This window comes from Pyxicephalus adspersus, chromosome 5 (assembly GCF_032062135.1).
Source record: "Pyxicephalus adspersus chromosome 5, UCB_Pads_2.0, whole genome shotgun sequence".
Lineage (NCBI taxonomy): Eukaryota > Metazoa > Chordata > Amphibia > Anura > Pyxicephalidae > Pyxicephalus > Pyxicephalus adspersus.
Genome location: NC_092862.1, coordinates 47,181,364 through 47,244,073, shown reverse-complemented (window position 1 = coordinate 47,244,073; position 62,710 = coordinate 47,181,364). Strand labels below are relative to the sequence as shown.

Below are 62,710 nucleotides of genomic sequence, written 5' to 3'. Positions count from 1 at the left end.
TGTATCACTGTCTGTATTAGTCTGTCATTTGCAATCCCTATTTAATGTACAGCGCTGCGTAATATGTTGGTGCTATATAAATCCTGTTTAATAATAATAATAATAATAATAATAATAATAATAACAGCACTTATTAGGTTTATGACTTTATCTGCCTCTCACATCATTGTGGGGGATTTTTTTTAGGTTTTGTAGTCATTTACTTATGCACAGCTCTTTTAAGGTACTGATCTGATGCATTTTGATCGGATTGAAGTCTGGAGTTTGACTGGGTTGTTGCAACATCCTGATTCTTACTATTTTAGTTATTTGCTTGTAGATGTAGATATACTGGGATCATTAGGTTGAAATCATTGTCTTGTTGTGATCCAGAAGTATATAGAGGAATTTATTGACAATTCAATGGCTGCAAAATAGGACCAAATCATCAAACCTCCACCAGTTTAAAGGGACAGTTGGTGTGAGGTGTTTGTGCTGATATGCTGTGTTTAATGATATGTTGTATTCTTTTTAGACAGAAGAAGCTTTCTCCTGTATTGAGTTTTCCAAAATATAAACAAAAAGTAACAACAACAACAAGTATAGGAAGGTAGGAAAAAATACAAAGTAATAATTTAGCAATAACCAGGAATAGAAAACATATATATATGACTATTGTACAAATTTCAGTGTATCACAGATTTCAGTCTGGCAACCCTTTCAAACAAGCCATACAAATTCAGTTTTTTTCTAATTGTACTGTCATGATCTTCTTGAATGGTCTGAGGGGCAAACGTGCAGGGACTCTCCTGGAAAGATTGGCAACTCTCCTAAATGTTTTCCCTTTTGTGAATAGTTTTTCTCACTAAATGACTAGAATGATGGACTTTGAATTGTTTGAAAATGGTCTTATAACTCTTTCCTGGTTGATTTAGCAGCAACAGTTGCTTCTCTAAGATCATTATGATGTCTTTCCTCCTTAGCATTGTGCTAACACACACCTAAATGCTCCAGACCAACAGCAAAAACTTCTGCTTTTATAGAGGTGGTGACACTTGGTGATGATTGTTGCCATCTTCCTTTTCCTGTGTGTTTAGCTGGAGGTGTAACTCCCACACATACATGTGGGAGTTCATTTAATATTGGCAACCCCTGGGATTCCAGGATAGTTAGCATTCTTCCCAGCATTTTCCTAAAAGAAGGCAGTGATCAGCAGATAAGTGTGATTTATTGCCATAGCCTGTCCCTTCTGCAATAATGAATCTCCCTGATTGCAGATTTTTTTTTCTGCAATTATAGTCAGTGACACAGTAGGGATTGTCAATGATAGCAAATGCTTACTTATGTCTACAATTTATTCCCTTGCTAGTTAGATAATTGAGTGTAACATTATGTCAAGCCACATTCCACTGTGTTTCTATCTCTGGCAGAATCATTGGCTCCTTCATTCAGACACTGAATACCCAACAGGGCAACACAGAATATTTACTCTGCCTTGAGTAGCAGTCCTGCTGCTGGTAAGTTGTAATCAGTTCCATGGTTTGTGCAACAAGCAACAATTGCTCTGTGGCCTCTATGGCTTAGATACAGGGGTGTAGTGGGGCGTGCCGTGCCCTCACTTTTTTCAGGAATAGGCACGCTTGTCCACTCTTATGTTGCAAAGAATTCTTTGGTGGTCCGCAGCTCCATTCCAACCCCCCCCCCCCCCCGGAGAAGAACCACACTGGGGGGGCACACCGGCCAGAGCCATGGACCACGTCTCCCATACCGATTTTAAAGCTCAAGGTGGTGGGAGGGTTGTCTCACTGAACACAATCCGCCTACTCTGAGGTCTGAGTCTGCGATGGGAGAGTGAGCAGGGTATGGTAGCATGACATCACTCTGGGGGAAGTTTCTTACCCTTTGAGTGACACATAAGCAAAGGTGTACCGCGACGGGCATGTTTATCGTGCTCCCTCTTCTTTTTTTACGACTGCTTCTTTTTTTTCACCTCTGCTTAGATAATAATCACAGTGTAGCAGTGAACACTAACATAATCAGTTTGCTGTTGGACAGCACATATGGGCTGGAATGACCAATATAAGGACTTACTTCACTCTCTGATGACGGCAGTTTTTGTGAAATGAGTAGGACAGAGCTAAGCGTGCTGATATCACAAAAGGATTACCACTTTTAATCTGGATATTTTTGGCACATGCTGTTGTTTTTTTGATGGTATGGTTTTCCTATTTGAATTTTTGTAATAAGTATAAGTCTACACCAGTGTTTCGCAACCTTTTTACTATGGGGTAAACCTTGAATTAACTTTTGGGGAACCTCTTTTAGATTTACTATATCTACAATTTACAATACATTAGTGTTTTGAGCAGTAAGAAGAATGCAATGCTTGCAATGCTGGCCAGTGGGAAGAATGTCATCCTTACAGATAGGCAAAAAGATCCTTGATGTTATTTAAAGTGACCTGAACGGCACAAATTGCTCAAGGAACCCCAAGAAACTTCTAGAGGAACCAGGGTTGAAAAACACTGATCTACACTATCATTGGGAATTCTCTTTCTTTGGAGGGACACGTCAATCTTTTTTATAATTTGGAGTAGCAGCGATTGTTAAAACGGCTGACTAGAGCAGTGGTCGACAACCTTTTCGGTCCCGCAGACCACTAAAGTTACCAGCTCCTGACCGCCCATGCGTGGAGAGCTGGATGTCACTCAAAGGGGGAGAAACCTCCCCCACAGTGATGTCATTATGACATAACCCCGCCTACTCTCCCATTGCAGATCTGAGCCTGCGATGAGAGAGTGGGCGGGTTGTTTCCGGGGACACAGCCGGCCCACTTCCCTGAGCCTAGGAATTGTATAGGGGACGTGGTGCACGGCTCTGGTCAGTGCGTCCCCCCAGCCGGGTCCTTCTCCTGACCCTGATCGGGGGTGCACCGACCAGAGCCGCGGACCCCCTAAATTTTCTGGCAGACCACCGGTTGGCGACCGTTGCACTGCAGCATAAATACAGCAGATCCGTATTACGTTGCAAGGAGATATTACTTCCTTATGATTGCATGTATGCAAATAATGTTGATTAACTCTTCCTGAAACTTGGTATAAGAGAAGAGGCATGTATATTTTAACTGTTGTTTCATAATGAAGGAAATAAAAGGTATATGATAACTTTTTACAAATCCACTGTCAATAATGTGCCGTATTTTTCTTGTTTTTGTATACTTAAATGCATGGGTATGTTGGATACAGAATTGATGTCTAAAGTATCAGAAGGATATATGTTGGCGTTGTGGACTATAAGCATTAAATCTAGTTTTAGGATTGTTTCATTTTAGTGCTACCCTGTATTTAACTAATACAACAAGGTATTACGATTAATCTAACTCATAGCTGGCAAAGAAAATCACTTCTTAACAAATAACCTGCGACTACATCGGTAGTTACAAATCGATGTTATGCATTGCCATTAGTAGCTAGATATCACTGTATAAAATGGTCCTTATCCCTTTAAATATTTATGATTTTATTTATCTCAGCTAACATAACAGTGATCTAATCAGCTTTCACTTTCTGTTAAAGCAATGCAGGCATGTGATTTGCATCTATTTCTCACCACCATTAGCAGGTGTGAAATGATGCTCTGCCTAGCTGCTGTCACAGTCCACCCCTGCTGTGTAAATGGCAGAAAGGACCAACAGAAAGATGAGGAGTGCCCGGGGGCGGAGCCAGACCAGGGCTGTGCTGATGCTGGAGAGAGTCACAGAGGCGGATCCTGCTGCTGAGGATGTCAGGGAAGAGATCTTCTCCAACCTCAGCGCGTCGCAGACCTGGAAAGACACAGGGAGGACTCTCCAGCCAGCACAGCCACCAGCATGTGAGCCGGATCCATAGTGCCAGCAGGCACTCAATGGAGGAACATGATGAACATCCCATTTCAGCAAGCTCTCAGGATTTAGGAGTTGTGTTGCCTGCGCTGTCACCGGGCATTCGTTCAGCTGCACAGCAAACTGGTGAGTTGAATAATGGATATTATTTCCCTTTAGCTATGGCAAGCTGTTGTCTGCTCGGCTCAGCTGGGGAAAAATGATCTGATTTCCAAAGCCAAAATGTTAATCCTTTAGCAGAGGCTCAGAGAGCTGGAGAAATGGAGATCGGTGGGCAGATTGTGTCTTTTACTGTCATCTGATCGTGTCTGGGAGTTTCTTTTTATCTTGCATGCATTGTACTTTCTAGTGTGATCGGATTCTTTCCAATAGGCAAACATTGTAAAGAGTACCTGTCCTTATTACAGACTCTACAGTCTTCATCATTGGCTTCAGTTTCCAGTTTTATACTCAAAACTAAACATATTACTAATTGTTTTTACAATGAGACTGCTAATTGTGGTCAGATCAGATGGACCAGGGTCTTTTTACACCAATGGAGATACCATGAATAATATTATTCTATGACTATCAATGGCAACCTTATAAAAGTGCATTTCGGTTAGTAATTCATTTTCCTGTAATTTCCAATAAATACTGTTTTCAGCTTTTTTTTCATCCATTCTTGCATCTCAGTGTAGCCGGTCTCCTGGCTCCTATGGCCCCTTCCTCTACATGTGCACTCCAGGGTCAGTTTACTGATGGGGCAATATTTATAAAACAGGGAATCTGACATTCCCTCAAACATTCCCTGGCGGGAATCAATTACTGCCATTGAAACACATAGACCTGGAATATTCTGTTGTATAAGTGGAGTCCATAGTGGTAATATTGTTTGTTGATCGGGTCGCTTGGATTTTGCACCAGAGGTGCATGTGGCAGGGTGACAACACAAGAACACAAATTGAAGACAGATGTCACTCCATAACAGGAAGTGCCTGTAGAATGACCTTCATGGAAGGATTACAGTAAACTCAATCTGCAAAGCTAACACACCAGGATAAGGATACTTTATTATGTCCAATGGAGTCCAAAGAGATTTACAAATGACAGCTGTGCGGCTAAAATAAAACTCCTAATTCTAATATTAAAGGATGCATTTATTTTTTTATTGCAAGCTACACATTAAAAAGAATAAAAAACAACGTTCTTACTTCTATGTATATGTTTGTTAAAGCTTCTATGACATTTTAGTGATTGGGTTTCAATTTCCTTGCATACATGTCACTGGCATATGATGACCTGAAAAGCAGAGGTGTTTGAAGCTGTGGAAGTCCCCCACCTCCTGTACATGAAGCCTAGCTCCACTTTAGGTGAATGAGCCTCTGATATATAGGAGTGCTATCCTAGTAAGGGCAGATCATCACTTTGTACTGGTGCGCTCAGCTGTGCGCTTCCATAGCGCCCGGGCTCTCTTTTGCTGCATGAATCTCCATTGTATCTATGTTGGATCTCTATGGTAACGTGTAGAGGAGGACACGTGATACAGAAGCTTGCAACACTAAGCAGTCCTGCAGGTTCCAGAGCCCATGATGTGTCCCCTGCCAGTTTGGAGTGTTGGGAGACCATGACATATGGGGTGAGTGAACTGTGGCTTGGTGAGAATGTGATAAGTGTGTCTTTGTGCACCATGGATCCTTTCCATCATCTCTGCACTTCTTTCTGCTAGCAGATCTCCATCTTTAGTACAAAAGATCTTTTATAAAACATATTTTGGATGTGGCACCACGCACCGTTACATCTGGCTTGGCTTGTGTTCCTTGTTCACAGCAGGGGCTATGGCGGGATCAGAGGCAAAGGTAATTTAAGTGATTTAAAATGTTGCTTTTGTGTAGTCCAAATAAGGATGTCAAGATTATTAAGAGCTGCCCTTAAGCTGACATCTATATTATATTAATGGCACATGGGTCAGTGCATGCTGATCCTACACTGCTGTCTGTTTTCCATCTAAGTCTTTTACAGGAGACAGGCAGAATGTGTTTCGTTATATACACACACCATTCCCCCAGCTGAAGGGGTATGGTATATAACAATCACCATATATGTTGCAGAGCTACAGCACATTCATCTCTGCTAGATTAGGGCATATTGTGTACAAGAGCATTCTGTGCCAGCCAAGGTTGTGTATTGTAGTGATATGCTGCTACACTGGGGTCAGTGACTTATCCGAATGATTGATTACTGTATATTGTGCTGCTATATTTCCTTTTGCAATTTACTTTCCCCCACAGCTAGAACAATATACGAGCTGGTGATAGGGATTCTATTAAACGTAGTAAACAATGCAGAAATCAGATCAGAGTTGCAGAAGAACAACTCTGGCTTTGAATAGCCATGGGTGGGATGTTCAGCATTACCTGCAGTGGCAGAAGTACTGTGGGGATACATTATTATGCAGTAGTATTGCCTTGCTCTATTCTAGACCGATGTAATGTATTCTCAGCATCAGTGTGGATTTTGCCTTTTATATCAGTGCAAATACATACACAGATGAAAGCGGTTTGGAAGCCAGGATTTTAGGAGGCCTACGGAGCTTTTTCAAATATTTCCTTCGTGTGGTAGTGGATTACATTTACCAGAATGAATACCATGCCAGTTATTTATTCTGTTGGTGGTTTATCCATTTTTCTGATTCTTTAGGTGTGACTTTTTTTTAAATACACAAAAATATAACCGATTTTAGAGACTTTGTTATGTTGATTTGTATTAAATGAGGAACTTGTTAAATGATGGACTGTTGGTCTTTACCAGAAAAATGACATTGTATCTTTTGTTTTGCTCCTCTGATATAAAAACAGGAGCACGTGACGTGATCTCTGTACTGTAGATAGCTTGTACTTAGTAGCAAATGAAAGCTATGAAGATGTGGACAGGGATGTGGACAGAGGTCAAACAAGCTTACATCATGTACCCTAGTAATTAAGGAAGCAAAAAAAATGTCAGCAGCATTTTTAACAATCTTGACAATATTTAGACATTGATGGTGATAAAAACAAACAAACAACATTGGGATAGAATTAAAAAAATATATTTTTGTCCAGCTAGAAAGTTGACCCATGCATCGACTGACCCATGTATATAGATCATACAATTTGAGGCATTTTGTGTAATTACAGAATTCATTTTCATTATGCAGTTCAACAATGCAGAGGTTGTACTGTGAATATTCAGCTTATTTGTCATCAGATAATAACTATTTTACTAGAAGGTGTAATAAATAGTGCAGGAATAGACATATGCATCTAGAATGGAGAAACCAGTCTATAATGTTTGAGATCCAGCATGCACTTTTATTTATCTACCGCTTCTATTGTTGCTTCTTATTGTTATAGAATGGGCATCAAATATTCTTGAATATGTTGGTGGACTGGGATATCTGGCCCTTGGGATTTGTTATTCCAGCCTTGAGCAGAAGTTTACAAACATACCCTGAACAGATGAAACAATCATTTATTGGCATGCTTATGGAGCCTTAAAAGCATTTTCTCAGGAGATGTAATACACTTGAGTTTTTCTTCTGCTTTCTGTACATATAAATGAGCTAAGAGTCCTGGAGTACAAATCAAAAAAATTCTGGGAGATCTTATTTTTATTAACTAAAGTCAGTATAAGGAGAATGGACAGTTTCATGGCTAAAAAAAGCCCTCTATAGATGTCCAGACCAAAAATGTTTTTTTAAATTTCTAAATGTGTTGGAGAGTTTTACTCTCAAGTATGGTAAAATGAAAAGAAGTGAAGGGAAATCTCCCCAAATGAGTTCCAGATACCAGTGGAAATCCAACTATCCAAAGCTTTTAAAAATAGGTAAATTTGCTGCTGTGGCTGAAGGTTTTGCCAAAATGCGAAACATGCTGAGCATATTTGTACATTATGGATCACTTACTTACCAAATCTACCAACACCCCTATCCTCCCTACCAGGCAGTGCAACAGCTTAGATGTTACCCATGGCTTTGTCACAGCTGCCGTCATCTTTGCTTGGTCTGGGCCTGAACTCCGGCCATCTTTATTGGCCAGGGGTAGGGATGGTGTAGCTTCCTCCGCCATGCACAGGTGCTATTTCATCTTGGCACAGACACACCTGCACTGTTTTTGTATCCTAGCTCACCATGATACCCTGGATGTGCTGCCATATACTTAACTTGTGCATTCATGTGCCATTTTAAATAATGGTACCAAAATACACAAAGTACCCTATGTTCCCATAAAATTAGCAGGTTCAGTGCAGTATAGAAGGTTTTGGCAGTCCAGGGAGAGAATCCAAGCAGTCCTTTCTTCTCCTAAGAAGAAGGACTGCTTGGAACCTTTTAGCCACACTGGAGGCATATTCCATCAAACTGATCATTATTCTCCAGTCTGTAGTGTATGTTGGGAAGTAAATGATTATCTTTTTTTATCACAATGAGAATACTTGTTTCTAGAGGTGACATACTGTCTCTTACAAAACATGAACACCACTGCCATCTTCTATTATGGGTGATCCAGCAAACTTGGAATGGATCTAGTCCAGGTTTGCAAACATTTCCAAATATTAGCAAATTACTTTCAGAAATTCTTTGCAGGTTTCTTGATCATCCAGGTCCTCCTATAATTGTCTATCTTCTCCAGTCCTGGTGAGCTTTAATAAATCAGGCCCGTAGCGTTTAGACCAGGGAGAGACCACAGGATAAAAACAGGACATTGTGTGATTTTATTCAGACATAGTGTATTAGGTGACAAAAAGAGCAACTCAATTCAAACTCAACTCAACTGGTCAATGCAGACTGCTGCCTAAGGCCTTTGTGTGGAGAAGTGGTTTAAATTAAGTATTTTCCATATAAACAGCCTCTTGCCAAGGTATAAACTTTTACTTTTAACAGATGTTTTCTTTTAGGTTACAGTGCCAAATTTATACAAATAACACATCCTCCAGTTCTCACCTGGTTGCTTCTATTTTTCTGTTGACAGATCAGCTGTAATAAAACATATTCTTTATTATTAGAATATAATGTCAAGGTTTTACATTATGATTTTAAGATATTGATGTCACATGATGTGGTTTGTGGCCCCACATCTACTGCAAAACTTTATTTGAGTAAATCACTTAAATTTGAATTCCAGACAAAAAAGAACCCTTCCAAAATATATATAATACACAGTTTTGAACCCAGAAATTTTTTTAGCCGGGTTGGAAGAAGATATCGGTGAGTGGGTGGATCACAGCCTAGGTGCAGGTCTGGGACAAACTGGGCTAATCTAAAAAGTAGATTAAATGGTGCTGGCTATCAGACTGAGGACATTTAGCAGTAGAAAAAATACTGCAGGACAAATCTCTGTAAATATTGCAGTAACAGCTAGTAATGTTATTGTATTTTTCGATTTTTATTAATTGCTATATTTGTGTGGAGTTCTGCTTAAAAACTGAGCAGCTCTACGTCTTGGTTGGAGGACATCCAGCATTATATTCCCCCCACCCCCCTCCTTCATTTCCGAGGGCATGTTGAGGCAGGATGCCATTATTTCAAAAAGTTATGTGCATTATTCTGCCAGTTTCTCCCACCAGCCATGATCTCGCACCAATACATACAGCTGCGTGTATTGATTTTGTGTCTTAGAAACAGTTATATTTTTTACTTCTGGGTAAAAGGAGGGAAATGGGGAAATCCATTTTAGGTGGGAAGATTTACTCACTCAAATTTTTATCATGAGTATTGTTACAGGGACAGAAACATGGGAAAATCCAACATGTTATCATTGTCACTGGCTCTGATTCCCAGGTATCCCCACCCCCTGTTTGCCCACCTCTAGTTCCCCAAACCCGTCTGTATTATTATTGTTTTAAATCAGATGTGTTTCTTGCTCTATTTTAATATTGTTGGTTCTTATGACTGTACTGTTGGAATTTACCTTTTGAAATGCAAAAAAAAATAGATTTGCCCATAGTTGTCACTTGGATGTTAGGAAGTTTTTTTCAGTTTTCTGTTCTGGTAACAGCTATCTAACAAGAGATTTAGTCTTGACAGTGAACAGATTTCTGATAACTTCCTGTTGCCAGTGCATGACAGGAAGTGAGGGAAAACTTCCTCAAGTGACACAAACAACATAAAGAGCAGGTGAGGATTTTTTCACATTTACTATTCTTTCCTAAACAGTAAAGAAAAATATTTGGGCTAGAAATGCAATTAAAATGAGTTAAAAAAAAAGTAGCAAAGCACTAAGCAGTCATGGTTTGGCAAAAGTAAAGTATATCTAAACCCATTTGTATCATCTTTATTTTGATAAACACTATGGGGTTTGTTTATAAATGTTTTCAAGATTTACAAATATTCATGCATTCACACATTTTTCTAATTTAATCTCTGGTGAAAAAGATATGGTAATCTTGGGTAAAATCAATTTTGCATGAAAATATCAATAAATAGAACCCTATGTGTAATAAACATCTACCAAAATAAAAAAAACTCTGAAACTCTTGCCGAAGCTTATATGAGATTTTACTGACTAGGTTTAGATCTACTTTCATATACATAGTAATTTAAAGTTTATCAAGCACCAGTTATACCATTTTGCTGATAATTACTGGTTGACATCGGGAAATTTGTTCATCAATACTTAGCCAAGTCTAATGATATTCGCTAGTTCACCCCTATGTGTCACTTAATGTAGTCAAAGGTCCTGTTGGTGTTTTTTTGTGTGCGGCAATTCTGACAATTAAAGTGGAACCTACTTGTTGAAGGCCCTTGATCAATGTACATACTGCACCCAGCGAATTCCTTGCTGTCCAATGCTGTCATCTTCTTCCGTCTGGATCCTTGACAGTGTCGTCTGATCTCATTTTCCACAGGCATGTTTTTTTATATTCGAGGAAAGCCACTGGTGACACAGGGCCTGATCTTGGGCATATGTAGAAGGAGAAGCCTGCAGGGAAACCAGAAACCTTTTGGCAAACTTATGTCACATATCCCAGGAGGCGGTTGGTTTCCCCTTCAGTCTTTACTGTCATGGCAGTAACGATAAAAAGGGCAGGCAAAAAAAAAAAATTATATATTATATGATAAAAACATTATATTGAAGAAAAAAATCTAGGTTTTATTTTTAATAATTTTGAGAAAAAAAATGCAAACATTGGGAAAGGCCTTTTTTATCAATTAGGCACAGACAGGACCTGTGGGTGATAGACAGGCACACAGCTTTGTACCTTGTTGAGTGGTACAGTGGTAGTGGTGCCATCATTCCAATCAATTGTGGTAGTCAGGCAGCTGATATTTACCAATTAATTTTTAATCAGGAAAATATTATTTGCTGGATAGAGTATACATCTAATAGTTGATGCCTTGCTTAATTCTTTAAAGCTAAAAACTGTTAAGCCACGTATTCTTTCTAAGTTATTCTCTTATGAATGTTCTTTTATAACCAAGGTGTTAAGTTTGGTTTCAGTACTGGGTGTTAGGAAAATTTCTGTAAGAGACACAGATAGAAAAAGACCCTGGGATTCTATCCCCCCTTACATTGCTAGTTTTTGTCTATGCGCCTGTATGGTTCCTGGATGTCAGCAGGATAGGAAAGTTAAAAAAAACTTCTTTAGCGGAGCACTAAATAGCAGTGACAACCCATCAGGGTTATTAATCCTTCTTCACTCATAGGACATTATGAATCCCCTACCTATGTACAATTAGAGCAGGTTCACGCCTGCAACAAGTTAAAGCAGACCTTAACTCAAAACTTTTACTTTACATAAAACAGTGGACAAACTTTTTATTTAAAGTAAAAATTATTTATTTTAAGGGCAAAACCTTTTTTTTTCAAAAAGGTGTGATCAAGACATAATGGGAGCGCAAAGCCTCCCAGGAGACCTATGTCACGAATCCTGGGAAGCTCTTGGCTGTCCCTTTGTGCATGCCCTAATCTCCATGTGCAGAAGGACCCTTTTAGTTCTGCTGTAAGTGATCCTGGTAGCTGGCTTGTTGGCAGCCACTCAGATTTGACAGCGGGCGGCAGTGGATATACTGAATTGCCTAATACCACCCCCATTGTCTATGGGGCCAGGGCTTAAGATGTCATCAAATCCAAGTAGGTCAAGAATGCCCAACCTATAGCCCTCCGGCCACATCTGGCCTGAGGAGCTGCCTTATGCTGATTCCCTCCCTGCTCTCTTTGATCGTTGTCTTGCGGGGGATGGGGCACGCACGCATCTCTTATATTCCTCTATGAGATCGTGCTGCCAGGAGAGGGAGAGAGTGGCCGTGTACTATAGACCTTGCAATATTGTGGCTGCTCCCTGCCACCTTGTACTGTGAGATAATCCCACCCCGTCATGCAGCAGCAGCATGCGAGCTGTGTTTGTGTCAATGCTGCTGTCATTATCCCCATGTAAACCTTCATATCTCCTACACTGAGTGTCATAGAAATGTGATATTTCAGGGTACACAGGGAACCTTGAGAGTTGTTACTAAACTACATTTCAGCCCCCTCCCTCAGTAAAATTTTATACCCATCATATCACACTACCTTGTTACACATAGCTATCTCCTTACTCTCCATGAATCCCATTTTCTCTGTAAGAAAAGGGAAATGTAACTGCAAGAGGAGGGCCCTTGTGGCTAACTCCCCCTGGAATTTTATCACTACAGCACCATCACAGGATACATAACACAATACCTATCATAACGTGCTACCCTGTCACACCTGGCCTCTTACATTCTGGGAACCCTAATTTCTAAAGAACAGGGGAGATATATTAGTAAGAACATGCCCCCCTTGGCTATCTGTCACATGAATTTCATTTCTCTGGAAGTATCTATTGCAGAGATTTTGAAAACTGACAGGACGCATTGGGCCTGATTTATTAAACCCCTTAGTGCTAACCCCGAGTGTTACTCAGGGTAAAAAAAAAAGATGGTAAAAGCGGTAACCCCGAGTGTGACTAGATAAACCTATGGGAAGTAATAGTAAATCGAGTCGTAGCCTGATATGCTGGTATCCCGCGTCATCCTTCTCCGCGATGTCTGACTTCTTTCTTCCTCCGACTGACTTCCTCTGCTCGATGAGGCACCAGGGAGTTCCCGGTGACGTCGGTGCGTGAGGACGTTCTGTTCGGGAAATTCAAATCCATTTGTCTTGCATTCAATACAAAATAACTGTATTGAATGCAAAACAGTGGATTTATATGTGTAAAAGCAGTACATTGTCGTGAACATTTATTTTACAGTATAATATAATAGTATGAGTATATTAATTATTTTTTTTTAAACATTTTTAAAAAATTAAAAAAAAAAAATGTAATTATTATTTTGACATGATTATGTGTTAAAAACTTTTTTATACTCATAATATTTTATTATACTGTAAAATAAATTTTCATGAAAAACAATGTACTGGTTTTGGACATATAAATCCGGACAGAAATAAACCTCCCAGGAGGTTAAAGCTCTCCGAGGCTGGAGAGAATACACTTTCTAAAGTGAAGCTGGGCGATCCAACAAACCTGGAATAGATTTCCTAAAAGTAATTTGTTATTTGTTAGCAAATGTTTTCATTTCTGGGCCAGTTCCATTTCAAGTTTGCTGGATCACCGAGCTTTACTGATGAAAGTAAGCCTTGGATAGCATTAAAAAATCAGGCCAATTGTATGGTGCAGTTTCCGCTCTGTGGTACCGGAACAGTGAGCGGGGAGCAATGTACGACCCTCCAATACTGTATGATAGCTTTAGTTTTAGATCTTTCTTTGATACAAAAGTTGGATTAATAAAATGAGCATCAAATGTTGAGTGCGGAAATTCTTGATTTGTCATTTCCTTTGTTTGGTGCATGCACATTATAGTAACTAAAAACATTTCAATTTCATTTCATTTTAAAGTGCAGGCAGTTGGAAGAATGTATGAGGGTTGGGGTTGGATTGAAAATTATTGTAAATTACAAAATGTAAATAATAAATCTATAATAACTATTAAAATATAAATAATGAAAGAATACTATATAAATTATAATACTTCCAATGTTTTTGTTTTGGCTTCTTGCAATCCTAGTGTTTTAATCCTTTGTAATATTCCTATTTTCTGTCTTGGCTAGTGATTGGCCAATTCAAGTATTTTATCTGATTGGCTGTTGTGTGGTTACTAGGCAGCAGGCAGGACATCAGAGAAGGTAGCATGTGGTTGCTAGGCAGCAGATAGGATGCCAGTTGATACCAGTTGTGCACAGCTGGCAGATATTGGATTGGCTGGTTGCTCCACTGATGTTATGTCACTGACTGACAGACAGTGATAGCTAGCTAGAGGAAACAATATGCCAGGTAATGCATCCAGACAAAAGGGTGAACAGAGAACACACAGATGGTATCAAAAGTAGAAGAACAAACTATCTATAGCTGCTGCTATTGTTGTAAAGTGAATGTATTACATTTATTATGTAATAAACTTGATAACGTATCTGAAAAAGTTCTATGTAATTTTTGGCCTGTTGCCTGTATAAAAATAAAGAAAGAGTTCTGCTTCCATCTCAGACATTTTTCTGGTTCCATGCCATGTGACATGTATGTTCCGAAGTGCTACAAAGACCAGGAATGCCAGCCTTGGTTGGTGGGTGCCTTGCTAGTTAAAAAATCTAAGCTGCTGTACATTTAGGACTGTTTCATATTTGCTGTTGAAAATTACACTCTTAGCTGTTTCTAGTCACCTTTCTTCAACTACTATACTGCCAGATACAGAGATTGATAGCCACTTTGTTGTGCAGTTGAGTGTGGTCCTTCTTCCAGAGGAGGAAAAAATCAGCCGTGTGGCTAGAAGCAACTTGCCACTTTCAATACTAAAATAATATTTCCATGTGTATAATATTTCACTCTTCCCTTAAATTAGGAATACTCAAATATTGCCTCTGTAGGTGTTTCTGTTTATGTCTGTTTATGATACTATGGTTATTTCCTAATACAGTGGTGTCCAATTTTTTTTCATCTGGGAGCCACATTTGATATTGGGATAAAACTTGTACCATAATGCAAACTTACATTAAAGATGTAGAATAGAATTGTTTTAATTTAAATTAAAATTAAATTGAAATGTTTCTAGTTACAGTAAAATACATGCACCAAATAAAAATAATGACAAATCAAGAATTTCTGCACTCACCATTTGATGCTTATTTTATTAATAAAAGATACAAAACTAAAGTTATCATACAGTGCTGGCCGATCATATATTGCCTTCCCATTCACCATTCCTGTACCTAAGAGCAGAAACTATACCATACAATGCATCCTGTCATTTATAGGGAGCTGCTAACCTTCTTTGTACCCCAAAATCTCTGCAATGGATACTACCAGAGAAATGCAATTCATGTGACAGATAGCCAAGGGGTAAATGTTCTTACTACTACATCTTCTGGTCTCTACATCTCCCTGTTCCCGAGAAATTAGGGTTCACAGGAGGTAAGTGGCCAGATTTGTGTGACAGGGTAGCACGGTATGATAGGTATCATACTTATCCTATACTTATCCAACATTTTAGTATACCTACAGCTCCCCTTTCAGAAATTGGCATTTAAAGAACAAAAGTGGACATTTATATGTGACGGCACCATGGTATAGTAACAGTGATAAAATTTAGTTTGGGGGGAGTTAGCCACAAGAGTCCCCCACTTATCCTACCTTTCTCTTTCTCTACTGGTATTGAGAAATTAGGGTTCACAGAAGGTAAATGGCCAGCTATGTGTGACAGGGTAGCAGGGTATTACAGGTATAGTTTATCATATCTTGTGATGGCGCCATACTGATGAAATTTTAAAGGGGAGTTAGCCACAAGAGTCCCCCACTTGCAGTCATATTTCCCTTTTCTCACAGAGAAATTGGGGTGCACAAAGTAAGATTATATCAGGGAAGGAATCAGCAAAGGGCCGGATCTGGCAGCTCCAAGGGCCGGATGTGACCTGTGGGCCATAGGTTGGGCACCCTTCTCCTAATAGATTGTGGTCAGCCTGGTCACCTCTAGTAGATTGAAGTGCTGCTTCAGGTCTTTGTGCTGTTTTGTTTCCTGCAGGAACAGGTTAAAGTTAGTTTAAAACTTTCTTAAAAAGCAGTATTGTATTAGGGAAATAGTTCAGTAGAGCATTTACAAGCATTTGTAGGATCTAATCAGAATATCTATGACATCTGTGGTCAGTTTAAGGTCACTTGTAGTGGTTTTCCCAAACCGTCCATAATGTATTGCTGAAAAATAAAAAATAAATAAGGAGTTCACAGGTAGATGTGATTTTCCCTCCAGGACAACTAGCGGTTTACAATATAAAACATTAACCGTTGTCCATTTTACTTTGAGCTGTTAATAACATTTGTGGTATTAAAGCAACCTGATTTCTACAGTGGGTTTCCTTTAAAACCCCTTTCCTGGCAGCATATATTCACCTTTTATTTTCCCCCCTTCTGCTGCGTTCCACCACGGGAAGCAAAGAAACTACCCAATACTTAGGATATAAAGTTGCATGTGATCCACTGGCTCATCTTCCTTCTTATGTGAATAGCCCAGTGCTGGGGGTGGAGGTCTGTAGCCCTGTGTATGCTTCGCTCAACCTGTATAGAGCTGCAGTGAATTAAAGGAAGGGTAGAGGTATCCTTCTATTCAGAAGCATATCCCTGTAATCTCTGATTTTAAATTTTCCAGTTCTAAAAAGTGAACATTTTACAGATATTAGCTGATATGTTTTGTGTTGCAGGGATGCTGATACCAAAATTTCATGTAGTCCAGACTTTTTGCTGTCTGTTGTGCTTCAGTGATCTGTTCCCAGTTGTCCTGACACATGGATAGGGTGGCACGGACACAATATTTATCAGGATGTCAGAAGCTTGTGAGCTATGCATTTGCATTGTATCAGTGCTTAAAAGAAAGAAACCTAGAGAGAATCTAAATTTCAAATGTATTATATTTAAAGATGTTTGCAATATCTTCATTGAAGCCTGCATAGAGATTAGGCAAGGGTGATTACTTAAAAGATGACCCAGTTAATGACAGCTTTTAACATTAAAGCTTCAGAGGGCATTGTAAAGCTTTTTATATGTGTGCAGAACTGAGAGACGCAGTAGGTTTTTATACTAATATATGCACTAAAATTAGCATTTCGCATTACTTCTATAATACAGCATCACTGGTACATTCCTGTACCAACTAATATAGAAGACTTGATATGTGTATAAAGGTTCCAGTCCACTGCCCAAAGTTTCTTAACATGTCATTGTTGTGTTGGGTCAGGCTAATAAGGCTTTCTATGATGGATAGTGAAATCTGTACCCTATTATGGCTTTTTATCCTAAATGTGAGGTATTTCCAATGTCTTCTACAAGGTACTGTAGCCAACCTTTTTACTGCAGAGGGACCCTTGAAATATATTTAGGTCCTGCATAACCCACGCTTTCTAAACTTTTTTTTTATTAGTGTGATGCAGAAACTAAAAGTATAAATCTTGTTTTAGTGTCAATGCTGAAAATTGCATCTAAATTCATTTATAAAAAAGTGCATCATGTTCAGGTTTGACTGTATGAAGACCTTCTACTTCTAGTTAATGGTATCAGAAATTGGTTGTATGCTTTTACTCGTGGTTCTGAAACTGTGAAATGTGATGATGAAGGACTAAAATGTTACTATAGTTGGGTGCTGGAAATGTTTTTAAAGGCAATGTATAATGAGTGTTGGTCATTTTTATCTAAAATTTTTTAAGGTTTTATACATTTCAAATATGATATTTTATATGTGCATCATGTTACTAAATTTCTAAACTCTGTTTTACAAATGAACATTTAATAAGGGGTTCAACCATTACAAACTATCCACAGAGAAATAGGTGTTTCTGAACAGAAAGCACAACATAACCTACATCTTTCATACTTTGATGCTTTGACTTGGAGAATAAAGTATATGTAAATGTTTTTGTTTTCTTTAACTTTCAGGCAGAGGAGGATGGCAAAAAGCTTTGTCAGGTTTTATTTTTTGCTGTCTGTAATGTGGAGATTTCCTATCTCTTCTCTCTAAGAAACACAGCAAAAGATGGAGGATATTTTAAGAAATTATATCTCAGACAGTTGTTACCAGAACAGTTTACCTAATTGGAAGATTTCCTGTCCCTGCAAGAATTTTCAACTGTTGTATTTCAGTTACTGCACCGGAGACAATGGTTACCAGGACACAGAGGGTACATTTCTGTAGCAGGAATAGAGACAGTAAAAAAAATAAAAAGGATCTAACCCAGACTTTCTCAACTTTTTTACCCCTGGGGAGACATTGAAGTTATGTTCAGGTCATGTGAACTCCTGAAAAAACAATTTATTTGTGGTCGACTGGAAAAAGCCTCTCACATTGCTGGCCAGTCAAGAATGCCTCCTTCCAGTTGTTCCAAGAATGCAACCATTATGGACGAGGAAAAGAAAATAATCATTAATAGCATGCATCTTCAGACATGCATAATTGATATGATATGAGGTCAATCAGCCACAGTTCAAGAAAGACTTAGCAACCTATGGTGGAACTCTAGTTTAGATTGGATTTTGTAAGATTTCCACATAAAATAGAAAAAGTTTAGGTTCTATAAACTTTAAAGCCCAATTTCAGTTTTGGCTATGCATAAAAATTTGATCCCTGTCAGCTGTTGATAAAAAGCAGCTCTGGCTCTATATCTACCTGATTTTTGGGGTTGTTTTTAGAGTCACACACTCACCAATCTAGCATAGCTCCTCTTCTAGAGTCATTTACACCACTTTCTGTGAACCCAGAAAAACGATCCACTCCCAGGGTTTACTAGAGAAAACTGATACAGGGCTCAACTTTTTGCAGGATACAGGATCTACTTACTGCCAAAGGAAGAAGATAGTAAAGAGGAACTGTGACTTCACAACCAGCTATAAACAATTGCAGAGTTGCAGAGAAGGAATAAATATATATATATGAGGTTGTCTTTGGAGTAAGGCTACGTACACATGTAAGACGGAAAGATGCATGGAGGAGTGCTGTACACACAGTGCTGTTCTGCTTTATGGAGAGAGGAGGGTGGAGAATGAGTAAGTGGCACCCCGCTGCGTTCTCCCCCCTTTACTTTTATTCAAGTCGTTCGCCATTTGTGGATTCACCAGGAAGGATCCATGAACAACGTTGGACTGGTGCTGTACACACGTCAGATTCTCATCCGATACTAGCCCTAAAATGACGAGAAAAAGCATAGCATTGGAAGTATTTTTAATTGCCCCTGTACTTAATCTGCTGAAAATGATAATACAAAACATTTATATGAAATATATTATATTTGTTTCATAAAACAACAAAATTTATGACCATAATAAATACAGAATGCAACACCATTTAGCATCTCCTTCATAGAGAAAAGCAATACAACTGGGTTACCTATCAATGGGGTTCCTCAGCCAACTTGATGTATGTATTGTAATTGTACATCTGGCTCTGAAATAAACTTGTGGTAAGATGGATTCAATTTATGGTGAAGTGCTATAAAAGATACTGAGAATAAAGGAAAAAGTATCTACCGTGGACAACCAGTCCAGTGCTCTTAAATTTTACTAGAATATGAAATAGTGCTATTATGTGTATACAGTGGTCTTTTTTTTTTACCAAACTCACATGGTGTACTTGAAAAACACTACACAATATAAAATGGTGGATCAGAGGAAGGTAAAAGTAATTGTTTTTACTGACCTCCCTGTGTGCCATCCTTCAATCTGCAGTGTTAAAGTGCTTTCTTCTGCTTTGATCTGCTCTATATTCTCTCCATGAGGTATATATATACTTTTAATAACCCAAATCGCAATGAACTATTCAGTGAAAAGAATTGTGTAGTGTCTAGTACCCTATCAAATTTCAACTTTTACTAATGCAACTCCAAATGAAAATGGAAAAGTTTAGATTTGTGTGGCCTCCAGCATGACTACAATGATCTTCCTTCATTAAGCTGTTCAACTGAAATCCCTATCATCACCATCTCCTTGTTGTCGTCATCATCATCACATGTATGAAACAACATTTATCTGACCACTGCATGCCCAATCCTTTCCTCTCTTAGTAATATGGATTTTTCATGTGTTTCACTTCTGTAACTCACTCCAACTTTATTTTTGCCCCTTACCCACAACTGCTATACTCAAACTCATCTTCAGGCAAGTATATAATTGGACCTAGGGCATTTCAATCAGCTGCCAACCTGCCATCATATCAACTTGTAGTACAGAATAAGGCATATGCTGTCCCCTTATATCCAAGCTACCTTATCTTACCATTTTTTTTCTTGCCCTTAACTCTCTAAGTATATTGTACAAGGTGAGCTGTTCAATAGGGTGTCTTTCTTATATTCCCTCATTGTTCATCTGTTTGTCCAGTAGTCCAGAGGGCTCTAAAATTATTATCTCATAAAAAAAGGAGACATCAGAAGTAACATCTGTGAACAGGGTACAGATGTACAAGAGAAACTTTCTAATATTCTGCCAATCTTCCTCCTAATTATGTATGGATTACCCATGTCATAGCCTACAGAGGCCCTATTTGTTCACAGCCACACATTATCAAAATGTGTTGCATTTCCACAATGGCAAATTAATGTGTAGGTCTGTGTGATGGGACTTAGCAGGGAGTATATGATAATGACTACGTAGCTAAAGTGTGTATTCAGGTAGATGGCATTATGTCAAGAAATAATTATTAAAGCATAGGAGTCCTATGTTTAGTTTCTGTAACATACAGTAATTGCACATTACAGATCTTTTTAATGAATTTTTATCATGCTGGGAAAACAGTGAGTCTGTTATCTAAAATTAAGATGACAAGAGAGAGCAGTTTCTGAATTTTTAATGTCATTCAGTCTAGTGACTAAGCCAGAGCTTCAAAATGGAGCAGATGAGGTATCTTAATTTGTCTTGCTCGCACTTTGTGTAATGGGGACTGTGGAGCCCTGGAGAAGAAGGCATCTCTTCCAGACTAAAATATAATATGCTCATATTGGCTTATAAATGAAAAACTGATGATATAAACAGTGTCTAAAGTGCCAGAGAATGGCCTTTAATTTTTTATTTTATTTTTATATATATAAAGGGACTTATATACATATATGTTGGATATAAAAATGGGTGGCATGACTTTGCTTTCATCCCTTTTACATCAGTTAGACTCTTTTCATCATTATGTCTGGAATACCAGTATGTCCTTTGTCTTTCAGGTTGATTGATAATGAGCAAATCTTTTCTTCATTCAAAATACTAGCTGGTATATTTATGAGTAACACATATCAAAAACAAATTCCTCACTAGGTGGTACAGAACACCAGCTGTTTTAGTTTAAATGTACCCCCATGCAAGCCTTTTTTTGGATGTGTTGCAGTACTATGGGTACATTGTAGTTATGGGATCAAGGAGTTAGTTGTCTGCCCTCTGCTCAACAGTTCATTGCATCCCCTGCTTCCTTTTAGTCGTGCAGCCTTCATCTGAGATGTACCTTCCCAGCATCCCCAGCACATACACTGAGGCTGTGCACAGCTGGAGAGGATTTTAGAAGTGGAATAAGCATGTTGTGACCTGCTGCTGCTTTGTTTATCACTTGTATTTACTGTCGCTGACTCTGCCTGTTTCTTGAACTTGTGATTGTATGCTGTTTGAACCGACCTTTGTCTTTATGGTTGGATACCTTGTTTGGTGTACTGATTTCCTGCTTATGACCTCTGGCTTTGCTTTCTGGAATTCTGTCCTCTGGGATTTGCTGGATTCTCCTGTACTGTATTATCTGTGTGCTCCTGGTCCTCTGTCAGACCCCTCTGGACACCATCAGAAGTCCTGGGGGCAACAGTGTGCTGGGACAGCAAAACTTGCCCCCTAAGGCTGAGCGGGGCTTGCCATAGATGAAGAGTGCAGAGTTAAATTGGGGGCCTGGTGTCTGATGAGCACTGACACTGGGCCAGTGCCTTACATGTGTACTCCAACAGGACAGGACAGGTTTTCCAACTCCCTTTACATGCACTTGCACAGATCCATAACTGCTAGAAATGTACTTTCTCAGCCACTTGCCATCTCCAGTGTGCCCCACCCATTGCAGTACCCCCATCCACATTCCCCAACCCCTTCCTATTTGTTACAGCACTCTTGAGAAAGACTAATAATGAAAAGCGTTGACACCAGTAATCCCGCATATGTAGTAAAGTTTTTAATACTATATCAATCTTTTATCCTTTACCCTAATCGAGAACTGTATTATAATTATTGATGAGACAGAGTAGGAGTACAAAAAATACATATAGAACTTACTGAAAAAAATGTCTAAAATTTCTGATAAGTAGACTACAAACTGATCTTTTTGTTTGTTCTTTAGTTTATTTTAGAGGGATTTTAAATGAATTAAGTACAGTGCTTTGAGGAAACACAGTAATATGACATTTGAAAGGGGAGTGCTAATCAAACATCTCAATGCAATATCAAACTGCCCACCCTGGTAAAGGTGTACATAAAAAATTGAGAAAAGAAAGCCAGGGTGTTTTAAATGGGGTGAATTATATTGGGTAAACAGTTCAAAAATTAGTGCATAGAAATGCAGTTTTGACAGAATTTTGTTACTTCTGTGAAGACTGCATTTCTATGCACTAATTGGCTAACTGACTTTCTTTTCATTTTTTTCTCAAATTATATGAAACACAATAACTTGTTATTTGCTATCATGTTTATGAATATAGCATTACATGTTAAGTTGTGCACTGGTATTCAGTTTATGTTACAATACTGATTGTTTGAGGATCTCTTTTGACTATTTCAATTTAGAACCTATTCTGTCACCGTAGCTCTGTCAGGGCTTGGATTGGATAAGGATGCTAACATATGTCAATAATCACCCTCCCCCAAGAGGGGGCAGATATCTGGGGGACTCCCACTACTAAAGGAAGGAATGGTAACTGGTATGGCCACCCAGGATTTTTAATTTAAATTTTTAGAGAGACAGAAAAATTACAACATTTATGGTTTTATTAGCATGTTAAGCAACATGTTAAGCCATTTCAGCAAAATAAAAATCATTTTTGCTTTGTGATATATATTTTTTGTTTGTATTAGTGTTGGAAAAAACATGTTCAGTGGTTCTTGTCTTTTATTTGACAACAGTTTCATGTTGATCCTAAAAAAAGAGACACATCTTTATACAAGATCTACTATTATACAAGATTGTCTACTATAGACTTCACTGGAGTGTACTGTGAATGTTCAGTTTGGCAAATTGTAAAAAAAAAAATTGCCAGAGCAAACTGAATTTGCTGTGGCATGTTCAGCCATCATTACCGGTAATCTACACATGCATTCTTATACTACTTTCTTAGAAGAAGTATTATTTATTATTATTGGCATACTAAGGGCCTGATTTATTAAGGCTCTCCAAGGCTGGAGAGAATACACTTTCACCAGTGAAGCTAGGTGATCCAGCAAACCTGGAATGGATTTCTTCAATGTCATTTGCTATTTGCTAGCAAATGCTTTGAATCCTGGACCAGATCCATCCCAGGTTTGTTGGATTACCCAGCTTCACTGGTGAAAGTGTATTCTCTCCAGCCTTGAGAGCTTTATTAAATCAGGGCCTAAGAGCTAATCAAGATCTGAACTGTAGTATATAGTGCAGCTTCAAGGAAGCATCACAATTATTTTTTTTGCAGGGTCTCATTTGGAGTTCCATTGTGACGTTTATTGTTGAACTATTACTTTAAACTGCATTGACCATTTGGGGCCATTCAGCAGCCTGAAATGCCTGCTGGTAGTTGTTTTAAAGCATTAGTAAAATTCTGAGATGTCAAATGAGTTTTTTAGTGTCATCAAATGGTTTGCCCACAATCCAATTTTCTAATGCATGTATAAAAAGGTGATTTAGAAAAAACACTATACATCTGTTACACACAGTAATATGCATAAGTTTCATGCCCCTTGTGTGAAGATAATTCCACTTTAATAAAACATAAAGTAAAACAGACAAAGTATACTAATTATAGTAACTAAATCAGTTTAATTTAGGCATAATGACCTCATGGCAGTGTACAGGTTATGATGAGATTTTGAGAATAAGTAGGTATCTACTTTGTGTCTCTCAGATCTTCTGTGTTAACTGACCGACCACTTGTGCTTTTAATATTGATTAGAAAACACTTGGGAGAATGGGAGCCATCTGCTTCTATGTTTCAGCTGTGAATGGACCATTGGCTTTGGTACTGTGCCCAGAACAAGATCTGTAGTGCTGTTCATTAAGCATCGATTTGGATAGAAAAACAATGTAAACTCTTCCTATTCATGGTAATTATGCAGAAGTTGCTCTCATTCCAAAATCAAGCAGACTTTGTATCCCATTTATTTATTTATTTATATTTTAACCAATATTTTTTTTTTAATTCCTCGTCTTATTTTTCTACATTTTGTTTCATTCTAATTCAATAAAAACTCTTACCTAATATGCTTTAATAGTCATTTTTACTGTAAACAAATCCAGGTAATTTAATGATTGTAATCCAAGGTCTTCAATAAAGTGTGTCTTTTAAAGCATGTGATTTTGCTGGGTTTAATATACATTTGGGCTTTGAATCAAACATAAGTAATACAATCTGAGCATCTCTGTCAGACAAAGGAGAACTGAATGAGTCAGATTTTTTTTTATCTTGATTACACATTGTTCTTCATGTCAGTCCAAGATTTATATTTCTTGTCAAATCAAAATATGTCTTAAGGTAGGCCAAGATGTTTTTATTAATCTCATAAGGCAGTGCAAAAAGCAACCAATACAAAAATATATTTTGTCAGGCTACAGTAAAATATTTTTCATCTGGTTAAACTAAAGCCCTGCTACCTAATATATGTTCAATAGGCACTTAGTGTGCAGCCTTTAGGGCCCCTTTAAACAATGGTGATTTTTGGTGTTTACCTAAAGCTGAAATAAACCCACATTGTGTCTTCCATTTGGTCCTGCCTCGTCCCAGTATCCGTCTTTGACCCGGCACAGTGGAAGCACTAAGTTCCGACATCTTCTTCTCTCTTTTTACAGGTTCTTTTTCCTGCATCACCCAATCTCGCACTGCACAGGTGTGAGACTGTAGACATTTTACAAGAAAGGGACAGGGATTACTTATTGCCACAATACCTCTCAGTTCCCGCAGCGCTCTCCACTAAACCGTCCTGCAGTGTTCTGTGACTTTGCAGCAGCAACCTTGAAACCCTGCATTGTTTCCTTGTGATTTCTGACCTGACCTGTGCCTGGAACCTGACCATGTGTGTCTGCCGCCTGCCCTGACCTGGAATATAACCATGTCTGTCTGTCACCTGCCCTGACCTGTGCCTGAAATCTGACCACGTCTGTCTGCTGCCTGCCCTGACTTGTGCCTGGAAAATCTGACCACGTCTGACGCCTGCCCTGATCTGTGCCTGGAATCTGATTACATCTGTCTGCTGCCTGCCCTGACCTTTGCTTGGCCCGGTGCTGCATTCACCTGCCACCTGGCTCTACACCAAGTTCGCTCCAGCCTTCCTCCTCAGGTAGGGTGACCCCAAGGGTTGTGGCCTGCTGACCCCCAGCAGCAAAGAGCCCACTGGCCTCCAGGCTACTGGCCCATCACTCTTTGTGGGGTGCCATGGTGAAGACCTGGTGTCACTAAAGCTACGTACACACTTCCAATTATTATCGTTGGAAAACGAACGACGAACGATCCTGCACGATATCTACGAACGATCGTATAGCACCGATCCTGCACATAGAGGTAACGACACGATCGTTCGTAGATATTGTACACACAATAGATACGATCGTTTGAACGATAGAGGAACTATGTGAACGACAGGAAAGTGAACGAACGTTCGTTCATCACGCATGCTCAGCCCATGGACGATCAACGAACGACCGTACACACGAACGATGTTCAACGATCGTCGTCCAATCCGATCCGCCGGTCCGGTCGTTCGTTTCCAGCGACTTTCCTCGTTCGTCGGCGTCGTTGGTTACTTTTTTACGAACGATTTTTTGCCCAATCGATCGTTCGTCGTTCGATTGGAACGATAAAAATTGGAAGTGTGTACGCACCTTTAGACTCCGCGCCTTGGGTGATCCTGTGCTACCTGCATGGGGAGATCCTGACACTCATGCCATATTTTTTATTTCTCACAGCAAGTTGTATGATAAAAGTTTATAGGAAACATAAAAAGCACAAAATGAGTAATGGAATGAACAGTTCAAAAAATGGTGTAAAACTAAACTAAAAATGGTGTAAAAGTAAACTAAAAAAATCAAAGGGGGCTTGTTATCTGCCCCACTGCAGTAAAATAAACTTACCTGCCTGTTTGCAATTTTCTGCAATTTTCACTATACAGTCTTGCATACCTCATAAGCAAAGAAGTTACAAATCAAGGTCGCTAAAGATCTGAAAAATCCAGTAGATGTTGGCGCAAGCAAAGGAGCAATAGAAGGCAAATTTACTTCCACTTAAAGGAGCACATCTAAGGAATTTATCCGCAATAAAATATTTTTCACTTAAAAAAACACAAGCTTCCATTTGCAAAGGCCTTAAGGGCTGCATAGTAGGTCCTAAAAGGCCATGGGGGGCCACCAGGGCTTTAGACTGAATATTAGTAATTCAGTGGTTTATTGTATTTCTTTCACATTATCTTATTTTTTGCTATCCATCCCTTTGCTTTTTTATATGTTTTTTCCATCTTATCTTTCATAATGGACCATGCTGAGAGAAATATGAAATGTGGTATTAGTACAAAAGAGAGAACAGATGTGTAAGTGTTTCATAGTTACATAGTTAGTTAGGTTGAACCTAAGTTTATTAAGTTCAACTACTAGGGAAATAAACATATCCCAGATTTAAAAAAAAAAAAAAAAAAAAAACCCTATAAGACATAGTTGGTCCAGAGGAAGGCAATTAAAACCCTGGTACATTTTGCTCCAACCTGAAAAAAATCCTTCCTGATTCCATGAGGCAATCGGATGTTACCTGGATCAACAGTCTTTTATCTTTACTCTAAAGCTTTAATACCCAGTTATATTCTGTGCTTCTAGAAAAGCATCCAGCTTTTTCTTGAAGCAATCTATAGTAAACTACCTCCTGAGGGAGCCGATTCCACATTTTTACAGACCTTACAGTGAATTATGCCTTCCTTATCTGGAGCTTAAACTTCTTTTCCTCCAGATGCAAAAAGTGCCCTCTTGTCCTTTGTAACAACCTTAAAGTGAATAGTTGGGAGGAGAGTTTTCTATAATGACCATTTATACCCCTTAAACATTTTTTCTCAAGGGAGAATAGATTTAGTTTAGCTAATCTCTCCTCAAAGCTGAGTTCTTCCATTCCTTTTATTAATTTATTTGCCCTTCTCTGCACTCTCTCCAATTCCACAATGTCCTTTTTGTGAACTGGTGCCTAAAACTGGACTGCATATTCCAGATGTGGTCTGACCACTGCTTTGTACAGGGGCAGTATTGTGTCTTGATCCCTGCAATCTATTCCACTTTTATTACAAGATAGATCTTTGCGAGCTTTAGATATTGCAGCTTGGCATTGCATGCTGGTATTAAGTCTATGATCTACTCGAACCCCCAGGTCATTTTCTATTTCTGACTCCCCCAAATATATTCCCCCTAGACAGTATGAAGCATGAAGGTTTGTGTTAGCACCCAAGTGCATACCTTCACATTTATCTATATTAAATGTAATTTGCCACTTGGGTGCCCAGTCAAACAATACATCCAGGTCTGCTTGTAGATTATAGACATCCTGTATGGACCTAATTCTATTACATAGTGTCACGATAAAGGCACTTGAACAGGAGGTGGACCCTCTGTGCTACCAGCATGTTTAGCCGAGGTGATATCAGAGGCACAGAGTCTAAGGTACTGCCCGGTGTTCACCAGAGCACCCCGCAAGGGGTGTTGGGCTTTGCTCCGAACGGCACCCAGGTTGCGGCCCTCAGACTCACCCGTGCAGGTAGCAGCTGACAGCTGGAGATAACGGAAGGCAAAGTACAAAATCGACAGGCAGATTCAAAACCGAAAACAGGACCGGGTCAGGGCAAGCAGAGGAACAGGCACGGTCAGGACAAGTCAAGGTCAGGAACAGGAAAACAAGACTGGAATCCGAATGCTCACAGGAACCTCAGGTACTAACACCTATTGCTGAGGCAATAAGTGTCTGACTGAGCCCAGCATATATAGGGAGGCTGACAGGCTAGCTGGGCAGGGACTAGAAGGACAGGTGAGAATCAATTAGCAAGAAGGGCTTGGCAACACCCCTAAGTCCAGAGCCAGCAGGGCAGCTAAAGCAAGGTGGGAACAGCTGCTGATTAATCAAACACTATCAGGAGGACAACAAGTACCAGATCAGCAGTGCTGCTGATCTGTGACACTTAGTTTGGTGTCATCTGCAAACACAGAAATGGTACTTTTAATACCAAACTCTATATAATTTATAAAGATGTTAAACAGTAAAGGTCCCAACACTGATCCCTGGGGTACACCTCTAATAACCTTAGACCATTCAGAGTATGAATCATTAATTACAACTCTCTGGATGCGATCTTAAACCAGTTCTCTATCCATTTACAGATTGACTTTTCTAAGCCTATCGACCCTAACTTGCATATTAACCATCTGTGGGGTACAGTGTCAAATGCTTTAGCAAAGTCCAAATACAATATATCAACTGCTACTCCACCGTCTACCTGTTTACTTACTTCCTCATAAAAAGAGAATATTTTTGTTTGATAACTTCGGTCTTTCTTGAATCTATGCTGACTATCACTTAGTGAATAGTCAGTAAATAATATATTTTTCTAGCAGAAACTCCTCCACGTGGTTCTTTATTGATCTCTATAGGACCTTTCCAACTATGGAAGTTAAACTTACCGGTTTGTAGTTACTTGTTGACTTGTAAAGGGGCTGTCATAGCCTAGGTCTCTAGCAGTCGCATGTCATAATACATTCCCTAAAAATAACAGTCATGAGAAAAATATTTTGATATAAAGAAGTGTTATTGGTTGACTCAATTGCAAGGTGCCCAGGTATTGGTGCCTGCAAAACAAGTCATCACCCCTCCACCATTTGTTTAACTGTTGGTGTGAGAGGTTTGTTCTGATGTGCAATGTTTGTTTTTTGCCAAACACGGCACTGTGCTTTATGGCCAAACATCTCCACGTCTCTACTGTTCAGATGCAACTTTGCAAACCTAAGCTGTGATTTTCTTTTTAGAGAGAAGAGGCTTCCAAACTTTCCAAACAAGCTATACTTGTTCAGTCTTTTATTTATTGTACTGCCATGAACTTTACAGTTTACTTGCTAATTGAGACCTTTATAGTGTGATAATTTTTTAAACATTGCACAGTCTTACCTTGGTGTGAACTTGCTTGGACACCCACTCTTAGGTAGATTTGTAAAAGTCTTTAATGTTTGTAAATACATCTAAACGTCCCAGACCAAAACTTCTGCTTTTATAGAGGTGATTAAAGTTGCTGATGATCAGTATTAGTAGTACCTTTCTGCTACTTACCCTCTTAATTCCAATGGAAGTGGTAATACTGTGCCTAATGTTTCACACACTGCTTCTGCTTTTTTGAATTTCAGCAGTTTTAGTTAAATATTGACAGATTGTAATATGCTAGTGTTGTTGTTTTTCTGAGTTAGTATTAACCTAATTCTAAAACCTGCTCAGGGCCAGATGATATTTTATTATGTCCTGATACACAGAAACCTCAGCATTGAAAGAGAACATACTTTCTTTTTCTCATAAACGTGCTCTTTAGTGATGTCAGGGGTCACATTTGGGCCCCCCTATATCATGTAAGTTGATCACCATTTCATTACATAACGTTACACATTTTTATTGGTAGTCACACTCTCCTATTGAAGAAGCCTGATAACAGGTCAGATACCACAGGAAACATTTGGCATTTGCTGTTGACATTCTAATAATACAGTTCGGCAAGTGTTAAAAACCGTAGACAATACTTATGTGTGTTCACTGATTCAGAAGCTGATAATTTATCCTAGACTGAAGAAATATAGGAAAGGAAACAATCACCAGTAAAGTGGTTTTCTAGACTCAATGCTTGTGTTCCATATAGATTTAAGATCAGATAATTGAAATGTATTGCGAGATGTGGTGATGTGTTTTATTGATTTTTTTTGCTTCCCCATTTCCTTGGTCATGTAGAGGTTTTTTTCAGACAATACAGAAAGCAAACCGTTCTCCGTAACATACAGCATTCCACTTTAACTCAATGTATGTTGTAATTCTTCAGTTTAGATAGAGTTTAGTGTTTTGAGAACAATGTCAGCAGAAGAGAAAAAGCACGGTTTGACGTTTACTTTAATTGGCACACGATAGCTAGTAATCTTCATATTGTTTTGATAAGGGATCTCATTTTTCATTTTCTACCATTACAGCACAGGGGCCTTGTATTGTATATTCTGTTCTTCTTTTGTGCCCATGACTGGTTTTCCTTCATTGCCTTATGGGGAGAATAGGATTGGGAATTTTTCTGTTTACAGTAGCTCATTCACTGTTTTTATTGCTGGCAGAAAAAAGGGGTTACATTGAAACAAGTATTTCATGCCTTGATACATCCTTCTCCTATTATCTTTGTTTACATAGTGACCAAGGAGATAACTGGACCCCTATTGCTAAGTAGTAGGGGAGGCAGAGTGTGAATTGTCATTTCTACCTCCAGTTCCAGCAGTAACTCTGCAACTTCTGCCTCCATACATTGTTTAAAGAAGGCAGAGCTCCACAGGAAGGGAACAGGATATTATGTCAACAACACGTATACAGTGTCTCCTGCAGCAAGCAACAACTAATATCAAATGTGACCCCTTTTTACAAGCACCTTGGCTGCCATAGAGAATCATGCAGAGTCTGATACAGAGATCTGTACAAAAATGAAACGATACAACTCCACATGAAAAGGGCCAAGACATCCTGGCTACAGATGTGTTCAGAGTCTCTTGCAGCAAGTAACATCTTCTATGAGATTGTGATGCCACTTTACATTTGCCTTGGCTCCCATAGACAAGAGTGCAGTATATAATGTTTTATAGGACAGTTATGTCATATCTTTTCACATGCTTTCACAAATTATAGGTCGTAAAAGCCAATGATCTGAGGGGCAAACTTTTTCAATGTTTCTTCTAAACAATGTCTGCATATGCCCCCCTTCTCCTTTGTAATAAACCTGGTGACATGGATTAAAAATATATCTGTGTGTCCCTTGCCTAATCATAGATGCATAGAGTTTACACATGACAGAAAACATGGAAATTCATGCCACCTGTCCAACAAAGACATTTTCAGGAATCATTAACTCTGTGGGCTCTATTTATAAAACAAGGAATCAGAATCTTCAAGGTCTGTGTGTTAAAATGATGACAATTGATTTTGAACCAGGAAATGTTGGAGGGAATGCCGTGTTCCCCTTTTTTTTATAAATAGCCCTATGAGAAATGTGCATCCTTGGATTTTCACCTTATATCATTACTTCCATGGACATTTTATTTGAGATAAGCAGTGTTCAATAGAAATTCTTTATTTCACTTATTAAAGTGTTGAAGTTTTTTTTTTTTTCATTTAGAAGGGGGCTGTATTAAGAGGAATTTTATTTATATCATATAATATAGAATGAATATTTCAATTTGTGGCCTTCCTGTCAGCTAGAACAAGCCCAGCGTTAAACTGTCATTGTAGTCGGGTAAACCCAATATAGTAGTGGCTGTTGACTTTATACTTGAATGAAAAGCCATGTCCCTTTTTTATGTTTTACTACATATGTTAAGTAGTTATGTACTTAACATTTATCATAGGATTGTTTGTCTCTGACAGCATCTGGCTATTTAATGTGAGTAAAACAGGTTGGAAATGGCTAGGTTTACACAGCCAACATTTGTCCTGTGTCTGTTGTTGCAGATTCTGGTTCAATCATCATTGCTCAGTGAGCTATTGAAGGAGAACTTTACATGGGCAGTGCAAGACAGCTGTTAAAGACAAACTTTGTGCATATACTTAACATCACAGATCGATGAAATTTTGCATTTATCAAAATAACAATTTACATTGTAAATATAACTAGTTTAAATAACCTATAATTTTATTTATTCACAGCCCTATACTGCCTAAACACATTTAGAGAGAGGATGGGGTACAACATCAGGTCACTTGTAGGGAAGTACCCTAGCTGTGTAGTCCAAATGAAACAGAGAAAAGTCAGGTCACCAAACTGGTTCTTCTATGTGATAGAGATGTGTAAATTGCAGGATTGCGTGAACAGCAATACAAACCTTGGCAGGTAAGAAAGCTGCCATATATGAATTATACCTGCTCATTTACTTGTTTGCTTGCAGTTCAGCTTTATGGTGCAATAAGTACAGGGAGAAATATAGGAAGTGAAAGCGGTAAGAACTACATACTACCAGGTGATACTTTATTGATACAAAACTACCAATTGTCTATCTAGAAAAGAGAAGATGCTTTTTTTGCTTTATTCCAGAATCTTTCCATTATTTTGTTTATTTATTTTTTTTGGTAGGGAAACGTGACAAAGCCATACGGCATAATGGAACAGCACAGGGAACAGTTGTTCCTTCTGCATATGGGGATGTCTTGTACTCATGGGACTTGAATGAAAAGGACATGAGAACAGCATCAGGGAAGACAGCAGCACACTAAGCTTTTCTCTGATGTTATTTTGGGTCTGTTTCATGCAAGTCTTATGTGAACAACAGATCTGCCTATGCACAGGGGAGAGACTGGGAAAAGCAGAACTCCCTTCACTGCTTGTGTGCACTTAAGCATATTATCAGTTGGGAATATTACCAAAGGACCTTTAACTCTTGTTTGTCTGTTTGCCTTCAATAATCAGGTTATTAAAATTTCATCAGCAAACAGGTGATGTGGTTCATTAGTCATAAATGATGTAAAACTTTTCTCCTAGCTACAAGGTAACATTTATAAACTATTTCTGTAAAATGGTAAAATAGTAAAATAAACCATTGCCAGTTTTATATTTTATGTCCTTGTTTTAATTTCTTGATGACTTTGATTTGTTCCAGAATGTTCAAATTACATTACCCTTATGTTAGACATTACAGTAGATGATGTGTTTCTCTGAATCCCATTTTTTCAGTGTAAAAATCTGCTTGCCTATCCTTGTAGATCTTACCATCTGCTTGTTTTCAAATGTCACTATGAAATCTCACATTATCCCTAATAGTGGGTGAACTGCTGCTTTAATAGGAACAGAGGACAGGTGGGAATGTAACTAGTAATCCAATCAGAGAGTCTAGATGGTAGATATGTTGGGTACAATTTGTAAATCACAGCAAATTCACTTTGTGGAATTCTGTTGTGGATAAAATAATTTACATTAGAAACACATCTTAATTGCCAACCATATACTAATAATATATCATTTATGTTTATGCTTCTAAGTATATGTACTCAAAGTGACATCTGCCTTTACAGATGTGTATATATGCACATAGACTACATTTACCCTGTCTCCACAAACCTTCCATCTGTTTTTTTCTTTTCCATCAATGCTGAGAAGAATTCTGCTTTGTCATTGGGGCGGGCAAAATTGAAACCTTTCCAGTTTCAAAACGTTTTTCCAAACTTCTGCACAATTTAGCTAGTGAAGGTAACATTTAGGAGGTTTTGGTGATTTTAGAGTTTATTATGATTTAACTGGCTCATTTCAGCTATTCTCATCCTGTGTTTGTGCCAAAACAGCATCTCATAAGCATTATTATTTTGCTTTATTTTACAAAAAAAAAAAACTTACTATAACAATGAAATAGGGTAACTATTTACAACATCTTCTAAATAGGGAGAAAACAAGATTTTGTATGAAAAATAATTTTGATTGATTAGCAATAAATGCTTTAACAACTGATACTTTTATGGTGAAATCCAGTTAAAATCACTCTACACATCCCTATGTGATATATGGTTTTAAAATATAAAAATAATGCCAGTTGATAAGATATTTTAGGGATATATAGAATTATTTATTTGATGAGGAAGGTTTAATAAAATTGAGGGGATCTAAGTGACTGTAAAAATCGTAATATTGCTTTAAAATATTACAAATCCTTGTGTAAACATCTAATACTTTTAGTAATAAAAAGCAAATGGTTATCATACCTTACTGAAAATAGAAGATTGACGTGCTTATATATTTTTATATGATTGGCAGAGTATATGAGACTTTGCAATGCCACATCTATATTCAGTCACCATTCCCATGCCATTTTCACTTTTGCTTCAAGCATCTGAGCCAAACCAAGCTCCAATGTTTTCCCTGGACTCAAATGTGGCACAAAAATACAATACATTACCATAGAGGGAAATGCAGAAAGAAATGTTAGCAAACACCAGGGGACAGAAAAAGTTGCTGTAGCAATATAGCAAACAATTCCCACCTTCCTTTTCATGCTACCTGGCATGTGGCACTGAAGAATATTGTATGATACCTAAATCTATTGGCTACAGGTGCAGGGATGTTCATGGACTATGCACAATGAATCAATAATGGGGAATAAAATCTGCTTCTCAACACTTCAGGTAAAATAGGGGTTAGCCTTTGGTTCCTACGTTTACATGGTGTTTGCAGTATGGTATTTTGTAAAATATATTTCCTAATATCAGATCTAATATCTCACCTTCCAAAAAAATGCCAGTATTATAGCATTTCACCTCATCAGTTCCAGTCTTTCAGTAGTTTGAAGAACCTATATTGTTCTGCCTGTCCTTGTTCCATTTTGTGATCTTAATTTTTGACAGTGAATAGCTCTTTGATTTTGCTTTTGGTCTATTTTTGATGACCTAGCCTGGCAGTGAAACTTTCATCTGCACTATAAATTCCACTTTCCAATAACTCAAAAAGAAAAATCTTCAAATTGCAGATATGCTTTGTTAGAAATGCCTTCTTTGCAGGAATGGTAACCATGCTTTATTGAATGAGCTTTAAAGACGTGTATCTAATTAATATTGTCCTCATAAACCCTATTATTGAAAAGTATGTGCATGAGTCATATACCACTCAGTTATCCTGATTGTATTTAGGAGAAGTTTAAAGAATAAAAAATAGTTTCTTTGTAAATAACTACAGCAAACTGATAGAAACTATAGAAAAATATTGGGGGTTTTGATTCAAACATTTCATATCTTTTTTTCTTTAAACATAAATATGTTACGTTCTTACCCTTGTGAGAAGGTAAAGAAGATTCTGCGTCTCTATTGGTTGTGGATCTGTGAAGTTATTTAGTTTAAGTTAACAATACAAGAGTAGAAAAATATTTGTCTAAAAAAAAGAATAAAAGAAAATTATAGTTTTGTTTAACATGTTACATGTTTATCTTACCTGGCATCTGATTTTGTATGACTGCAATAATTTATAGGTGAACTTGTGCATTTCAGCAATAGTCAGATATTTTACTCCATTATGAAAAGTCTTGCAGAGTTGTACCCAGAAAGCTTGCAGTGTGCTAATTTTGCATTATGGGAAAGTCAGCACTAAAAAATAAAATGCTGATACTTTTCCTACCCTTACTAGATGAAAAACTGCACAATCTTTTTAGCTGACATGGTACTTATCCAGATTGTTGGCCAGTGACCCTCTGGTAAATACTGGAGATGACAGTTAAAGCAGACTAAACCCGTTATATTCACTTTTCCCATCAGCATCACAGAGTCTCTTCCTTCTCTACCTAGATACAATGTTTGGCCATCTTGATTGGCTGTGCTAGGATGATTTAATTGTCACGCATCCGTTCCTGGTAAGCACAGGGAAAGCTGGGATTGCCGAGTATCCTGGCTACCAAAGCTGAGCTGTGCGTGCGCATCTCATCGTTTTTGACCATTTCCAAGAGCATTAAGCAGGAAGAAGGAATTATCGCAGAAGTGACATTGTTTCTTTTTTCAATAAAAATGCCTAATCAAGCATTTTTCAAAGTAGAACAGCTCCACTTTAAAACTAGAATCACCTGGAATTCCTTTGGCACCACCCCTCTTGGAGACCAAAAAACAGTGGAGCCAAAATGAACCTTAGAAAGCAGGTCCCCTATTCTAGTGTTTCCCTTTTTCATTAGATTGCCTGCATTATGATTTCTGCATTGTTGCTCTTTGCTGATAACAAGTATACAATAGAAGATAAAGAAAACTAATACAGTTATCATCAAATAAAATAAAATATTGAAAAAATAAATAAAATGCCACTATCAATTCTCATGTTCCACATCAGACAATAAACTGTATGCTGTTTAAGAAAAAATATTTTGTAGCAAATTTTTAAATTTGGCATCTCAGCTGGTCTTAATCCCTGCTGTTAGGGACAGTTTAGCTCTCCACTGACAATTAAAATCCATTTTTATTGGTTCCTGATCATCAGTGCAGAACATGTCATGTATAGCATTGTGTTTACATGTAGAAAAAATAGAAAAATGAAAGCTTTTAGCTTGCAGATGAACAATGCAACCCCCTGGCTGCAAAAAGTACCTGTAGTGCCACATATTTAATACTGTAATTTACCCAGTGTTTATAAATACTGTCCGTGAAAAAATACAAAGTAACATTTTGGACTGTTTCATTTATCTACAAATCTTTTTTTTTTTTGTTTCTATTTATTTATTTTTATTTTGCATCAAAATGTACAATTGAATAAAACCTTAATTTAACTTGTAGAAAAACTTTGAAAGGCTTTGCACTAGAATCAAAATGCTTCTTTCATTTTCAGCAGGACAATTATAGAATAAGATATTTACTATTTATCTATGTTAGCATTTTTTTTAAGGTACAATTGATGAAAGTAAAAAAGGGAGTGCTTTTGTTACTTTTTTTATATATTTAATTAAAAAAACTATAATTTTTTTGCATTTTGCTTTATTTTAAGTTTGTTGAATGAACAGGCTTCTAGCAGAAACATAAAATTGATCTGGTCCATAGGTGGTGGACACTTGGGATAATTGAAGTTGGTAAAAAAGATTAATCAAAATAAATCAATAAGGAATATTTTTACAGCTTTATGTCAATATTGCCAGCCAATAATTATTTATATAAGACTTTGTATATGCATATATATATCAGGCCTTATAAATAAATATATTTATAAATGTTTGTATCCTAATTATGGAATAAATATTATCATGGAAAGATGACTGATGGACACTTACACACGTCAGATGATTCTCGGACGATAATCGTCTCAGGGCTAGTATCGGACGAGAATCTGATGTGTGTACAGAATCTGCGTGTAGGGAGCTCCACCGATGTTGTTCATAGATCTGTCCTAGCGGATCCTAAAACGATCGTAATACAAGTGAAGGGGAGAGAAAGCAGCGGGGTGTCGCTTGCTTGTTCTCCCCTCTCCCTAGAACAGAACAGCACTGTATGTACAGCGCTCGTTCATGCATCTTTCAGTCTTTTGTCTTTGGAAAGGATCGTGAAAGATTGTTTCCAACAACAAAAATCTAATGTGTGTATGTAGACTTAGACATTAGTGTCTTCTGCACATGAAAAGGGTTAATACCACATCCCTCAGATGTGACCTGTTTGTATAGTAACATGTAATAATGTAAAATGTTTTTAGTATAAAAAATGAGTGTTTTCTAAAAACTGAATAACCATTTTGAGAAAGAAGACTGCAATGCATCCAGGGTGCTTCCGTCAGTGTATACAGTCCATCGCTTGTTGCCATGGTGACTAGAGAGGAAGGGTATTATATAAAGTGTTCAAGTGTAATTGTCTCTGCTGCATCAGTGCTAAGCACTCTAAATGGAACAGATCATGGTTTTGTTGGAGAATGAAATATTGTACATTCCCAAGAAAAAGAAGGCTTTTTTTATTTAAAATTTTGTATTGTGTTTCTAGCTCAGCATTCTTTATTTAAAGCAGCATGCAGCATTGAAAATATAAAATCGTATCACAGTCTGAGTAAAAGCTGATGTTTATGGTTAACATCTCAAATTTCTTTTATGCAAAATAAAAGCTGTAAAATTCTCCCTGACCACCCTATGTATAAAATGATATGAAAGTGTATAAAATAGTATTATAATATAGTCACTACTATAAACCAGGTCTGTGGTATGTGATAAAGCATTTCAACAATGGCAGGCACAATCTTCAAAAAACTATGAATATGCTTTTTTGGCAACTGATAGTTTACCCATCTGCAAATAAATGGTAAATAGTACCTTTATACATACTTGTGAAAAAGTTAGTATAGAAGATGTGGCGCATTTTTATTTTTTTCCAATTTGTCAACAATGATAGCTAGAGTTGCTTTGTAAACAATGCATCTTGACTCACCGTTTATAAACCTGGTGGCTATACCTTAGTTTTTATAAAACTTTTCTGTTCGTACCTCTGGGACATGCTACTACAAGCAGGATCTGTTTATCTTAAATTTGGGATTATACTTACTCATTGTTGGAGGTAAACAAGTAATAGCAAGAAATGCTTTGGGTCACTCCCTGGTGAGGATACACCTTTATGCTGGATTAAGATTAAAATTGGCTGTACATCAAACTGTTTTTGAAGCAGAGTCTCAGTCCAATGGTTTTAAGGAATCTTTGTGGCATTCCCCCTTAAGAAGCAGGTTTCTGCAGTGAAACATGTTGTGAATTTCTGCATATCAATACCTTTATCTATCTTATTGTGAATTATGAAACTATGTGCTTCATTTGGTTCTAAGTGGTGCTAAATGTTTTTCTTGTCAGGAACCCTGCAGCTACCTATATTGCCTGCTGATGGCACTGTGGTTTAGCACACTTTGCATGTGATTCCACAGGCATCCAGCAGGTGGCTTGCTGCAGAGTCACATTCTGGTTTGGCAACCCCTGTGGTTCCTAATTGGCAGGACTAGGCCCCTGATTCATCATTGAAATCCGCGATCGCTGGAAGCGCGATAATACGCGCGACCCGCGATCGCGGATTACCGCGGTCCGGGACTCGAGTGCGCGCGTACACTCGCATCCTGAATCTGCCGGCCAGATTTCTGCCATGCGCAATAGGGGTCGTGAATAGCGCGATCGCGCACGATTCCGGATCGCTAATACGAATGCGCGACCGATAATCCGATTTTGCTTGATGAATCAGGGGCTATATGTTCTGCCTTCAAAAGCCTCTAACTGCCTTAGCATTGGACCTGAAATCTTGTGCCTAAATCCTTGCTCGTACTCTGGCCACTTACTCTATGAAATCCTGTTCTTGATACTTTTGCCTATTGTATATATCTGTATATAGTTGCTGTCACTATGATTAAGAATTGTTGCACTATTCACTGTTTGCTTTGTTTTCAAATGCATTCACTTCCAACAAATGCACTTAACGTATCCCTGACTTGTGGCTTTATAATGTACATTGCCATTGGAGGTCTCTCTCCTTTTCCTGTTGGTAGAATCCCTGACATTTATTGATGTCCTGTCTTGACTATGCATTTGAATAATTCTGTTCCTAATGAGTTTTGAATAAATGTTTTAATGTTTTATCTGATTGGCCTCATGTGCCACTGAACTCCACTTTGGAAAAGCCATAGGTCTCTTTCGTTCTTCACTTGAAAGAGATGTTTAAATTTCATAGGGAGGTGGCAACCTTAAATTGATTGTAAGAGGGTCCTTATATCTTATATGTTGCTGTGTAAACAATGCATCTTGACACAGTGTTTATATACCTTTTATCAGATGTGACAGACTGCAGTGCTACAAAGTAACAGTGTTCATTTGAATCCACTATGTTTCATTCATATGCATATATGTTGACGGCTTGCTCAGACCTGAGGTTTATTCAAACTTTTTTTTAGCAGTTTTACTGTAAAATGTATCGAATAGATCCATTTATTATTTTTCATTTGAGGAGGTGACAACATTTCCATACAGTTTTCTGGATGCTCAAAGCAGCATCTGGGGTGGTTTGCCACCTTTGCCACCTCCATAGACCTGAATAGGAAGTGTGTAAAAACACCTAAAAGACTTGTAAGGGCATTTGCAATTGCCTGTAAAAGTGTTTTTAGACTTTTTTTTTAAATGTCTAGTGCCTAGTTTGTTTGTTTTTTTTTATTTTATATATAAGTAAGCTTTTTAAGAAGCCTAGAAATTATTGTATTGGGGTTGGGAAAATGCCTGCAAATACCTGGCGCTTTTGCCTGAAGATGATCCTGGATGCCTAGCTGTGCATAGTAGGCATCCAGAAGCCCTAATTAACACCTTTACCCTTTTCCCCATCATCATTTTTCTGCCATTTTTTATCTTATTTTCTATTTTTACAGCCTCTTTAAATTTTTTTTCATTTAAGTTTATGTTCGAAATTAATCTTCTTAGTGGCACATTAAACAAGGAAAAGAGAGAGTTTTTGTAGACAATCATTAAAGTAGAAAAACAGTGTTTTTTATGCATTTTTATCTTTCAATTCCATATAAACATAAATCAGTTTTGGAAGCAATATTACCAAAATATGCCTTGGATCCTCTACTAAAAACTATGTATGTATCACTGTGGTATCGTATGTAATGACAAATGTATTGCTGAGTAAACTGACCCTTATCAGAAATGTACTCTGAAAAGCTGAAATAGAAGCAGAACTACAGGTAACAAGACGTTTATTTTATGGGAGAATTAAACTTTTCTATATATGCTAGAGAACACATTGCACACTTTGGTCTACAGGATACAGTGTAACATATACTGTACCCTGGGGTTGCAAGACAAACATTAGACATAAGTATACCTGTTTATTTATCGAGTCACTAACATGCATATTACCTAAAATGCCAACATTGCACTCCTCAACCAGCCTATTCAAAGTATCTCAGGACATATAAAAATACTTATACATATGTCCCTTGCTGCTAAGGGATATATAGCCATATCATAAAACAACATCTAAACTTTCCTTTACAAAGGTATAATATCCAGTCTCATTGGCCAACAGTACTGTGCAGCCATGTAGTTGTGGCAGTAGGGTTTGGGAGGCTGCTGCAGGTCTCAGGTTAATTGTATTTTTTACCAGAATCACTTAAGTTTTTGCATTGTAAAGTACTGCTGTTCTTTTATTCCAGCATTGCCTAAATGTAACAAAAGTTGATTGAAACCTTTTATTGAACTGTCTGTAGGTAAGGCAATGAGGGGTAATCATTAAGTTTTGTATTTGAGGTATTAAACTTTAATAAGGATTAAAAAAAATTTTTGTAAGTAAATATTACCTTCAGAATTTGTTCATATTCCATTGTAGTTGCAGAGTTGGGGAGCATAGAGAACAATTAAATTGAAGTATTGTAATTACTCTTTGGGGATATATACTATAATTATCGATACCTTGGCCTGTGCTATCTCGACTTGCATTTTAATGTTTTATGCTTTGTGCTCAAATTTTGAAAATTTTTAATAGATTTTGTTTCTTTCAGTAAATTTTTGCATGAAAAAATCTTAGAATAACTTATGGAACAATGAAAATCTTACTTTGTGAAACGTGATTCAACTATTGCACCACAGTTGTACAATACTAACAGTTGGACATTTTGCACCAAACAAGCTGAGCTGTGATTGTGATCACAGCTGATTTGTAACAAGCTCTAACAGCCCATCGAGGTGAAACCCGTCAGAGTTTTACACGACACGATAAAGTCACTTTCGAAATTTTATTTTGCTAGGAGCAGTAATGTGTAGTATGAAAAACCCCTGTCCTGTGAAATGTTACCAGAAAAGAGGGAGAATACTGTATATATTCTTACTAAAATTATGTATGAAATGAATATATAAATAATACATAATTTAATTTTGCACCAAAAAGCTATGAGCCTCAAACCTCCTTCTTTCCTGTCATTTATACATTTTATGTTTTATATTTAGAGGCGGCTCAAAAACATACATTTATCTAATACTAGTAAGGTGAGGAGTATCAATACCAACTACCATCAAGCTCTCAATACCAACACTTTACCATTGTAAACAGATTAACCTGGAAAATGTGAAAAGTAACCAAGAGCTGGATGCATATGAAAATACCAAATGTTTTTATCTAAAATTTCATACTTCCCTAATACACATTCTTTTTAAATTTTGTTTTGGCGTGCTCTTAAGAACCTTGTCCTCTACTTTCAAGAGATGCTCACTGCATGCCCATGTTACTATCCAAGCAAATATAAAGAAACAAGTTATTGAATGTTTTTTTCCAAATTTCAAAAAGCCATGTAATATATTATATGGATTGTGGTGACTAATCACAATCTTAAATTTAAAGAATACAGAACTTTAACTTGAATAATGTAGATTCAAATACAACTATTTCAAGCTTAAATTTGCGGACCTTTAAATATGCTGTATTTCTGTATACCTCAAAAATGCTGTTGATTGTCTCCCTCCGCTATTGTTTTCGCAAATGCTATTGGCTGTTTGTATATATAAACACATGAATTGATTGTAACATATTTATAAAGCACAAATGATTCTTTATAATTTAGGTTTGTGCTTTGCTCGTTTTGGTGACAGTACTCTCCTTTCCATTCGTTTATTGCACCTTATTGCCTGTATTTTATAATAAAAACATGAAATTTATTATTATTAACATTATACAGCAGTACAACAAGATCATTATAAACATATGATATAGAAAGAGAGAGAGAGGGGGAGTCTTCAGACAGTCAAGGAAAAAAATGATATTACATTTTTATTTTAAAGCGAATATAAAAGTTTACAATTTTATTTTAAAGCTAATAGTAGAGCTGGTAGACTGGTAACAGGGCAGCCACATTAAAAGCATTGTCAGAAGCCGCAGACAATAAACAGAGCTACAATGTACTGTATGTGTCTGACACTAGATACAGGTCATTGCTGGTTACTATGGCAACTCGGTGATGGGGAGTAAAGAAAACCTAGCAATGAACCTTGCAGTTCACTTTGCGTAAGATGGCTTTCTGCGAAACGGCTGATTAAGCCTCTCTGCTATAGTTTTTACAGTGTGTGTGTGTGTGTATATATATATATATATATATATATATATATATATAAATTTTTCTGTTTAAAACAATCTTTACAGTTGTTCACTTTGCAGATTTCATTACAGGGAGTGGTCATTAACTTGCAAGCTCTCCCATGAGAAATCTAAAAGTACATTAAGGTAGAAAATGAATTTCTGCCATCCTTGAAGGGCTTATCACACAGCAAAATGTAATATAAGGCACAAGGTTTCTGTGTCCCTTTGACTTCCAGTGTTCTACTGGTATAAGTCCATTCTGGCCGCCATTTAGTACCTTTCATTGTTACCTAGCTCAAGAGGAAGGTTTTTATATGCTTTAGAAACCAATTTACTGTTGGGTTTTCTTAGATGTGCTGTGTTTTATTCTCAGCTATTCTCTTCTTTAAACTAATGTTGTAGGTTGGAGTCTGTAGACTGCCAAAATCCAGCAGACAGATTTTAGATGCTATGTTCAGATACAGTACCCATTCTTACCTGTACATAGGTGAAATTATTGCTTGAGAGTTGTAGACATAACGAAAAAAAAAAAAACAGAATATTTAAGTTTATTTTTATTGAGAACAATTGTATCTGCGATAGCTCTGTCATTCTACTTTAAACTTACACATATCATATTAATATATTATCCATAATTATTTGTATATTTACACAAATGAAGTGAATGCTGATGTTATTATACTATTACCGATTTGAATACATGTCGAATAGATGAAAAAGTTTTATAAATGTTTGGAGAAAAGAGAATTTATTGTAACGACATTTACTACCTCATTTACTACATCAAATGTTAACAGTTTGGTACTTTGTATCACCTCAACCGAAATGATTCCTTTTACAGTTTATTTGTTACAAGCAAATAATGCAGCTCCACTTTTTTTCAGTACAAACCAAATGTTTGTATAACCAAACATTTATTTTCCTTGGAGAGCATATGGAGAGAGTGGAAACTCTTTTAGGTTTATATTGATGTATGTTTAGTATTACTGACGTTTGTAAGGACTTACTGTAACTTACACCACCTGATCTTTTTGGGCTCTTATCCAGGGTAACCAGCCCCAAATCTGCTTAGCTACCAAGATCAAACAGGTTTTTGTATACAGAATGGTGTGGTGGCATCCAACCTACCAGCTGGGTAGATTTATGAAAGGGATATAAGCAGTTCAGGTAGCTTGGGGAATCAAGTGAAACTCTGCTGACTTCAATCATCCACATCAGATACAAGCATAATTACTGGTGTCTTTAGATTTCCTCATGTTAGTTATACTTCACAAATTAATTTTCTCCACATTTACCGAACAATATTACATATCCCTTGGAAGAGAACAATTCTTTTTACTGAATGAGCGTCCTACTTGCAGAAGTTGGTGTACAAGTTTATGTACTGTAAACTCATTTAATATATGCTCTAAGGGCTTTATATGGCTGTGGCATTAGATAAATACCCCATTGATTGTGACATTATCATACTTGGAAAATATGTGTTTAAATCTGTTTTAAATTTGTCTTCTCTTTTTAATTGCACAGGAGCTGGAGTGAATTGCGTGGCAGTTTGAAGTCGGCATGATTGCCACTGGAGGTCTGTTGAGGATCTCTGCACGTAAACAAGATCCTCTCAGACCCAAAAGCCAAGCTCCGAAGAGAAAGCGGAAAGCAAAAAAGAAGCGCAAGAATGATGTGGTGGTTGTAAAAGGCAAACTTAAACTTTGCTCTGTCTCTGGATTAATTGCCCTATGTGGAATCTTAGTACTTTTGGTTGGAATAGCAATGGCTGTTATGGGATATTGGCCAAAAAGTAGTTCTGTTTATCATGGCAGTCCAGGGACAAATCAAGCCAAACTCTCATCAGGTGATATCAATGTTATCAGTGCAAATTCAAGCCAATCATGGAGCCATCACAACAGTCAAGGAACTAATCAGAATGCCTTCAAAGTAAGTGACACAAACTCAACAAGAAGCCTTCAGCAAAAAACATCACCTGGATTTCTTGCAAGTCTGTTTTCTAGATACTTGCACTCGGATAATCTTAAAGTTTTTGGTCCTCTAATAATGGGCATTGGAATATTTCTATTTATTTGTGCTAATGCAGTTCTTCATGAAAACAGAGACAAGAAAACAAAGATCATCAACCTGAGGGATCTCTACTCTACAGTGATTGATGTTCATGGCATGAAATCTAAAGATGGAGCACCTCTAAATGGGTTTGTTAATTATGTGCAATCTCGAAGCATGGATGTAAAAGGTGGTGACACATTTGGGGCTGCAATGTTGGCCAAGAGTTCATGGCATTCTGCTCTTGGTGGACCAATTTCTTTCTCTCCTCCTAATCTAAGGGAAGCAAGGACGTCTTCTCCTAAGGTATACCGACACCAGGCTGAGCACATGAACCTGAATGAGGAGGTATACAGTATTTACAGGGAGAGGTCCAACTCTGCTTTACCATTTGACAGAGTTTCAGGGGGGGATGAAAGTAATGATTCCCTATCCGAATCACCTGACCTAGAATGGGGTAGGAACAGTACATGTTCCATAGTTGGTCATTCCCTTAGTGCTTTCACGCTACCTATTGTCAACTTAGATAGCTGTCTGTTGGAGAAGAAAGAAGACCAAGGGGAAGGGAATAAAAGTGCCAAAGAAGTATCTAAGGGAGAGATTGAATTAAGTTTGACTAATTTTAGCCATGCAGACTTAAACTGGGAAATTCCCCAAACTCATAGAAAATTACCTTTAAGGCGCCAGAGCACAAGTTGTCTGCCTGACTTCAGGAGACCGATGTCACCTGGGCCACTCTCAGATTTGGGTAGCCAGTCATTAAGCAGCACAGACTTAGACTGTAGCCTTTTGGTGAGAGGTTCTCCATTTGGCAAAACAAAACCTGTTGTTCTTAAGGATTCTCTAACTACAGCGCCATTGATAAGAAGAGATTCCCAAAGTTCAGGGTCTGACCAATCAAGCAATAAGGGCTACATTCATCTTGAGGAGGCAGGAACCTCCTTTGAGTCTATAGACACCTCAGCCAATAAAACTCAAGACTGTGAGGAAACAGAGGCTATAGACATTGAAATTCCTTCAGAAGATACCAGCACAGAACAACACGTTGAACAGAAGCAGTACACTAATAAAGAAAAATTGTTGATGCTTTCCAGGTCTCGTGCTAAGTCTGATGATGATGGTGGTGATGATATAGATAACACAAGTATTTAAGGCACACTTTAGGATTTGTCCATAGTTTGTTCTGGAACATGCTGTATTACAGGGAACTTGCCAATATCCAAAGATCTGCAGTGTCAACAGTTTTAGTACGTATTGATAACCATCACCAACACCTGATTGTACCTGTATGTATGACTGAAACCAAACTGTAATAATAAACAGTTAAATAGCCCATCTTTAACTTTCAGTATGAATCAGATTATTTTTACAGTAACTGTGCACTTCATTTTTAGCTACAGTAGATATTTTTTCCTGCTGATGGCATGTCAGTAATTGCTTGGTTATGGCGATTTAGTTTGGCTTACTGAAATGCTAAGGCAGCAAGTCTGCCTTCATAGTGATAAACTGATTTATTTTTTTCTGAATAAACTGTTTTAGAGGTTTTATCATTTCTTTGGTAACATAATATTCCAATGCAGTTTAAAGAGGCAGAGTATTCAAATACGTTTTAAAGACAAGGGATGTCAGAGTTTGCTCTTGTGGGACTGTTAGAATTTTATTTTCAAATAATTAAAATTTTCTGTAACACACTGTTTTTATTGGATGTTATGGTTATTAAATGCCTAAAAGCATCAATATTATTAAAAATAATAAAAAGGAAATGTTTACATTCAACTATATCACATGCACCAAAATGTATTTTTGTTATTTTTAGGGTTTTTTTTGGTTTCCTGTTTTTTTACCTCTTGCAGTATTTTAATAATGGCATGCAATCTTGCTTACAACAAGCAGACTTGAAATGCAGAATATATAGTATATTTAGGAATCTTTTTTGCTAGCTACCATAGAATTTAATTTCTATAAATGGAAATTAAGTGAAGTGCATGAAAAAATGTATTTTTGCTACATTTCATATTTATTCAATGTAGATTTGCATCACTGGCCCATTTGTCAGAATGTCAGCCTTTTGATGTTTTCTATTATAAAGATTCTTTATAATAACAATGCTAATATTAATGATATAAATAAAGATAAATAATTTATTTAAAAAGGTACAGAGGTATTGTTAAATATTGTTAAAGTGAACTCTACTGTTTCCTTTTATAACTTTATATCTTGCTGTGCAACTCAAAATCTTATGGGTAATCTTTATCATTAAATTGTAACTATATTCATTTTAATGGATGAAAAATGCCATTTTATGCCTAATGTGCTTTCTTGGTACTAAATAGGGTAATTCACCCTATCATTATGTATGAGAGTATTTTTAACATTTGTCCCTGTTCTGTGTATTTTTTGTATATCAGGGATAGATGTGTATTTTTTTTATTACATAAAGTCTGGTATTAGTTATAAAAAATACTGTAGCATGGCTGAACTACAGTAGACTTGATGGTTTTAACTTCCTGCTGAAAATTATTTATAGTTGGTTTTTACCTATTTACTAAGAAAATTGGGTCCTGCAGATTTATTATTTGCATTTCTTGAAATTGTTGTCCCTCAAAACCCCCATAATTGGAATTCTATTAGCTATAGGCAGAGCCAGTGTTCGGGGTAGGCAAACAGACTATTGGCCAAGGGCACTGAAGTCTTTCAAGGGCCTTCTACCTTCTAGAGGAGTCTGCAGAATTAAATCTCCCTGTACTCTTGTAAACCTTTCCAGGCAGTTGCTCTCTTATAGCTGGCCAAAAAAGGTGAGAAGGTAGCCAGCATTGATCAGCATTGCAGCAAACATCAGTGCTCATACAGTACAATACTGGGCTTTTGCTGACACTGTGCCCACCCATACCCAGCGCTGATCTCATAGTGCTAACAGTAGATTTTTAGTGCAAAGAGGGAGTGTGACTATTGGCCACAGAGAGCAATATTTTCTAGGCTCTCCTGCACTTCTCTGTATTTCTGCTGGCCTACTTGCAACTCAGCCCCATGAACGTTGACTTACGCAAAGGCTTTACAGTTGACCCGGTTGGGCAGAAGAAGAAGCAGCTGTTGTAAGGAGACTCAAAAGAGGACACTGTGGGCTTATTAGAAGAATCTCTGACAAGATATGTGGGTGTGGTGTTGGTGTTTGTTTTACTGTGTATGTGTTAGTGTGTATTTGTTAATGTGTGTTACTGTATGTGTTAGTGCGTGTGTGTTACCATTGTGTAATTTCAATAAAGTGTGTATTACTGTGTGTGTTTATGTTAAAGTGTGTCAGGGTGTGTATTTGTGAGTGCAGTCTAACAGTGTGTTACACAGTTGATTTGGCAGCAGAATCACCCATTACAGACTTCCTCTTGCCACTGCTTCCTCAAGAGAAGGAACAAAATGACATCCTGCTATCATTCCTAACAAAGGAGCAACTCCAAAGAAACAAAGAAGTGGCCACATGGCATTTCTGATACTGTCAGGGTTGCTAACATGACATGTCCTTGGGTATACTTGATTGTTATTGGGACAGTTTTCTAAAGGCATTTAAGCTGTTCACTTAGCAAACTGAATTTGCACTCTGCAATGGATAAATTTAACTTAAAAAATAGCCAGCCATGTGCAAGCAAATGTAAAAAAAAATTATTTTTGCTTGTACAGGTTTTTATGGCTAAAGTCAGCGTGGCTTTACCTCATTCATAAAGCTAAGTGAAATATCCCTTGTAACAAGATAATTTAGTTTGCTAAGTAAACACCCTAAATGCTGTTAACAAATTATTGCCTTTGCATTTCTTTGTTATTCTGCTTAAGAAGCCATTTGTACATTTTGTACATGCCACACAACAAATCTTTTTAACCTCACGTTTCTCCAAACTTCTTTACCTTCCATAATATCACAGCCATACTAATTTTATCTTTCTGGAACATTCCTACATTTTAACTCCAGTGCTTACTTTCTCTGTGGACATTATAAAGAGCAGAAAAGGAGAAATCATCTACAGCATAGACTTTCAGACTAGTTCAACCAGTTGAAATCACTAAGCCTGATTTTTTAAAGCTTTCTTAGACAGGAGAACATTGACTATTATGGTCGAACCTAGGTGATCCAGAAAAACTGGACTGGATCTTATTCGGGATTGAAAACATTTGCCAAATAATAGCAAATGAGTTTGAAGAAATACATTCCAGGTTTGTTGGTTCACCCAGGTTCTCTTATAATAGTCTATATGCTCCAGACTTAGGGAGCTTTAATAAATCAGGCCCCTTGTGTCTCTAAGTCTATCCTTCTCCACAAGTGGCAGGCAGATTGACAGACCAAAGCCAGTAGCCAGAGCACCCCAGTCCAGGATCCAAGAAGCATGCTGTGCGGTACCTTCCCCTTTTCACACTACCTCATCCCGATTGCAATTGTACATTCTAATTACCACATTGCCTCATTCCTCTACAATGCATTAATAATTAAAATACGTACTGTATGACCATGGTAAGTGTTGGCATCATTTTAAACATTATTGTAGTACCTGATGTTCTCTATAGTAACAACTCCTTCTTTGTGCTTCCTATCCTGTTCTGGCTAAGAAAATCAGTGAGATCTTTAGAGAAGTGGATGGGTCGGCCTTGCTTTGACTACCTGAGAATTCGGGGCAATGTGAGGTAGACCCATTTTTACAGCATGCAAGCTTAGCCTAATGTTTTTGTATATTTGTTGCAAAACATAAAGCTGTAAACACATCATGGATGATAGAAGGCATATTCCAAAGAATACTAAATATTAACAACATTTTTTAAATACAGCTCATGCCTCTATAGTTTTTGTTGTTCAATGAAACATAATTTGTACTAAATGAACAGCTTAGATATAAAGTAGCTAGCTCCCCCCGCCCCCCTTCCCCCAAGTTTAATTGACACTTATGTATCCGCTCTCTATTTGGAAACATATTGGTCCCTACCAGACTGATCTTTACATATATATATATGTGTACAAATAAAGTTATATGCAATGTATCTGCCTGTACTAGGCTGAATGAACTTGTTACCACTTTTTCAGCAAAGGTATTTGAACTGCTTGTCATTAAACATAGATACTGCAAGGTAAAACTCTTGGCACACCACATAGGTTGATGGATGCATTAGATATGTCAACACAATAGAATTGGTGTGTGTATTTTTGAAATAGCAAAAACAAAGAGAAGTAGTGGTATTTTAAATGGTCTTACATGCCATTTGTGTCCACTTCACGTAGCTTGTTAGCCATTCCTTTCATTTGAGCTTTGAAGTGTGACGAGTGTATTTACTGGGCCTTTAAAAAAAAAAAAAAACCTTGTGTTTTTGAACTAGCTGTTGATTTTGTGACATTGGGCCTGATTTATTAAAGCCCTCCAAGGCTGAAGAATATAGATTATCATCAGTGAACCTGGGTAATCCAGCAAAATTAATTAGATAGTTTACAAGCATCAGCTACATCACTGCTGTAGCACAACATCTGCCATCACATGACTCCACCAGAACTGTGTTATTTTCTATTTAAGGAAGGGTTTGAGAATGAAAAGCAGCACAGAGCCATATGGGACCTGAGGGAAAAAGGATTTGTCTGCTATTTTTAATAATTAATTATGGAAATGTTAAATAGCAAGATTTATACTACCAAAGGATGGTGGCTGAAGTTTTGAATTAAGTTAAGCAAACACATTAATTTATCAAATAAAATTTATTTTACCTTTATTAGATTAAGTAAAATCATCAGTAAGCATCCTAGCTTGTTAAAAAAAATTGTTTTTGATTAACAATTCTTCCAGTCTCAGATTGATGACTGTATCTCACTAAGATTTGGTGTAGTAACTGGAGTATAAAACTCACAGGCTTGCTATTTTTTATGTTAGGTTACTGTGCATATACTGTATTCTCAGTGTTCTTTGGTGATTCAGCACTGACCATGCTGTGCCTTATGATAACAACACACTTTATTTCGATTAGTATATGCCAGTTTGCAAATTCTATGCATTTAGCATGCTGAAATTCTCACCTACTCCTACAAATAAAATAATTCTATTTTAATTTCTGATGTGTCAGTAATTAAAAAGAGTATTAGAATTCATAAAAGTATGAAGAATTTAGTATATATTTAATGTTTCATTTTAAATGTCATGCATGTTTGTCATGTATATTTATGAGTCGGCATGCTCATTCATGTACTGTTTCTAATGCAATTAAGTGAAACATATTTCCCTTTTAATAATCTAATACTTTTGTAAGATGGCCTTTAAGCAATGAATACATGTAAATGAAGCATATGTGTATCTAGTATATGTATTGATTTCAACAGTGCCTAAAGATAAATGTAATATGCAAATGACATATACAGTTGACATAATTTATTTCTATATTCAATGAAAATGCAGATTTCTCACTTGGATAAGATGATCCCTACTTTTACTGTAACCTAAAATCTATGAGGGTTTTTACCTAACCTGCCTAAAAATCAATATTTTAACTCTGAATATCCAGGGCCTGATATTTTATTTGCTATTGACATGCTAGGTATCATTATACCAAGATCAAAAGAGCTCTCCAAGGCCCTCAGATAGAAATTGGTGCCTATTGATCTGGCTAGGGATTCAAGCATTGTCATAATTATTTAAAATAGTCATTCCACTGTAAAGAAAATAATTTACAAGTGGCAATTTCAAACAACTGCCAAGTTTTCCTAAAAATTTGTTTCCAAAAACTACAAAATGTCACTGTGGAATGTACAGGTAACTTGCAACAGTTGTCACATATCTACAGTCCAAAAGAAATTATACCAATTTACCTGCATGCAAGGTGTGCAAGGATGGCATGTCTGGACAAAAAACATATCAAATGTAAAGCATGGAGGTGGAAATGTTATAGTTTTCAATTGCTTTGTTGCTTCGGGGCTTGGACAGCTTGCAGTGATCCTATCAAAATGTGGTTTGTTAGAATGCAAGGTCATTTGTTGAACCAGAAATAAATCTTTTAACACAATAATGGTCTGTACAAAACTAGCCAATACACCAAGAAATAGTTAAATCAGATTTCCTTTCAATGGGGATTTTTGGGGATCAGGCAGTTCATCCAAATCTACCCACAATTATCTTGAAAGTATGACATTTTGCAAGCTGAAAAAAATTGCCAGATACTGGTGGACATTTATACAAAAGACAATAAATAATTTCTGCTAAAGTGGGGTGTACCAGCTTCTGAGGCTGAGGGTGCACCTAGCTTTCCACAGAGCAGATATACATTACATTTTATTAAATAAATTATTCGAATTGCATACTTTCTTTTGTGTTTTTATTCAAGCATATCACCTTTATTTCAAGGCACTGTTTAAATAAGGTACCAATGTTTGCCTGTTCAAAGTGAATTGTTGAAAAAGTCTACAATATCTAAAGGATGTACTTCCTTTTTGAAATTGCTGTGTATACATATTTCTGTTTGTATTTAATTCCTATCCCCTCCTAATATCGGGCTGATTTTGTGGGTGATTAAAGTTTCACAAATAGAGATTCTGATAGTCTTCTGTTTAAACACAAGGAAGGGTGAAGAAGAAGTTTTTGAATTTTATGCATGCAAAGAATAAGGCACAAAGTCAGTTAGCACAAAAGAAGAAGCTGCGTCTGACCAATGTACAGAGACCACTACTTTTGCACAGAGAGCAAAGTCTTTATCTGCAGTCTTTTTCCATGGACAGGTTGCTGTTGCTAGGCAAGCATTAGAAAAAGAATGAACAATTAGACAGTTAATACTTACTAATTTATCCACCCTGCCTTGATTTTGTGCTACCATAACCTAGCCACCATAGCCGTTTTTTTAGCATTGACTAAACTTGGCAAAATTAAAACATGTATCTCAAATTTTGAAGGTTGCCTATGAGCCTGTTGGAAAGAAATCCGCTAATTTAGATATAACCATTAATAATAAGTATGGAAACTGGCGCTGTTTTTGGTCTTCCCTACCTGTAAACAGTTTGAGCATGCTAATTTTAAAGGACAGATTGGCTTGCTAAAGAAAGTGGAAAAACCATCTGTGTTAATGTTCTTGACAGTCTGCGTCATAAATATAATCGTTCATATTGTTCACGATTACAGTTAAAAAAAAAAAAAAAACAGGAATTATGTAATGTGTGTTAAAGAGATGTGTAAGCTTCTCTTCAGAGGCTTCATTAACATATAATATATTGGTACATATTTAAGTATTCCCTCCAGAATTTTCATCCTTACCCACCCAATGGTTATGGCCATTAAAAAATGGAAATAACATATAGTAGATATATATAGACATATATAGAGTCATACCCCTAGCAATACACACTCAGCTATGCTGAAAATCTTTCTCCAGATGTGGTGGAAGCAAAACCCCAGTACCACCCTGCACAAGAAATCTAGTTTTATATAACCGTGTTTTCTCAGCTTGTTAACTGCTGGATGAACACTTACAGTCCCCTACAGTTTCCCATCGGAGAATGATATATTGAGGGAGAACAAAACAGACATGCTGCCATTATGTTTTTGAATGGTTATATATGAATGTCTTGAAACATTAATAGGTTTTGTCATACTGGACATCCTGTTTCAAAAAGCAAAAAATCAAAATGACCAAACTAGACTAGCTACAGAACAGATTCAATGCCCCCTTCCTAAGAATGTTTTTCAGCCATCATGTTGTTTTACCTAAGACTTAAACCGAAATGGGGACCTTATGTTATAGGGCTGCACCAACCACTGGCATTCTCCCCATTGCATAGACCAGTGATTTTCAACCACTGTGCCGCGGCACACTAGTGTGCCATGAGGGATCTTTGGTGTACCGTGGGAAATTATTTGGTGTACCGTGGGAAATTATCCAATTACCATTGTCGAGTGTCTGTGCTGTAGTGACTGGCAGAGTAATGTAATACTCTTCCATGTCAGTGGGTGGCAGTAGGTAACATAGTTTTCTTGTTCATTCTTAGAGACAAAAGAATTAGCTACAGAGTGTCATTTTGTAACATTTTTGATTTGTGGTGTGCCGCAGGATTTTTTCAATGTAAAAAAATGTGCCGTGGCTCAAAAAAGTTGAAAAACACTGGCATAGACCACTGTTTCTCAACCAGGGTTCTGTGGATTCCTAGGGTTCATCCAGAGGCTGCTAGGGGTTCCCTGAGCAATGAGTAATCTGTGCCTCCCAGGTCAGTTACAATTGACACCAATGATCTTCATAGCTACAGTATCTGTAAGGGTGATATTCTTCCTAATAGCCAGCAATGTAAGAGGCATTCTTCCTACTGATCACCACACTAATGTACTGTGAGCTGTGGATATAGTAATTATAGCAGGGGTTCCCTGAAGTCCCAAAAGGTATTTCAAGGGTACCTCCATGTTAAAAAAAAGGTAGAGAAAGGCTGGCCTAGACATTCCATTTAGGTATTTTCCTAGTTCCTAGGATCTTAAAAGAGCAGTCAGGGTGAAAAAAAGGCTATATATATTTCTTGTTTTGGCATACATGAACAGAGCAAAGTTAAGTTTGACTGAAAAAGTTTTAACTGTCTGGCTTAGTTTATGGGTGTTATCAAGCATTACCTAAGAGATTCCCAATATAACTTCTTTCTCCTTTTTCGGTTTCCTTGTTGCACTGCAAAGCTTCATTTTTATGGATAAATTATGAGTGTTTGTAACTTTATAGACCTAAATTGTTACAGTGTCAGTTCTCAACACACCCACTGTTCTATTAACAAAGCACAGCGCACATTCTAATCTTCTGCAATCAAAATATTCATTGGTGTTACCATTATGGTCTTATTAACAGCTGCTATGACAAATGTTTTTCTTTTCAAATAACATTATTTAAAAAACACACACACACACATATATATATATATATATATATATATATATATATATTAGTAAATCTACTGAGTGAATTGTCTTTCTTTTTGTGTATTGCTAACACTTTCATGCTATATATTTAATTCTATTGTAACAAAAAACAATACTAGCATTGGCTGAACCTTACTCTAAAGGCTGATTTAGATAAATAGATGTGTGTTAACATGCATTCATCAAGTCATCACTTAAAATGAATGATACTAGACCTTTTTTAATGCACCACACAACCAAATGCCCCACACCACCAAATGTTTCTGTGTGTGGTGTTGCTCAACATTCTGGTTTTGTGCATTATGGCATGTTACCAGGACACATGGCTCTAATGGCCCTTTCAGCACATTGAAAAAAAACACATTTTAGGATCATTTACTGGATTTTGTCTCACTGGCTACAGAATGTACTTGCTGGTGGGAGAAACCACAGCATGCATCAGGGAAAAACGTACCTGTATTTGCTGAAAACCTGCCACAGTCAGAAAGCAGCAAACCTGCTGCAATTGAGGATATTGTTTGGAAAAAAGTACTTTAAATTCTTTATTATACCGTAGAGATTTTTTGGCAGGTTTTTTATGTGTGGGAGGGTCATTTTAAGAAGGGGGCAAAAGCACAAACTTACCTGAAAAAGATTTCTCTTCTTGTTACAGGCGCCAAAATTTGTGTTACACTATTTTTAAGAGCACATCCGACCTAGGCTGCTAAATAGCCAGTTGTTTAGTATATGTGTATGTTGGGCTTCTCCTGTTACACAGTGAGCAAATAATATCTCTGTTTCAAGTATGTGATAAAAAAAATCAGATTGGATGTTTTAGCAACATTTAGGGAATCGGACAAAATAAAGTTCAAATCCACACAAATATGATTTTGTTGCTTTGTCACATTTTCATATCCTATACTCAGAATGAAGCTTTCTTCTCATTTTTTGCTCCAGTCTCTGGAGATCAGAGAGGTAAAGAAATAGATATATAATCAATATTAGGGGGAAACACAGAAACATTTTTAATGTAGCTAAACTCACAAGTACAAATGTACTCCAAAAAATGCATATTCTGTCGGGAGTTCCTTCTGAAAAATAGCCCTGCACTTCCCGGTATGCAAGGGTGCCTTGGCACTCCCGTACCTGCAGCCGAATATCTTAAGTGTACAATTTAGGTCAGTGCTGCCACTGAATCTCATCCTCAGGAGTTTTGGAGTTAGATTTGGTGATGTTATTACTGTGCTTCTCACTGTCCCCTTGCTGGAGGCTGTGGTGTGAGAAAGCAAACCACTACCTTCACCAATGGCCACCTTCATACAGAGACCCATGCAGAAAATAGTTATGGCAAATCAGTAACAAGAAAAGTGGCAATACTGGTGACTAGCCCTTTACCCAGTTGTCACAGATTCAACAGTTTATTTCCTTTCTAAAAGGGGATCATCCGTAAAGCTTTTATTCCTGTATGCACATTCTTTCCCCTTTAATGACTTTTATTTTATTTGTTATACAGATGTGAAAAAGAGGGAAAATCTCAATAAAGTCAATGCAAAAAAAAAACATACAAAGGTTCTAATATTTCACCATTATATTCAAAACTAAAATAGAGTTTTACTGTTAGCTGGATTCTGGATATGAATATATGTATTTTCTCTACATGATGAATTATTTTCTTTTTAAGTACACTTAGAGATGTGTTTTAAATAAAATATTGAAACCATGAATAATTAAACATTTAAAGAGGCATTTACTGTATAAGGTGAATTTAGAATGTGACCTACTTTTTATATGAAAATGTCGATATTTCTAGGACCAGTCAAGATGTGTAACAATCTTTATGTAGTTTAAAAAATAATGTTATTTGAATGTACAGTAAGAGCCTCGCAGGCTCAAGTGACCTGGTTTTGTTCATGCCGTACATAATACAGTAAACCATTACCACGAATGGTCTATAAAACAGAAACAGGGAATCAGAAATATATGTGAATATCTTCAAGGTATTGGTTCACTTTCTCACTCTCCTTTGTTCAGGTTGATCCTGTCCGGCCAAGATTGTGGAAATAATCTGTGCTTTAGACACTGAAGATTTCTTGGGACTTCGGAGAAATATATTGACTCTTGTGACTTTTACAAAACTCTTACTGTCTGGAATTTTGAAGGCAGTTAATAACTTGAAGACAGAAATATCAGTAATGTAAAAGTTTCATTAGTAGGATATTTATGTACAGGTTTGTTTAATCTGTGTGTAAAATGCTGAAAATTTCAGATTGTAAAAAATTTGCTCTGTTCGCAGTCCACTAAAACCTCCCAAAAATAATTTCATAGAATGTTACATGAGAGAGAGAAAATGCAATATAAGACTTCTATGCCTCAGTGCACAGGTACTATCAGATGGGATAGTGGGAGGAAAAGCCAGATCATGTGAATGTAGACTTTTGCTGGCTCTAGCCTACAGACATGGAAGTGTTTTAGTACTAGATAGAAAATAGCAGTGCTTGTTACAGCAGTACTGAGAGCTGGTATATAGTAAGGCAATTGAGTTTGGTGATCACAAATGTGCATACCTGATCTTTTGGTAGATTCTAGTACTTTAGGTTATGCCTCTTTAAACTAACCCTACACAGAGACTGGATTGTATGGAAACACATTACCAGATTCTCATATACTTATTCCTGTTTTGTAACACTAATCCACTATTCAAATAATGTCTAGTGATCTTTAGGTATCAGACAGTTCTAAGTTAGCTCTTTATGATAAGGGATGACCTAAGTATTTATTTTTATTTTTATTCATACTATATCCTTTGTCTATTAGAATCTAAATTTATGATTATTTGAGATAGAACAGTTATGCATAAAAATGGTTATTATGTTTATGTTTTAATAACAACTATTTCCAAACCTGTATTAAGGATTTGTCAAGTGTGCATGTTATAAGGATCTGCTTTAAACAATATTAATGAAAGTGTTGCACCTCTTTATTGACTTACAAACTGTCATGTTATGATTTTCAATTTGTGTTCACTTGGAAATGCCTTAAGATACTTGAAAATGTGCTTCCTGCACCCACTCCTGTGCTTTTTGGTTTTATAGATAACAAAAAGCCAATCCACATCACAAATATGTGTCTGACCAGGTCTCTTAGATTTTAGGATGCACTGAGCAACACTCTCAAACTCTGTTATTAGACTGTGCAGTCATATGTATAGAAACTGTACAACAAATATAATAGGAAAGCAGAAATAATACAAAAAATTGAGGTTTTTATGACTATGTCTTCTATCTGACTCAATTTCTATTTCTGTGACTTCAGCTGCTCTTTAAGTTAACAATTCTTTAACAATTCAGTGTATCACATGAAAAATAGTGAGAAAATCTATTGATGAGTAAATACTTTTATTCTAAAATATATTCAAAGATTTATTCTTTTATTTACGTTCGTAACATTGTAACCAACATTTTTAAATAAAGGCATTTTCTACATTTTTTGCATGTTTCTTCTTTGCTACAATAACCCAGAGCCTGCAGAGAGCACTTATCTGACGCAATAAAGATTTTTGAGTCACAAATTCTTGGCTGCCTGCAATGCAGTATGCAAACATGCAGTGCGGAAAGATTGTTCCCATGACTTCACCATCAATTTAGTGAGATTAGGGTGCTGTGCTAACTGGAGCTATATCTAGAACAGCAGCTGGATATTTTTTTTATTGTACTTTAGTTTATATATTGTAACTATTCCACAATACTTTAAAATATTGTACTGAATAATATATTTGAAGCTGGGGAGTTTTTTTTATTGATCTACTGTTTTCTTGAATCTCTGTGCTAGCATTTGAAACATTTCTTTGTTTAAAAAGGGATTTTAAACAATGACATATTATTTCTCTTTGTAAAGTGCCCTGGATTCATACAGCAGGAGCTCCCAGGTACATATTACCTTCTGGGATTTTAGTAAGCTATTGGACAATTTTTAAGCACACAACATTCTATTTGACAACTTTTCCACCCCATAGTTACACACAAAATATGCTTCAAAGAGAGAGGAAGTTTAAAATATTTTAGGGTATTTTAAAAGGTTGCTTTATGTGCATGACTTTAGGTATTGTGGTTAGAGTGGAATATAGTTCTTGCAAAATCTCCAAGCAGGCAGGGGTTTATTGCAGAAAGGGACAGGCGATCCCCCTTCTACAATAAAGCATACTTACCTGCCTGTTTTCTAAATTCTAAAAAATAAAATACATTCTAAGCCAAGCCAATCAAGATGACCAAAGAGTAGGTATTCTGGAAGAGAAGAAGATGGTGGTGTGACGTGATGGAACTCAGACAGACGTATTTAAAAAATTGTGATCAGGCAGGTTTCTTTATTTTATCACTATTTTATCACTTGCCCCCTCTGCAAAAAATGACCTGCTTGGCCGCAATGTAATTTTTACATTTAGTTCCATTTTAATACAGTGTCAAAATATATATATGTGAATTGTGATGCCTGCCTGATTACAAGTTTTGTAATTGTTTTACAAGTCTTCACAGCTAAAAAAAGTGATAACTTAAAGCAGCTTTCCATTTCACCTCTCTAACTCCAGCTTCCTGTTTCGACATTAAGTCATCATCATTGCGGGTTTCATTGTCGAGTGGATGGATGGGTGGCATGGGAAACTGTTAGGTCAACTAGAAAGTAATGGAGTAATCCTATGATATATGGCAGCGTTTGAAAGTCACTGGCTGCACAGAATTGTAAATCCCTGTCAGGTAAAAGTTTGGAAATATGAATTTTATCTTTGTATTTATGTCTGCCTTAAGTTGTGCTTTAAGGGGCCATGTTTTATTTGGGCATATACATTGATATAAAGGTACATTGTTAGGTTACTAATTGTTCAGTTTTGTTTGTGTTAGTATATTTTTACAGTTTATTACTGTATTTTATTTTGGTCTAAGGGCGGATTTGCTAGTTTAAATTGCCTTTCTGACTTATTGAGTTACAGCTCTTCTTACTGCTGGATGTCATCGTTATAACAAGCTGTCATTCAAAGCAGTGCTTTTCAGAAACACAATTAATAGCTTCTAGTTACCGAGCCCTGCATTGTTTACATTCTTCCTTCTAGCATGACAACACATTATCTTATACCACTATATATCACTATATACAATATGTAACAGGACTCTGGTTCTATAGATATATCATAAGTGCATATTTTCTTACTACAAGAAAGTTACATATCAATACTTATCAGTATAAGGAAGCAATATTATATAATTTATTATCTCACATCTACTCCTTTGAGCCTTATATGATCATGATTATTAGATACAAATATCCCAATGATTAAAGGGTATTAGCCATGAGGGCTCAAACCATACTATTAACAGCATATACATATAAACCTGAACTCCACTATAGGACAATCCCTAGGTGGGGTGAATAGCATCAAGGCCAAATTATACTTTTTTTCTCCCCTAGACCAGAGCTTCTGCTGACAACCCCCCCCCCCCCCCCCCAACATAAAAGATACAGTGCTGGCCTGTAACATTCTGCTAACTGTTCACCATTTCTGAACCAAGAAGCAGAACCTACATGCACTATACAATACATGCCCAAGTCCCAAACTAATTCACCAAGGAGCAAATGTTTAAAGGACGACTAGTATGATATTTATTGTGTTTTCTATAATTTTAGAAGGTAAAAAAGCTTGTGGCAAACATGTTTAATTAGATTGGGAAAAAGAATTTCAACTTTAATTATTATACTCTCTATGGCATGCCTGTCTGTGCAAAAGAAATGATTTATAATAATGGCAGGGAGGAAACATGATTTAAATAATACATGACTGACTACTGTGAGTGAAAAACATCAGGGAGCGCTAATACATACACAAAGATTTGGCAAACAGTGCTGGTAATCGTAGCAATGGTTAGAGCCTGTTCACCAATGCTAGAAGTCTGGCAAACAAAATAGGGGAGTTGGAAGCCTTAATTAATGGAAAGCATTATGACTTAGATGGTATTGCTGAATCCTGGCTTTGTTCTTTACATGACTGGGCTGTCAATATTCCTGGGTAAACTCTTTTTCATAGAGTCAAACAAAAACGTGGTTGTGTCGGTCTGAAAGAAGAAATTGTTGATGGAGCAAGTGATGAAATTGAGACTTTATGGGTGGAGTTGAATATGGGGATGCATAATACTCAATAAATTATTGGAGTCTTCTATAGGCCCCCCAGTTCTAAGGAAGAAATAGAGAACCAACTACTGGCATAGAAAGGGATGCAAAAGCTGGCATAGTTTTAGTAATAGGAGATTTTAACCCTGGCATTGAATGGCACTACAGGTACAAAAAAAGGCAGAATTGTATTAATTTAATACAAGATAATTTTATGGTACAGTTTATAGAAGCCCTAATTAGAAATGATACTCTGCTGTACCTATTTCTAACAATGCAGAGCTTATAACAAATGTGCATATAAAAGAGAATCTGGGCAGCAGTGACCATAATATGATTTCATTTAATGAAAGCTATAAACAGGAAGGAAAAAACATGAAAGATAAAAACAAAATTTTCCATTTTCTATGGACGGCTTTCTGTGACTTGGGCTAGGACAAAATATTGTCCTGAAAGAACACAGAACAGAAATGGGAATGTTTAAAGTATATCCTACACAAACACACTGAAAAAAATTATATGGTAATAAGTTTAAGACACTAAAATTAAACCATATGTGGCTCACAGCTAATGTAAAAAAAACATAAAGAATAAGAAAAAAGGCATTTCAAAAATATGAAAATGAAGGGTCACCTTCATCACTTGAAAACTATAAAGAATATAACAAAAATATGTAAAAAGGAGATAAAATGTGCAAAACTTCAAAAATGAAAGACAGATTGCAAAAGAAAAGTGAGGCAAACCCCACCTTTTTTGTTAATATATTAATAGCAAAAAGATCAGATCCGGGCATGTAGGCCCTTTAAAGGATGTCTTGTGGTTGGTAACTGGGGATAAAAAAAATTTAGATTTACTAAACACTTTTATTTAGCTCTGTGTACACAAAATAAAAATGGAGCCCAGGTCCAAATTGCTAATAGCAATGCCTTAAATGAGCCACAATGGCTCAAAATTGTTAAGACTGAGAAACAGCTGGGCAAAATAAGGTTGACAAAGCAACAGGACCTGATGGATTACATCTACGTGTCCTCAAAGAGGTAAGCTCAGTTATTGCAAAGCCATTTTTTCTCATTTTTAGAGACTCTTTAATCACTGGCATGGTACCAATAGATTGCCGTAAGGCCAAGTGGTTCCTATCTTCAAAAATGAAGAACTAAGTTTAATGTCCATAGTTGGAAAGATCCTGGAGAGTTTGATAAAGAGTCAGATAGAGGAGTTTAAGTGATAAGTGATAGTCAGCATGGATTAGAGAAAGACCGAAGTTGTCAAACAAATTTACTCTCTTTTTATAAGGAAGTAAGTAAACAGGTAGACAGTAGAGTAGCAGTTGATGATGTTGATCTATTGATATAAACTTTGCTAAAGCATTTGACACAGTACCCCACAGACAGGTAATATGCAAGGTAGGGTCAAAAGGCTTAGAAAAGTCAATCTGTAAATGGATAGAGAACTGGTTTAAAGACCACATCCAGAGAGTAGTGATTAATGACTCATACTCTGAATGGTCTTAAAGTTTTAGTGGTGTACCCCAGGGATCAGTGTTAGGACTTTTACTGTTACTAGAGTTTGGGATTAAAAGTACCATTTCTGTGTCGGCAGATGACACCAAACTATTTAATTGATTTGGGCCATACGTGATGTCTATAATCTACAAGCAGACCTGGATGTACTGTTTGATTGGGCAGCCAAGTGGCAAATGACATTGAATAAATGTAAAGGTATACACTTGAGGGCTAACAACATGCATGCTTCATACTGTCTAGGGGGGAATACATTTGGGGGAG

At 37.0% G+C, this 62,710-nt stretch overlaps 1 protein-coding gene across 4 annotated transcripts; it reads left to right on the top strand.

The window, feature by feature from the left end:
- Positions 1 to 3,777: 3,777 nt before the first annotated feature.
- Positions 3,778 to 58,248, top strand: TMEM200C (transmembrane protein 200C). 4 transcript variants are annotated; one of them, XR_011920813.1, is made up of 3 exons: positions 3,778 to 3,985; positions 44,383 to 46,154; positions 56,805 to 58,248. XR_011920813.1 is itself a non-coding variant. In XM_072411404.1 (2 exons), the coding sequence occupies exon 2, from the start codon at positions 44,419 to 44,421 to the stop codon at positions 46,057 to 46,059; it is 1,641 nt and encodes a 546-aa protein (XP_072267505.1). In that variant the 5' UTR covers positions 3,778 to 3,985; positions 44,383 to 44,418; the 3' UTR covers positions 46,060 to 46,249. The 4 variants fall into 4 exon arrangements, 3 of the variants coding, with proteins under 3 accessions (XP_072267505.1, XP_072267506.1, XP_072267507.1); XM_072411404.1 differs by lacking the exon at positions 56,805 to 58,248 and having other exon boundaries at positions 44,383 to 46,249; XM_072411405.1 differs by lacking the exons at positions 3,778 to 3,985; positions 56,805 to 58,248 and adding an exon at positions 5,341 to 5,477 and having other exon boundaries at positions 44,383 to 46,249.
- The last annotated feature ends 4,462 nt before the right edge of the window (positions 58,249 to 62,710 follow it).

Excerpts from the sequence above, each read along its gene's own strand:
- TMEM200C (XM_072411404.1), top strand. The coding sequence starts at position 44,419 with ATGATTGCCACTGGAGGTCTGTTGAGGATCTCTGCACGTAAACAAGAT.